The 72,089-nt window shown below is 29.6% G+C and overlaps 2 protein-coding genes across 2 annotated transcripts; one reads left to right on the top strand and one right to left on the bottom strand.

Annotated features, from left to right (window-relative positions):
* The first annotated feature begins 2,217 nt into the window (after positions 1–2,217).
* On the top strand, positions 2,218–6,124 carry LOC145270083 (uncharacterized). The gene is made up of 2 exons (XM_080125684.1): positions 2,218–2,362; positions 3,920–6,124. The coding sequence occupies exon 2, from the start codon at positions 4,811–4,813 to the stop codon at positions 6,122–6,124; it is 1,314 nt and encodes a 437-aa protein (XP_079981810.1). The 5' UTR covers positions 2,218–2,362; positions 3,920–4,810.
* A 31,390-nt stretch (positions 6,125–37,514) lies between these two features.
* Positions 37,515–56,942, bottom strand: LOC145270391 (uncharacterized). Its single transcript, XM_080126042.1, has 2 exons — positions 56,852–56,942; positions 37,515–43,127 (listed from the first exon to the last, which is right to left on the bottom strand). The coding sequence occupies exon 2, from the start codon at positions 42,956–42,958 to the stop codon at positions 41,966–41,968; it is 993 nt and encodes a 330-aa protein (XP_079982168.1). The 5' UTR covers positions 42,959–43,127; positions 56,852–56,942; the 3' UTR covers positions 37,515–41,965.
* Positions 56,943–72,089: the final 15,147 nt, after the last annotated feature.

Genomic DNA, 72,089 nt, shown 5'->3' with positions numbered 1-72,089 from the left:
TTTATTTAATATATATTCTTCAGTAATACTACAGAGGTTAAGATGAATATTATTATCTTTTCTATTAAGTTTTATTTAATATATATTCTTCAGTAATACTACAGAGGTTAAGATGAATATTATTATCTTTTCTATTAAGTTTTATTTAATATATATTCTTTAGTAATTCTACAGAGGTTAAGATGAATATTATTATATTTTCTATTAAGTTTTATTTAATATATATTCTTCAGTAATACTACAGAGGTCAAGATGAATATTATTATCTTATCTATCAGGTTTTATTTAATAAGTATTCTTCAGTAATACTACAGAGGTCAAGATGAATATTATTATCTTTTCTATTAAGTTTTATTTAATATATATTCTTCAGTAATACTACAGAGGTTAAGATGAATATTATTTTTTTTCTATTAGGTTTTATTTAATATATATTCTTCAGTCATACTACAGAGGTCAAGATGAATATTATCATCTTTTCTATAAGTTTTTATTTAATATATATTCTTTAGTAATACTACAGAGGTTAAGATGAATATTATTTTTTTTCTATTAAGTTTTATTTAATATATATTCTTCAGTAATACTACAGAGGTCAAGATGAATATTATCATCTTTTCTATTAAGTTTTATTTAATATATATTCTTCAGTAATACTACAGAGGTTAAGATGTATATTATTATCTTTTCTATTAAGTTTTATTTAATATATATTCTTCAGTAATACTACAGAGGTTAAGATGAATATTATTTTTTTTCTATTAAGTTTTATTTAATATATATTCTTCAGTAATACTACAGAGGTCAAGATGAATATTATCATCTTTTCTATTAAGTTTTATTTAATATATATTCTTCAGTAATACTACAGAGGTTAAGATGAATATTATTTTTTTTCTATTAGGTTTTATTTAATATATATTCTTCAGTCATACTACAGAGGTCAAGATGAATATTATCATCTTTTCTATAAGTTTTTATTTAATATATATTCTTTAGTAATACTACAGAGGTTAAGATGAATATTATTTTTTTTCTATTAAGTTTTATTTAATATATATTCTTCAGTAATACTACAGAGGTCAAGATGAATATTATCATCTTTTCTATTAAGTTTTATTTAATATATATTCTTCAGTAATACTACAGAGGTTAAGATGTATATTATTATCTTTTCTATTAAGTTTTATTTAATATATATTCTTCAGTAATACTACAGAGGTTAAGATGAATATTATTATCTTTTCTATTAAGTTTTATTTTATATATATTCTTCAGTAATACTACAGATGTCAAGATGAATATTATTATCTTTTCTATTAAGTTGTATTTAATATATATTCTTCAGTAATACTACAGAGGTTAAGATGAATATTATTATCTTTTCTATTAAGTTTTATTTAATATATATTCTTCAGTAATACTACAGAGGTCAAGATGAATATTATTATCTTTTCTATTAAGTTTTATTTAATATATATTCTTCAGTAATACTACAGAGGTTAAGATGAATATTATTATCTTTTCTATTAAGTTTTATTTAATATATATTCTGCAGTAATACTACAGAGGTAAAGATGAATATTATTATCTTTTCTATTAAGTTTTATTTAATATATATTCTTCAGTAATACTACAGAGGTCAAGATGAATATTATTATCTTTTCTGTCAAGTTTTATTTAATATATATTCTTCAGTAATACTACAGAGGTCAAGATGAATATTATCTTTTCTATTAAGTTTTATTTAATTAGTCTCGCAAGTAACTGCGAGACAAACAAAATGTTACTTAGAGACTACTATTGAGTAATCCAACGTAGGGTACCGGTGGAAAAAATAAAAAAATTAATTTACTTGAGACATACTTATTGAACATTTTCTGAAATAGTACAATAATTACCTTGACATTCTTCTGTTTAGTTTAAGATATCATTTTCAGATATTTTGATACTAATACCGTTATTAAAAAAATAAAAATTGCCGGATTTTAGTTTCATAAGAGTTTTCCACTAAACCACTATTCGTACTACCATAATAACAGCGACACAGAGAGAGAGGGAGAGAGACAGAGAGACAGACAGACAGACAGAGAGGGGGGGCTACTGTTCAGTATTTGTGTAAAATATTACATAACTGATTTTTCCCCTATTTTTGATTATCCGTTACATTAATACCATTGCTAAATAAATTTAGTTTAAATCCCGCATTTCCATCCATGCTCACCACCGCCCACCGAAAATTACCGACTATTACCGAATGAGCAGACGTTAAATTGTAACAAACACACATCCGTAAAGTTGTTTATTTATGTCTGCGGTGCAGCCTTACATGAAACATTTTCTTGCATTATATTTAAAACAGGTAAGCGTACTATTTTTTTTTTTTTGTTTGTTTACAAATGCTGTGTCAATAAAATTCTTACTTTCTTTTATATTTATGCGTTATTGGTAAAACTTTGTTTATACAAATTCCTGGGACTTACGTAGGACCCCCCCCCCCCTGGAGTAAATGTGGCATTGCGGTGATTTTGCGGCCTGTCAAGAATATTATGAATATATTATTATCATTTTTAATTTTTTAACTGGCTGTAACATTTTCTTGCATTATTTACAACTTTTTTGTTGTTTGTTTACAAATGCTGTGTCAATAAAATTCTTACTTTCTTTTATAGTTATGCGTAATTGGTTAAACTTCGTTTATACAAATTCCTGGGACTTACGTAGGACCCCCCCTCCCCGGAGTAAATGTGGTATTGCGGTGATTTTGTGGCCTGTCAAGAATATATTATGAATATATTATTATCATTTTTAATTTTGTAACTGGCTGTAACATTTTCTTGCATTATTTACAACTTTTTGTAAATAATGCAAGAATATGTTACAGCCAGTTTTTGTCTTTCGATATTTCTTATCGTTTCTTCGCAAGTTTGCCGGCGACGACGTAATGTCCTAACCTCATTATTAAGAAAATAATAGTGTGTTACAATTAGTGCATCTGTTCTTCAGATGCTGCACTTCCATTTCATGTTCTCTTTCGGTGGAGGAGAAATCTGTCACGACTGAGACAATTTTTATTTTTGTACCTTTTCTCCGCGTTAAAAAACGACCCTGGTGTCTAACTCTGTCCCGTGGGGAGGCATAGTAAATAGGTACAATAAGTGCATGATCACCAACATTTTTACTATAAGGGTGTAACAAATACTCGTGTAACAACGGTAACATAAATGCAGAAGCACATTTTTACCTAAGTACAAAATTAACAAGAAGTAATATTACGACAATAATCATTATATAGATTTACATAGTAAAAAAAAATGTTTTCTAAACTTCCCATTTCGCCCCCAAGGGCACAGAAGTTGTCAAAAATGCCCCAACAGTTTAAATCTCATATTTTTATTCTTGCTCAACAACGCCCACCAAAAAATCACCGATTAATAACGCATTAGCAGACGATAAATAAATTGGAAGACTCTAAGAAACGAAATAAACAGTCAAGTTTTTAAAACGATTTAGCAAATAAAGCCATCTTTGTCATTTTCTTTGATGATAGGCTGAGTTAGATTAAAATGACAAATTTATAGGGTATTATATTATTCTGGGGGTCATTTCTTTTATTTATCTTTATTCTCCTTTCACACATGTATGTATATATTACTACTGCACACCCTTACTATACATTCGCCCCCCCCTCATTTTCTACAATCTATTTATCACTCTCCCCATTCCCCTACCTCAACGTCACTATTCCTCCACTTTTTCACTTCGTCATGTTCCCACCCCCCTTTCACTGCCCCTATTTTCCACCTCCCTGACCGATTCTTCTTCTTCTCAATAGTACTCTCAATACTTCTCAGTTCTCTCTACTATTCATTGTTGACCTTTATTTAATTATTTTATTTTTTTTATATTGCTCATTCAGATCATCCGAGACTTGAGACTACAAAGTGACAATTAGAGACTCAGACTGTTAATTAGAGAGAAAGAGAGTGACGCAGGAGGGAATATAAAAGATTGTAATGGAAAAGGAAGGATCGAGTCAAAGTAAAAGAAAGCCTGAGTGATAGATTGTTCAGGAACAAACAGAGAGAGATATGAGCAAGGAGAAAGCAAGTGAAAGAGAGGAAGAATATCGCCAAGAACAGACTTTCTGAGAGTGAGGGCACTCAGAACAGGAAAAGACAACTCAAGCTTGTCAAGACACTGCATAAGGCTTGTCACTCCTACCACTTGTTTGACCATTTTTATACATTTTCTGACTCGTTTCTTGTTCAATTTGCACATAATTGACATATTTTTGCCAACTATATTGCATTGCAAAGTCATTAAAATTGTATTTATGTTCATAATTATAAAAATGTAATATGTGATTATATTTTTTCTATTTTCACTGTGAACAAGATAAAATTTAATTAAAATATATCTTTTATGAAATAGAAATTATATTTCACAATTAAAAATTGCATAATTCATTTCGAATGTAAGCCTCGTTATCACAATAAATGCTACATTATGCATAAAAACAGATCTATTATTCTGATGCTTCTGATCATTGGTGGAGTCGAAATTAACCCAGGACCTATTGATAAGCAAAATGAAATGGAGTACACCAATGCAAATGATGGCAATAAAAAAGTATATGATAAAATTGCTGAAAAAGCTAGAAAAGCTGAATATTATTGAAAAAATAAAGATAAAATAAAACAAAGAGTTCAGAATTATAAAAAAAAAACTCAAAGCGGTAAATAATGATACTTATAAAAAAAAGCAAAAAGAGTCAAATAAAAAATATTTCAATAAAAATAGAGAAAAAATGCATGCGAAAATGGCCCAATATTATAAAAAAAATAGAGAAAAAATTTGTGCAAAAGCATATTATAGCAAATATAAAAATAAACATAGAAAAACAGCATCTAAATTTACTTGCAAATTCGAAATGTCAAGCAAAGATGCTAATTTACATCGACACATTCTGATTAGAAATATGAGACAAATTAAAAAACGACGAAGATGTTATAATGAATTAATGCAAAAAATGATTATAATGCGGAAAATGATTATGTCATACAAAAATATTGTCAAAGAGAATATAACAGACCTACAGGAACGCAGATTGGCTAATAAAAGTGCATTCAGCACTGTCAACAAGAAATATATTGAAGGAGTTGGCATGAGAAACTTCATGATCAACCAATTGAAGAAGTACTTCAGATGCATCCACTCTTATGTAGAAAAAGCCAACAATGACGGTCTGCAGACTTATTGGGGCAATAATTTGTTCCACTGCTTCACCAATGAGCACTTTCTTTGCGATAAAAGCAAATATGAATATGTGCCATTGGCTCAGTTGTCAAGACACAATTTTAAATTTATGCATTGCCAAGAATGTGATTGCAGTGAATTAAACACATTTGAAGTCCCCATAAATGAAAACAATGAAAATCAAATTAATAACAGTGACTACAGAATATCAATGACTCGTCTGTGTAGAATCGAAGATGGCTGTCCAGACTCAGCTCAGAAATTGGAATATGCTAAAAGATTGCATAACAATTTGTCTGATTTGAGTCCGAATTTGACAATTGCTCAAATGAGGAAGAAATTGGATAGTTTCCAAAGTTGCAAAGGTATGCATTCTGATAGAATTTATTGCTGTGGCCAAAGTGATTGCACGGACAAGCTGGCCCTGCTGAAACTCTTGTCACCACACTCGCAACACCTGAGAACAGTGATCAGAAAAGTATATCGATTATTGTCGATTGGAACATGGCTTAACAAATATGACATCGCAATACTTGAAGGTGACTGGTCATTATATACTGAGTTAATTTACCAGGTTAGCAGAGATGCTACTATTTCTGACCTTTACAATGAATCCTTTTCAAATGAAAATGAATTTCACACTGAGGTTTATGTAACAACAAAATATGCCAATTTGTTTAAAAAATTTCAAAAGGCAATTTATGATTTTAAAATAAATCATTGTGACATTTGCAAAATGCGCAAAAAAGATTCAGAATTGCATGAATGGGACAACTGGGATAAAATAAAATCTCAAACAATACTATTATTAAAGCAAATTACACATCACCATGTATTGTATGCAAAAAATGTCAATCGGATATGATAACATACAAAAAAGTACCAAATTTGGCATCGATTAATGGTCTTCAAGTTGATCACATCCCACCTGAAATCTCCATTTTGAATATGTATGAAAGTCTTCTTATTCAAAGAGCCAAATGCTTTATGAATATAATTAAATTGGTGCCATACAAGTTTAAAGGACTGCAAAGCCAGTTGATCCCAGCTATCAGAGGAATAGCTAGTCATTTGCCAATGCCAATGGAAACAACTATCAACCATGCTATGAATACATTGCCAAACAATGATCATAAATTACTTGAAATTATAGTTGATACATTGCCAAACAAAAAAAATATTATTTGGCGCTCATTGGTTAATATGGATAAAGTTCTCAAAGCTTTGGATTGGTTGAAAAACAACAATATCTTGTACAATGACATTAAAATTGATCGAAATGCCAACTTGGATGAAATTGTCACATGCACTGGGCGAAATGATAGTCTGAAAATGGATCATTTTCTGACTCAGACTGGGGCTCAGATTTCATATGAGCATCACACGCTCATTGAAATGCAACCAATGTTGCCACCTGAAAAGGATTTGACGATTTTCAGGCAAAAAAGAGTTGAAGGAGTATTACTAACTGACAATGACCCATTATTGGAATTGTTTTGTTTTCCTGATTTGTTCACAAGAGGTAGATTTGGAATGTTTTCAAATGAACGTCCATATGGCAAAGTAAAACCATACATGTACATCAGAAATCGATTGAACCATTGTGATCCTAGATTCAGAAGAAATATTCAATATTTGATGTTTTCTGCCGATAAAGCTGATAAACGAGCCATTGATGCTGGTATTTATGCTATAATGAAAACAGCAAAAATGCCAAAAATAACAGTTGCTGAACTGAAAAAAAGATTGACAAATAATGATAAGCAACTGGAAGGCAATTTGTCGATGATGATGGCAAATATGCGAGGATCTAAGGAATTTTGGGCTCGAAAATACACGGATTTGCAAGCTTTTGATGAGTGTTATGGAGTACCCACTTTCTTTTTGACACTGTCTTGCAATGAATATATCCTCAAAGATTTGCACGAATTTCTTGAAAAGTTGAATAATACAACTAAAAAATTTGGACAAATAAATAATGATGATATTGTGGCAGTCAGTGAACATTTTTATCATAGATTCACATCATTTTTGAAGATTGTCATACTTGACAAAAACGGCCCTCTGACTGAAGTTGCCCATTATTTTTGGCGATTAGAGTATCAAAACAGAGGCACTCCTCATGTACACATGAAAGTGTACTGCAAAGATGCTCCTATTTTTGATGAGACTGACAAAGATTCACACAAAATAGTCCAAACTTTCATTGAATCTATTATTACTTGTCAACTTCCCAACCATTTTAAATCACCTAAATTAGCCTATTTGGTGAATAAAGTGCAAAGACACACTTGTGGTGGATCATGTTACCGTAAAAAATTTGTCAGAAATAAATTTTACACAATTTGTCGCTATGGATTTCCTAAATCTGCTGGAAATTTCAAATTTAACACAATTGAAGAAAGTGTTAGGTCACATAAATGTGGCAAAAAAATTAAAAAATTGTATAATTTGAATAGAAGCTCACAAGAGCAGTACATTAATGCTTACAACCCAGCTATTTTGATGATGTGGGAGTCTAATATTGACTTGCAGTACATTTCTGACAATTCAATGATTCTGAACCATTACATCACCAGCTATCAGACTAAATATGAAACATCTGAGACTGAAGGTGTGTGGTCATTGGACCAATCAAAATCATTTTATGGTAAATGCAAAAGCGCTGGTCTTTATACATTGTCCAAAAGAGATTCAGGAGCTTATGAAGTTGCTGATAAGCTGTTGGGACATCACTTGTTTGGAGCTTCTGCAACTGTAATGTGGGTCGGTGCTGATATACCTGAATATAGAACCCGCAGATTTTTGCCACAAGAAGAATTGGATCAAATGCAGCCTGATTCTACAGATTTGTATTATGGCAATATGGTTGAAACATGGTACCCGAATAGACCTGATTCTATGGAAAATAAAAGTTTGTACTATGTTGCGAGAAACTATGAAAGAACAATGAATGCTTCCACAAATGATGATGAGAAAGTTTCATTGAAGCTGCGAAATAATCATGGCTTTTTAAAAAAAGTGAAAGAAAAAGCTATAAAGACGCCAAATGTGAGATTGACTTCTGAAACAAAAGAACGATATTATCACAATTTGTTGATGCTGTTCAAACCTTGGCGCCAAGAAGAAATTGATTTACTTGATGGCTGTAAATCATATGAGCAATCATTTTATCAAAATGCTCCATATTTGTCTGAAATGACAAATTATGAAAGTATTAAGAAAAAAATTAAAGATGCTATTGAAATAAGCAAAAAAATAGAGCAAAAATCTAAAAATTATGCAAATGAAAATAACGCTGATGATGATCAAATTGATTGCGATCCTAATATGGCTAAAGAGGCAGATAAAAATGAAGCTGATTTAAATATGCCTCAAATCAGACATGTCACTGAAGCTCAAGTTTTAGAAAATGAGCAAAAATTGAATTTCATTCAAAAAGAAATTTATAATGAAATTATTTCCAAACTTGAGCAACAAAATCTTCATTGGAATGAGGAAAACCCTATTCACAGGTGCAATTGTGACGATTGTCCACAAATTCTCAAATTTATTAGTGGTTTTGGGGGTGTGGGCAAATCTTTTCTGATCAATGCACTGGCAGATAAAATTACTCTCACATATCCTGCCATCAATGGACCCAGTGTAGTTATTTGTGCTCCTACTGGTGTCAGTGCTTACATTTTGAAAGGATCTACATGCCATAGAGTCTTTCAACTAAATGTGCAGCATGGTTCTACACCTAAATATGAACCATTATCAAAGGATAAAATAAAAAGTTTGAGAACCATGCTTGGATATGTGAGATTATTCATTATTGATGAAATAAGCATGGTTAGTCACTTGCAATTAGCATTTATTCACCAACGTTTGCAAGATGTTTTTGGTGATATTAGGAAACAAGTGTATCCATTTGCAAACATGTCAATTGTTGCATTTGGTGATTTATTCCAGCTTCCACCTGTTAATGAAAAACCTGTATTTTCCAAAATATCTATTCAAGATGCTAGAAAATCAAATTTGGGAATTGCTGGTATAAATTTGTGGTCATATTTCGATTATGATGAATTGACCATAAATATGCGACAAAAAGATGACAATGAAAACTTTGTTAATATTCTTAACAGAATAAGACTTGGGTCACCAACTGATTAGGATATTGAGATCTTGAAAAGGCATCGAATCAATCCTAAACAAAAAGCAAATATTGATCAAGTTACTGATCTTTTGCAAAATTTGCAAAAGAAAATGCATATTATTTGCATTGTACCCACAAATGAATCTGCTGAGGAAGTGAATTATAAAATGTTGAAAAAAAATAATATTCATATCATTGAAATTTCAGCAACTGATTCCAACTTAAGACAAAAAACCGTAACAAAAAAAAAAATCAAAACAGACACCAAAAACTTCTAAACTTAAAAAGATTTCTGACACAGCTGGACTTGAAACTGTGCTTAAAATTGGAATTGGTGCTAGATGCATGTTGCGTCGGAATATTGATATCGAAAAAGGACTTTGCAATGGTACAATGGGTACAGTCACTGAAATACAAATGAAAGATGGCAAAGTTGTTGCTGTGACTGTAAAATTTGATCATATGGATCATGCAGTCAATGTTGAATTTGTGCAAGCTGACTATGAACTTTCTCGTGGCCTCTTTGTGACTAGATCTCAAATACCTTTGTCACTCAGCTATGCTTTAACTGTCCACAAAACCCAAGGTATTTCAGTCGATGGTATCATTGTTGACTTGGGATCTGATGTCTTTTCAGATGGAATGGCCTATGTAGCTTTGTCACGTGCTAGAAAGCTGTGCAATGTCTATTTGATCGACCTTGACCCTCATAAATTGACCATGTGTAACAAAAGTGCATGGACTGAATATAATAGATTGAGGGCCAAAAGAGACAGGGTTGATTTGCCACCGCTTCCTCCTTGTTCTGTTAAGCCTCAAAGTTTGTCATTGTACAAACAGACTTATAAACGAAAAAAAACAATCGTTATAGATCATGATTTGAAGCAAAAACATAATAGTCCAAATAGAAAATGGCTGAAAATAGACAATTCAATTTCTCAAAATAATTTGGACCTCAAATTGATCAATGAAAGAAATGCTTGTTTTGCTAACAGTATTGTTCAGACAATTTACCACCTTCCTTTGTTGTCTAACATCATTAAAAGCATTCCAAACATTGATTTGCCAATTCAGCAATTAAAAAGATTGCTTGTCCCTGGCACTCACAGTGTTGCTGATCTTAGAGAATCAATCGGAGGCGTTTTTAATAGTGGCCAACAAGAATGTGCTATTGCATTTTGGGAATCTTTGATAAACAAGTGCCCTGACAGTGCCAAACAATTATTCACTTTTGAAGAAAGTAAAGTGATGAAATGTCTTAGAATACACAAACAAAACTGCCAAAGACTACAAGATAGTGAATGTAATTGCACCTTTAAAGTTGGCTGTGGGTTCCAAACCTTGCAGATTGCTGGAATACCACAGAGATTAGTTATTCAACTTCATCCTACTGATGGTCGACAGCAATTTAAAAGTTTGCTCAAAACTGATGCTTCAGTGCTCAAACATTGTATCAAATGTCAGCAAAATACTGAGCACTTGGAAAATGTCACTAGAACGTTTCCTACTGCAATGAAATATTTGTGTGTTCAAATAAATAGATTTATGTTTGAAAATTATAATCCTCGGCGAATTAATGCTGAAATTATGAATTTCAGTACAAAAAAACAAAATATTTTTGGAACAAATTTCAAAGTAAAAACAGCTATTCTGCACACTTTGAATAGAGTCGATTTTGGGCATTATACTTGCATTGTTAGAAATAATAATAAGTGGCATATTGTCAGTGACACTAACTTTTCTAGTAATGTCAATTTTCCTTCCAAAATGTCCAATATTGTTGGCATTTTTTTTGAAAAAATATAAAGGAAGCAAACATTTGATAAAAACAAGGTCATACATTCAATAGAAATAAATAGTGGTGGTTTTCGCTTTTAAAATTCAACCATCACCTAGGCATGGCATGGGGCTGTAACTGTAACTCTGCAGGCGAACAATAGCACTGTTATGAATCATAACTAAACTGGAGACAAGATTTCTGCTTCAAGAGATAAATGTACTATAAAATTTTAACAGGAAAATTATTTTACTGAAAACTATTGATCAATATTACACTCTAAAAAGGAAGATACTAGAGTTAAAAAAACAACAATTTTATTTACACTCAAGCAATTCAAAATTTATCTCAAAACTGACTCTTCAATTCGCAAATATTGTCAACAAAATACTGAGCATTTTGAAAAAGCCACTAGAATGTTTTCTACTGCAATGGAATATGTGTGTGTTCAAACAAATAGATTTTTATTTTAAAATTACGATCCTCAATGAATTAATTCCGAAATTATATATTTCAATAAATTTTTTTTGCAGAAATTTCATTGTAAAACCAGATATTCTTCACTTTTATGAAAGCCGATTTGGGCATTTTACTTGCATTATTTAGAATAATAACAAGTGAAATATTATCAGTGACACCAATATTTCATATAATTTTAATTTTCATTCCAAAATGTCGTCCATCAATATTGGCATTTCTTTGGAAAAATATAAAAGAAACAAATAATTGAGAAAAATCAGACCATATATCCAATCGAAATAGCAAAAACTTGAGTGCTAACCTCCCAATCAGCGTGGTATGGGGCTATAACTGTATCCCTGCAGGCGAACGATAGCACTTTTATGAATCACTTAAATTCAGAATTTTAAAAAAATTTCTGTAAATTTTTTTTTATGTAATACTTTTCCTGTGATCATTAGCATGTTCTATTAATTAATAAATATAATTCTATTATTTTTATTGTTGCTTATGTTGTTGATGAATAGAATTTTAAAAAGTTAGGTATTTTCTTGAAAAAGGATTTCGGCCTCAACAGAAAGATGTTCAACAAAATGTTTAACCATAAAATTTACCAAAAACTATTAATATTAAACTATAAAAAGAAAGATACTAGAATTTAAGCAAAAAATATTTTATTTCAACTCAATCAGATGTGCCTTATGCACTAATAAAAATGCAATTGGCATTTTGTTGAACTTTTTAAGATTTTAAATATTTATAAATTTTCTCATTATAAAAAACGATTATTATATTGATTATAATTTTTTGACAGAAGAAATAAAATGAATTGCATAAAAAACATTAGAAGACAAATTTTTAAATCATAAGAAAAATCTAAAGTCACTAAATTATCAATAAAGTTTGTCATAATAATACATTTATTAGATTAATTTTAATTTGGAAAGATAGAAGTACAGTTAAAACATCCAGAATCAGCGAATTCATTACATTTTATCATAATAAAAACGATTGTTTTATTTCAATGCTATTGATAAGAAAACATTTGTTTTACTTGATTAAAATTAATTAAACATAGATTATATCTGTAGTATATAAATATTTTTTTTATAATGAAACAATTTATTAATTTTTGCTGATTTACGATTTTTTCATTGCCGGTTTTTATTTTGCAAATTAAAAATAATCCAATAATCTTTTTTGATAATGAAAAAATGTGCTGACAATTAAGTGATTTTAAATATTTGAATATTTTTTTAAATGAACAATAAATTAAAATCAATTTACTAAATAATCATTTTTTTCAAGATTTATTTACACAATTTACTAATATTTATTGATATAATTGGATAATTTTGCATTGTTCTTCTAATGTTTTATATTCATTTTATTTCTTCTGTCAAAAAATTATAATCAATATAATAATCGTTTTTTATAATGAGAAAATTTATAAATATTTAAAATCTTAAAAAGTTCAACAAAATGCCAATTGCATTTTTATTAGTGCATAAGGCACATCTGATTGAGTTGAAATAAAATATTTTTTGCTTAAATTCTAGTATCTTTCTTTTTATAGTTTAATATTAATAGTTTTTGGTAAATTTTATGGTTAAACATTTTGTTGAACATCTTTCTGTTGAGGCCGAAATCCTTTTTCAAGAAAATATATATTCTTCAGTAATACTACAGAGGTTAAGATGAATATTATTATCTTTTCCATTAAGTTTTATTTAATATATATTCTTCAGTAATACTACAGAGGTTAAGATGAATATTATTATCTTTTCTATTAAGTTTTATTTAATATATATTCTTTAGTAATACTACAGAGGTTAAGATGAATATTATTATTTTTTCTATTAAGTTTTATTTAATATATATTCTTCAGTAATACTAGAGAGGTTAAGATGAATATTATTATCTTTTCTATTAAGTTTTATTTAATAAGTATTCTTCAGTAATACTACAGAGGTCAAGATGAATATTATTATCTTTTCTATTAAGTTTTATTTAATATATATTCTTCAGTAATACTACAGAGGTTAAGATGAATATTATTTTTTTCTATTAAGTTTTATTTAATATATATTCTTCAGTAATACTACAGAGGTCAAGATGAATATTATCATCTTTTCTATTAAGTTTTATTTAATATATATTCTTCAGTAATACTACAGAGGTCAAGATGAATATTATTATCTTTTCTATTAAGTTTTATTTAATATATATTCTTCAGTAATACTACAGAGGTTAAGATGAATATTATCTTTTCTATTAAGTTTATTTAAAATATATATTCTTCAGTAATACTACAGAGGTCAAGATTAATATTATTATCTTTTCTATTAAGTTTTATTTAATATATATTCTTCAGTAATACTACAGAGGTCAAGATGAATATTATCTCTTCTATTAAGTTTTATTTAATATATATTCTTCAATAATACTACAGAGGTAAAGATGAATATTATTATCTTTTCTATTAAGTTTTATTTAATATATATTCTTCAGTAATACTACGGAGGTCAAAATGAATATTATTATCTTTTCTATTAAGTTTTATTTAATATATATTCTTCAGTAATACTACAGAGGTAAAGATGAATATTATTATCTTTTCTATTAAGTTTTATTTAATATATATTCTTCAGTAATACTACAGAGGTCAAGATGAATATTATTATCTTTTCTATTAAGTTTTATTTAATATATATTCTTCAGTAATACTACAGAGGTCAAGATGAATATTATCTCTTCTATTAAGTTTTATTTAATATATATTCTTCAGTAATACTACAGAGGTCAAGATGAATATTATTATATTTTCTATTAAGTTTTATTTAATATATATACTTCAGTAATACTACAGAGGTCAAGATGAATATTATTATCTTTTCTATTAAGTTTTATTTAATATATATTCTTCAGTAATACTACAGAGGTTAAGATAAATATTATTATCTTTTCTATTAAGTTTTATTTAATATATATTCTTCAGTAATACTACAGAGGTCCAGATGAATATTATTATCTTTTCTATTAAGGTTTATTTAATATATATTCTTCAGTAATACTACAGAGGTCAAGATGAATATTATTATCTTTTCTATCAAGTTTTATTTAATATATATTCTTCAGTAATACTACAGAGGTCAAGATGAATATTATCTTTTCTATTAAGTTTTATTTAATATATATTCTTCAGTAATACTACAGAGGTTAAGATGAATATTATTATCTTTTCTATTAAGTTTTATTTAATATATATTCTTCAGTAATACTACAGAGGTTAAGATGAATATTATTATCTTTTATATTAAGTTTTATTTAATAGATATTCTTTAGTAATACTACAGAGGTTAAGATGAATATTATTATTTTTTCTATTAAGTTTTATTTAATATATATTCTTCAGTAATACTACAGAGGTTAAGATGAATATTATCTTTTCTATTAAGTTTTATTTAATATATATTCTTCAGTAATACTACAGAGGTCAAGATGAATATTATTATCTTTTCTATTAAGTTTTATTTAATATATATTCTTCAGTAATACTACAGAGGTCAAGATGAATATTATCTCTTCTATTAAGTTTTATTTAATATATATTCTTCAATAATACTACAGATGTTAAGATGAATATTATTATCTTTTCTATTAAGTTTTATTTAATATATATTCTTCAGTAATACTACGGAGGTCAAGATGAATATTATTATCTTTTCTATTAAGTTTTATTTAATATATATTCTTCAGTAATACTACAGAGGTCAAGATGAATATTATTATCTTTTCTATTAAGTTTTATTTAATATATATTCTTCAGTAATACTACAGAGGTCAAGATGAATATTATTATCTTTTCTATTAAGTTTTATTTAATATATATTCTTCAGTAATACTACAGAGGTCAAGACGAATATTATTATCTTTTCTATTAAGTTTTATTTAATATATATTCTTCAGTAATACTACAGAGGTCAAGATGAATATTATTATCTTTTCTATTAAGTTTTATTTAATATATATTCCTCAGTAATACTACAGAGGTCAAGATGAATATTATTATCTTTTCTATTAAGTTTTATTTAATATATATTCTTCAGTAATACTACAGAGGTAAAGATGAATATTATTATCTTTTCTATTAAGTTTTATTTAATATATATTCTTCAGTAATACTACAGAGGTCAAGATGAATATTATTATCTTTTCTATTAAGTTTTATTTAATATATATTCTTCAGTAATACTACAGAGGTCAAGATGAATATTATCTCTTCTATTAAGTTTTATTTAATATATATTCTTCAATAATACTACAGATGTTAAGATGAATATTATTATCTTTTCTATTAAGTTTTATTTAATATATATTCTTCAGTAATACTACGGAGGTCAAGATGAATATTATTATCTTTTCTATTAAGTTTTATTTAATATATATTCTTCAGTAATACTACAGAGGTCAAGATGAATATTATCATCTTTTCTATTAAGTTTTATTTAATATATATTCTTTAGTAATACTACAGAGGTCAAGATGAATATTATTATCTTTTCTATTAAGTTTTATTTAATATATATTCTTCAGTAATACTACAGAGGTTAAGATGAATATTATTTTTTTCTATTAAGTTTTATTTAATATATATTCTTCAGTAATACTACAGAGGTCAAGATGAATATTATCATCTTTTCTATTAAGTTTTATTTAATATATATTCTTCAGTAATACTACAGAAGTCAAGATGAATATTATTATCTTTTCTATTAAGTTTTATTTAATATATATTCTTCAGTAATACTACAGAGGTTAAGATGAATATTATTATCTTTTCTATTAAGTTTTATTTAATATATATTCTTCAGTAATACTACAGAGGTCAAGATGAATATTATTATCTTTTCTATTTAGTTTTATTTAATATATATTCTTCAGTAATACTACAGAGGTTAAGATGAATATTATCTTTTCTATTAAGTTTTATTTAATATATATTCTTCAGTAATACTACAGAGGTCAAGATTAATATTATTATCTTTTCTATTAAGTTTTATTTAATATATATTCTTCAGTAATACTACAGAGGTCAAGATGAATATTATCTCTTCTATTAAGTTTTATTTAATATATATTCTTCAATAATACTACAGAGGTAAAGATGAATATTATTATCTTTTCTATTAAGTTTTATTTAATATATATTCTTCAGTAATACTACGGAGGTAAAAATGAATATTATTATCTTTTCTATTAAGTTTTATTTAATATATATTCTTCAGTAATACTACAGAGGTAAAGATGAATATTATTATCTTTTCTATTAAGTTTTATTTAATATATATTCTTCAGTAATACTACAGAGGTCAAGATGAATATTTTTATCTTTTCTATTAAGTGTTATTTAATATATATTCTTCAGTAATACTACAGAGGTCAAGATGAATATTATTATCTTTTCTATTAAGTTTTATTTAATATATATTCTTCAGTAATACTACAGAGGTCAAGACGAATATTATTATCTTTTCTATTAAGTTTTATTTAATATATATTCTTCAGTAATACTACAGAGGTCAAGATGAATATTATTATCTTTTCTATTAAGTTTTATTTAATATATATTCTTCAGTAATACTACAGAGGTCAAGATGAATATTATTATCTTTTCTATTAAGTTTTATTTAATATATATTCTTCAGTAATACTACAGAGGTAAAGATGAATATTATTATCTTTTCTATTAAGTTTTATTTAATACATATTCTTCAGTAATACTACAGAGGTCAAGATGAATATTATTATCTTTTCTATTAAGTTTTATTTAATATATATTCTTCAGTAATACTACAGAGGTCAAGATTAATATTATCTCTTCTATTAAGTTTTATTTAATATATATTCTTCAGTAATACTACAGAGGTCAAGATGAATATTATCATCTTTTCTATTAAGTTTTATTTAATATATATTCTTTAGTAATACTACAGAGGTCAAGATGAATATTATTATCTTTTCTATTAAGTTTTATTTAATATATATTCTTCAGTAATACTACAGAGGTTAAGATGAATATTATTTTTTTCTATTAAGTTTTATTTAATATATATTCTTCAGTAATACTACAGAGGTCAAGATGAATATTATTATCTTTTCTATTAAGTTTTATTTAATATATATTCTTCAGTAATACTAAAGAGGTAAAGATGAATATTATTATCTTTTCTATTAAGTTTTATTTAATATATATTCTTCAGTAATACTACAGAGGTTAAGATGAATATTATTATCTTTTCTATTAAGTTTTATTTAATATATATTCTTCAGTAATACTACAGAGGTCAAGATGAATATTATTATCTTTTCTATTTAGTTTTATTTAATATATATTCTTCAGTAATACTACAGAGGTTAAGATGAATATTATCTTTTCTATTAAGTTTTATTTAATATATATTCTTCAGTAATACTACAGAGGTCAAGATTAATATTATTATCTTTTCTATTAAGTTTTATTTAATATATATTCTTCAGTAATACTACAGAGGTCAAGATGAATATTATCTCTTCTATTAAGTTTTATTTAATATATATTCTTCAATAATACTACAGAGATAAAGATGAATATTATTATCTTTTCTATTAAGTTTTATTTAATATATATTCTTCAGTAATACTACGGAGGTAAAAATGAATATTATTATCTTTTCTATTAAGTTTTATTTAATATATATTCTTCAGTAATACTACAGAGGTAAAGATGAATATTATTATCTTTTCTATTAAGTTTTATTTAATATATATTCTTCAGTAATACTACAGAGGTCAAGATGAATATTATTATCTTTTCTATTAAGTTTTATTTAATATATATTCTTCAGTAATACTACAGAGGTCAAGATGAATATTATCTCTTCTATTAAGTTTTATTTAATATATATTCTTCAGTAATACTACAGAGGTCAAGATGAATATTATTATCTTTTCTATTAAGTTTTATTTAATATATATACTTCAGTAATACTACAGAGGTCAAGATGAATATTATTATCTTTTCTATTAAGTTTTATTTAATATATATTCTTCAGTAATACTACAGAGGTTAAGATAAATATTATTATCTTTTCTATTAAGTTTTATTTAATATATATTCTTCAGTAATACTACAGAGGTCCAAATGAATATTATTATCTTTTCTATTAAGGTTTATTTAATATATATTCTTCAGTAATACTACAGAGGTCAAGATGAATATTATTATCTTTTCTATCAAGTTTTATTTAATATATATTCTTCAGTAATACTACAGAGGTCAAGATGAATATAATCTTTTCTATTAAGTTTTATTTAATATATATTCTTCAGTAATACTACAGAGGTTAAGATGAATATTATTATCTTTTCTATTAAGTTTTATTTAATATATATTCTTCAGTAATACTACAGAGGTTAAGATGAATATTATTATCTTTTATATTAAGTTTTATTTAATAGATATTCTTTAGTAATACTACAGAGGTTAAGATGAATATTATTATTTTTTCTATTAAGTTTTATTTAATATATATTCTTCAGTAATACTACAGAGGTTAAGATGAATATTATTATCTTTTCTATTAAGTTTTATTTTATAAGTATTCTTCAGTAATACTACAGAGGTCAAGATGAATATTATTATCTTTTCTATTAAGTTTTATTTAATATATATTCTTAAGTAATACTACAGAGGTTAAGATGAATATTATTTTTTTCTATTAAGTTTTATTTAATATATATTCTTCAGTAATACTACAGAGGTCAAGATGAATATTATCATCTTTTCTATTAAGTTTTATTTAATATATATTCTTCAGTAATACTACAGAGGTTAAGATGAATATTATTTTTTTTCTATTAAGTTTTATTTAATATATATTCTTCAGTAATACTACAGAGGTCAAATGAATATTATCATCTTTTCTATTAAGTTTTATTTAATATATATTCTTCAGTAATACTACAGAGGTTAAGATGAATATTATTATCTTTTCTATTAAGTTTTATGTAATATATATTCTTCAGTAATACTACAGAGGTTAAGATGAATATTATTATCTTTTCTATTAAGTTTTATTTTATATATATGTTCTTCAGTAATACTACAGAGGTCAAGATGAATATTATTATCTTTTCTATTAAGTTTTATTTAATATATATACTTCAGTAATACTAAAGAGGTTAAGATGAATATTATTATCTTTTCTATTTAGTTTTATTTAATATATATTCTTCAGTAATACTACAGAGGTTAAGATGAATATTATTATCTTTTCTATTAAGTTTTATTTAATATATATTCTTCAGTAATACTACAGAGGTCAAGATGAATATTATTATCTTTTCTATTTAGTTTTATTTAATATATATTCTTCAGTAATACTACAGAGGTTAAGATGAATATTATCTTTTCTATTAAGTTTTATTTAATATATATTCTTCAGTAATACTACAGAGGTCAAGATGAATATTATTATCTTTTCTATTAAGTTTTATTTAATATATATTCTTCAGTAATACTACAGAGGTCAAGATGAATATTATCTCTTCTATTAAGTTTTATTTAATATATATTCTTCAATAATACTACAGATGTTAAGATGAATATTATTATCTTTTCTATTAAGTTTTATTTAATATATATTCTTCAGTAATACTACGGAGGTCAAGATGAATATTATTATCTTTTCTATTAAGTTTTATTTAATATATATTCTTCAGTAATACTACAGAGGTCAAGATGAATATTATTATCTTTTCTATTAAGTTTTATTTAATATATATTCTTCAGTAATACTACAGAGGTCAAGATGAATATTATTATCTTTTCTATTAAGTTTTATTTAATATATATTCTTCAGTAATACTACAGAGGTCAAGACGAATATTATTATCTTTTCTATTAAGTTTTATTTAATATATATTCTTCAGTAATACTACAGAGGTCAAGATGAATATTATTATCTTTTCTATTAAGTTTTATTTAATATATATTCTTCAGTAATACTACAGAGGTCAAGATGAATATTATTATCTTTTCTATTAAGTTTTATTTAATATATATTCTTCAGTAATACTACAGAGGTAAAGATGAATATTATTATCTTTTCTATTAAGTCTTATTTAATATATATTCTTCAGTAATACTACAGAGGTCAAGATGAATATTATTATCTTTTCTATTAAGTTTTATTTAATATATATTCTTCAATAATACTACAGAGGTCAAGATGAATATTATCTCTTCTATTAAGTTTTATTTAATATATATTCTTCAGTAATACTACAGAGGTCAAGATGAATATTATCATCTTTTCTATTAAGTTTTATTTAATATATATTCTTTAGTAATACTACAGAGGTTAAGATAAATATTATTTTTTTTTCTATTAAGTTTTATTTAATATATATTCTTCAGTAATACTACAGAGGTCAAGATGAATATTATTATCTTTTCTATTAAGTTTTATTCAATATATATTCTTCAGTAATACTACAGAGGTCAAGATGAATATTATTATCTTTTCTATTAAGTTTTATTTAATATATATTCTTCAGTAATACTACAGAGGTTAAGATGAATATTATTATCTTTTCTATTAAGTTTTATTTAATATATATTCTTCAGTAATACTACAGAGGTCAAGATGAATATTATTATCTTTTCTATTAAGTTTTATTTAATATACATTCTTCAGTAATACTACAGAGGTCAAGATGAATATTATCTCTTCTATTAAGTTTTATTTAATATATATTCTTCAGTAATACTACAGAGGTTAAGATGAATATTATTATCTTTTCTATTAAGTTTTATTTAATAAGTATTCTTCAGTAATACTACAGAAGTCAAGATGAATATTATTATCTTTTCTATTAAGTTTTATTTAATATATATTCTTCAGTAATACTACAGAGGTTAAGATGAATATTTTTTTTTCTATTAAGTTTTTTTTAATATATATTCTTCAGTAATACTACAGAGGTCAAGATGAATATTATCATCTGTTCTATTAAGTTTTATTTAATATATATTCTTCAGTAATACTACAGAGGTCAAGATGAATATTATTATCTTTTCTATTAAGGTTTATTTAATATATATTCTTCAGTAATACTACAGAGGTCAAGATGAATATTATTATCTTTTCTATCAAGTTATATTTAATATATATTCTTCAGTAATACTACAGAGGTCAAGATGAATATTATCTCTTCTATTAAGTTTTATTTAATATATATTCTTCAGTAATACTACAGAGGTTAAGATGAATATTATTATCTTTTCTATTAAGTTTTATTTAATATATATTCTTCAGTAATACTACAGAGGTCAAGATGAATATTATTATCTTTTCTATTAAGTTTTATTTAATATATATTCTTCAGTAATACTACAGAGGTCAAGATGAATATTATTATCTTTTCTATTAAGTTTTATTTAATATATATTCTTCAGTAATACTACAGAGGTCAAGACGAATATTATTATCTTTTCTATTAAGTTTTATTTAATATATATTCTTCAGTAATACTACAGAGGTTGAGATGAATATTTTTTTTTTCTATTAAGTTTTATTTAATATATATTCTTCAGTAATACTACAGAGGTCAAGATGAATATTATTATCTTTTCTATTAAGTTTTATTTAATATATATTCTTCAGTAATACTACAGAGGTTGAGATGAATATTATTTTTTTCTATTAAGTTTTATTTAATATATATTCTTCAGTAATACTACAGAGGTCAAGATGAATATTATTATCTTTTCTATTAAGTTTTATTTAATATATATTCTTCAGTAATACTACAGAGGTCAAGATGAATATTATTATCTTTTCTATTAAGTTTTATTTAATATATATTCTTCAGTAATACTACAGAGGTTAAGATGAATATTATTATCTTTTCTATTAAGTTTTCTTTAATATATATTCTTCAGTAATACTACAGAGGTCAAGATGAATATTATTATCTTTTCTATTAAGTTTTATTTAATATATATTCTTCAGTAATACTACAGAGGTCAAGATGAATATTATCTCTTCTATTAAGTTTTATTTAATATATATTCTTCAGTAATACTACAGAGGTTAAGATGAATATTATTATCTTTTCTATTAAGTTTTATTTAATATATATTCTTCAGTAATACTACAGAGGTCAAGATGAATATTATTATCTTTTCTATTAAGTTTTATTTAATATATATTCTTCAGTAATACTACAGAGGTCAAGATGAATATTATTATCTTTTCTATTAAGTTTTATTTAATATATATTCTCCAGTAATACTACAGAGGTAAAGACGAATATTATTATCTTTTCTATTAAGTTTTATTTAATATATATTCTTCAGTAATACTACAGAGGTTGAGATGAATATTTTTTTTTCTATTAAGTTTTATTTAATATATATTCTTCAGTAATACTACAGAGGTCAAGATGAATATTATTATCTTTTCTATTAAGTTTTATTTAATATATATTCTTCAGTAATACTACAGAGGTTTAGATGAATATTATTTTTTTCTATTAAGTTTTATTTAATATATATTCTTCAGTAATACTACAGAGGTCAAGATGAATATTATTATCTTTTCTATTAAGTTTTATTTAATATATATTCTTCAGTAATACTACAGAGGTCAAGATGAATATTATTATCTTTTCTATTAAGTTTTATTTAATATATATTCTTCAGTAATACTACAGAGGTTAAGATGAATATTATTATCTTTTCTATTAAGTTTTATTTAATATATATTCTTCAGTAATACTACAGAGGTCAAGATGAATATTATTATCTTTTCTATTAAGTTTTATTTAATATATATTCTTCAGTAATACTACAGAGGTCAAGATGAATATTATCTCTTCTATTAAGTTTTATTTAATATATATTCTTCAGTAATACTACAGAGGTTAAGATGAATATTATTATCTTTTCTATTAAGTTTTATTTAATATATATTCTTCAGTAATACTACGGAGGTCAAGATGAATATTATTATCTTTTCTATTAAGTTTTATTTAATATATATTCTTCAGTAATACTACAGAGGTCAAGATGAATATTATTATCTTTTCTATTAAGTTTTATTTAATATATATTCTTCAGTAATACTACAGAGGTCAAGATGAATATTATTATCTTTTCTATTAAGTTTTATTTAATATATATTCTTCAGTAATACTACAGAGGTCAAGATGAATATTATTATCTTTTCTATTAAGTTTTATTTAATATATATTCTTCAGTAATACGACAGAGGTCAAGATGAATATTATTTTTTTCTATTAAGTTTTATTTAATATATATTCTTCAGTAATACTACAGAGGTCAAGATGAATATTATCTCTTCTATTAAGTTTTATTTAATATATATTCTTCAGTAATACTACAGAGGTCAAGATGAATATTATTATCTTTTCTATTAAGTTTTATTTAATATATATTCTTCAGTAATACTACAGAGGTTAAGATGAATATTATTATCTTTTCTATTAAGTCTTATTTAATATATATTCTTCAGTAATACTACAGAGGTCAAGATGAATATTATTATCTTTTCTATTAAGTTTTATTTAATATATATTCTTCAGTAATACGACAGAGGTCAAGATGAATATTATTATCTTTTCTATTAAGTTTTATTTAATATATATTCTTCAGTAATACTACAGAGGTCAAGATGAATATTATCTCTTCTATTAAGTTTTATTTAATATATATTCTTCAGTAATACTACAGAGGTCAAGATGAATATTATTATCTTTTCTATTAAGTTTTATTTAATATATATTCTTCAGTAATACTACAGAGGTTAAGATGAATATTATTATCTTTTCTATTAAGTTTTATTTAATATATATTCTTCAGTAATACTACAGAGGTCAAGATGAATATTATTATCTTTTCTATTAAGTTTTATTTAATATATATTCTTCAGTAATACTACAGAGGTCAAGATGAATATTATCTCTTCTATTAAGTTTTATTTAATATATATTCTTCAGTAATACTACAGAGGTTAAGATGAATATTATTATCTTTTCTATTAAGTTTTATTTAATATATATTCTTCAGTAATACTACAGAGGTCAAGATGAATATTATTATCTTTTCTATTAAGTTTTATTTAATATACATTCTTCAGTAATACTACAGAGGTCAAGATGAATATTATTATCTTTTCTATCAAGTTATATTTAATATATATTCTTCAGTAATACTACAGAGGTCAAGATGAATATTATCTCTTCTATTAAGTTTTATTTAATATATATTCTTCAGTAATACTACAGAGGTTAAGATGAATATTATTATCTTTTCTATTAAGTTTTATTTAATATATATTCTTCAGTAATACTACAGAGGTCAAGATGAATATTATTATCTTTTCTATTAAGTTTCATTTAATATATATTCTTCAGTAATACTACAGAGGTCAAGCTGAATATTATTATCTTTTCTATTAAGTTTTATTTAATATATATTCTTCAGTAATACTACAGAGGTCAAGACGCATATTATTATCTTTTCTATAAGTTTTATTTAATATATATTCTTCAGTAATACTACAGAGGTTGAGATGAATATTTTTTTTTTCTATTAAGTTTTATTTAATATATATTCTTCAGTAATACTACAGAGGTCAAGATGAATATTATTATCTTTTCTATTAAGTTTTATTTAATATATATTCTTCAGTAATACTACAGAGGTCAAGATGAATATTATTATCTTTTCTATTAAGTTTTATTTAATATATATTCTTCAGTAATACTACAGAGGTCAAGATGAATATTATTATCTTTTCTATTAAGTTTTATTTAATATATATTCTTCAGTAATACTACAGAGGTCAAGATGAATATTATTATCTTTTCTATTAAGTTTTATTTAATATATATTCTTCAGTAATACTACAGAGGTCAAGATGAATATTATTATCTTTTCTATTAAGTTTTATTTAATATATATTCTTCAGTAATACTACAGAGGTCAAGATGAATATTATTATCTTTTCTATTAAGTTTTATTTAATATATATTCTTCAGTAATACTACAGAGGTCAAGATGAATATTATTATCTTTTCTATTAAGTTTCATTTAATATATATTCTTCAGTAATACTACAGAGGTCAAGCTGAATATTATTATCTTTTCTATTAAGTTTTATTTAATATATATTCTTCAGTAATACTACAGAGGTCAAGACGCATATTATTATCTTTTCTATTAAGTTTCATTTAATATATATTCTTCAGTAATACTACAGAGGTCAAGCTGAATATTATTATCTTTTCTATTAAGTTTTATTTAATATATATTCTTCAGTAATACTACAGAGGTCAAGATGAATATTATTATCTTTTCTATTAAGTTTTATTTAATATATATTCTTCAGTAATACTACAGAGGTCAAGATGAATATTATCTCTTCTATTAAGTTTTATTTAATATATATTCTTCAGTAATACTACAGAGGTCAAGATGAATATTATTATCTTTTCTATTAAGTTTTTTTTAATATATATTCTTCATTATACTACAGAGGTCAAGATGAATATTATTATCTTTTCTATTAAGTTTTATTTAATATATATTCTTCAGTAATACTACAGAGGTCAAGATGAATATTATTATCTTTTCTATTAAGTTTTATTTAATATATATTCTTCAGTAATACTACAGAGGTCAAGATGAATATTATTATCTTTTCTATCAAGTTATATTTAATATATATTCTTCAGTAATACTACAGAGGTCAAGATGAATATTATCTCTTCTATTAAGTTTTATTTAATATATATTCTTCAGTAATACTACAGAGGTTAAGATGAATATTATTATCTTTTCTATTAAGTTTTATTTAATATATATTCTTCAGTAATACTACAGAGGTCAAGATGAATATTATTATCTTTTCTATTAAGTTTCATTTAATATATATTCTTCAGTAATACTACAGAGGTCAAGCTGAATATTATTATCTTTTCTATTAAGTTTTATTTAATATATATTCTTCAGTAATACTACAGAGGTCAAGACGCATATTATTATCTTTTCTATTAAGTTTTATTTAATATATATTCTTCAGTAATACTACAGAGGTTGAGATGAATATTTTTTTTTTCTATTAAGTTTTATTTAATATATATTCTTCAGTAATACTACAGAGGTCAAGATGAATATTATTATCTTTTCTATTAAGTTTTATTTAATATATATTCTTCAGTAATACTACAGAGGTCAAGATGAGTATTATTATCTTTTCTATTAAGTTTTATTTAATATATATTCTTTAGTAATACTACAGAGGTCAAGATGAATATTATTATCTTTTCTATTAAGTTTTATTTAATATATATTCTTCAGTAATACTACAGAGGTCAAGATGAATATTATTATCTTTTCTATTAAGTTTTATTTAATATATATTCTTCAGTAATACTACAGAGGTCAAGATGAATATTATTATCTTTTCTATTAAGTTTTATTTAATATATATTCTTCAGTAATACGACAGAGGTCAAGATGAATATTATTATCTTTTCTATTAAGTTTTATTTAATATATATTCTTCAGTAATACTACAGAGGTCAAGATGAATATTATTATCTTTTCTATTAAGTTTTATTTAATATATATTCTTCAGTAATACTACAGAGGTCAAGATGAATATTATCTCTTCTATTAAGTTTTAGTTAATATATATTCTTCAGTAATACTACAGAGGTTAAGATGAATATTATTATCTTTTCTATTAAGTTTTATTTAATATATATTCTTCAGTAATACTACAGAGGTCAAGATGAATATTATTATCTTTTCTATTACGTTTTATTTAATATATATTCTTCAGTAATACTACAGAGGTTAAGATGAATATTATTTTTTTCTATTAAGTTTTATTTAATATATATTCTTCAGTAATACTACAGAGGTTAAGATGAATATTATTATCTTTTCTATTAAGTTTTATTTAATATATATTCTTCAGTAATACTACAGAGGTTAAGATGAATATTATTTTTTTCTATTAAGTTTTATTTAATATATATTCTTCAGTAATACTACAGTGGTCAAGATGAATATTATTATCTTTTCTATTAAGTTTTATTTAATATATATTCTTCAGTAATACTACAGAGGTCAAGATGAATATTATTATCTTTTCTATTAAGTTTTATTTAATATATATTCTTCAGTAATACTACAGAGGTCAAGATGAATATTATCATCTTTTCTATTAAGTTTTATTTAATATATATTCTTCAGTAATACTACAGAGGTCAAGATGAATATTATTATCTTTTCTATTAAGTTTTATTTAATATATATTCTTCAGTAATACTACAGAGGTTAAGATGAATATTATTATCTTTTCTATTAAGTTTTATTTAATATATATTCTTCAGTTATACTACAGAGGTCAAGATGAATATTATTATCTTTTCTATTAAGTTTTATTTAATATATATTCTTCAGTAATACTACAGAGGTCAAGATGAATATTATCTCTTCTATTAAGTTTTATTTAATATATATTCTTCAGTAATACTACAGAGGTCAAGATGAATATTATTATCTTTTCTATTAAGTTTTATTTAATAAGTATTCTTCAGTAATACTACAGAGGTCAAGATGAATATTATTATCTTTTCTATTAAGTTTTATTTAATATATATTCTTCAGTAATACTACAGAGGTCAAGATGAATATTATTATCTTTTCTATTAAGTTTTATTTAATTTATATTATTCAGTAATACTACAGAGGTTAAGATGAATATTATTATCTTTTCTATTAAGTTTTATTTAATATATATTCTTCAGTAATACTACAGAGGTCAAGATGAATATTATTATCTTTTCTATTAAGTTTTATTTAATATATATTCTTCAGTAATACTACAGAGGTCAAGATGAATATTATCTCTTCTATTAAGTTTTATTTAATATATATTCTTCAGTAATACTACAGAGGTTAAGATGAATATTATTATCTTTTCTATTAAGTTTTATTTAATATATATTCTTCAGTAATACTACAGAGGTCAAGATGAATATTATTATCTTTTCTATTAAGTTTTATTTAATATATATTATTCAGTAATACTACAGAGGTTAAGATGAATATTATTATCTTTTCTATTAAGTTTTATTTAATATATATTCTTCAGTAATACTACAGAGGTCAAGATGAATATTATTATCTTTTCTATTAAGTTTTATTTAATATATATTCTTCAGTAATACTACAGAGGTCAAGATTAATATTATCTCTTCTATTAAGTTTTATTTAATATATATTCTTCAGTAATACTACAGAGGTTAAGATGAATATTATTATCTTTTCTATTAAGTTTTATTTAATATATATTCTTCAGTAATACTACAGAGGTCAAGATGAATATTATTATCTTTTCTATTAAGTTTTATTTAATATATATTCTTCAGTAATACTACAGAGGTCAAGATGAATATTATCTCTTCTATTAAGTTTTATTTAATATATATTCTTCAGTAATACTACAGAGGTCAAGATGAATATTATTATCTTTTCTATTAAGTTTTATTTAATATATATTATTCAGTAATACTACAGAGGTCAAGATGAATATTATTATCCTTTCTATTAAGTTTTATTTAATATATATTCTTCAGTAATACTACAGAGGTCAAGATGAATGTTATTATCTTTTCTATTAAGTTTTATTTAATATATATTCTTCAGTAATACTACAGAGGTTAAGATGAATATTATTATCTTTTCTATTAAGTTTTATTTAATATATATTCTTCAGTAATACTACAGAGGTTAAGATGAATATTATTATATTTTCTATTAGGTTTTATTTAATATATATTCTTCAGTAATACTACAGAGGTCAAGATGAATATTATTATCTTTTCTATTAAGTTTTATTTAATATATATTCTTCAGTAATACTACAGAGGTTAAGATTAATATTATTATCTTTTCTATTAAGCTTTATTTAATATATATTCTTCAGTAATACTACAGAGGTCAAGATGAATATTATTATCTTTTCTATTAAGTTTTATTTAATATATATTCTTCAGTAATACTACAGAGGTCAAGATGAATATTATCTCTTCTATTAAGTTTTATTTAATATATATTCTTCAGTAATACTACAGAGGTTAAGATGAATATTATTATCTTTTCTGTTAAGTTATATTTAATATATATTCTTCAGTAATACTACAGAGGTTAAGGTGAATATTATTATCTTTTCTATTAAGTTTTATTTAATATATATTCTTCAGTAATACTACAGAGGTCAAGATGAATATTATTATCTTTTCTATTAAGTTTTATTTAATATATATTCTTCAGTAATACTACAGAGGTTAAGATGAATATTATTATCTTTTCTATTAAGTTTTATTTAATATATATTCTTCAGTAATACTACAGAGGTCAAGATGAATATTATTATCTTTTCTATTAAGTTTTATTTAATATATATTCTTCAGTAATACTACAGAGGTCAAGATGAATATTATTATCTTTTCTATTAAGTTTTATTTAATATATATTCTTCAGTAATACTACAGAGGTCAAGATCAATATTATTATCTTTTCTATTAAGTTTTATTTAATATATATTCTTCAGTAATACTACAGAGGTCAAGATGAATATTATTATCTTTTCTATTAAGTTTTATTTAATATATATTCTTCAGTAATACGACAGAGGTCAAGATGAATATTATTATCTTTTCTATTAAGTTTTATTTAATATATATTCTTCAGTAATACAACAGAGGTCAAGATGAATATTATCTTTTCTATTAAGTTTTATTTAATATATATTCTTTAGTAATACTACAGAGGTCAAGATGAATATTATTATCTTTTCTATTAAGTTTTATTTAATATATATTCTTCAGTAATACTACTGAGGTCAAGATGAATATTATTATCTTTTCTATTAAGTTTTATTTAATATATATTCTTCAGTAATACTACAGAGGTTAAGATGAATATTATTATATTTTCTATTAAGTTTTATTTAATATATATTCTTCAGTAATACTACAGAGGTCGAGATGAATATTATTATCTTTTCTATTAAGTTTTATTTAATATATATTCTTCAGTAATACTACAGAGGTTAAGATGAATATTATTATCTTTTCTATTAAGTTTTATTTAATATATATTCTTCAGTAATACTACAGAGGTCAAGATGAATATTATTATCTTTTCTATTAAGTTTTATTTAATATATATTCTTCAGTAATACTACAGAGGTCAAGATGAATATTATCTCTTCTATTAAGTTTTAGTTAATATATATTCTTCAGTAATACTACAGAGGTTAAGATGAATATTATTATCTTTTCTATTAAGTTTTATTTAATATATATTCTTCAGTAATACTACAGAGGTCAAGATGAATATTATTATCTTTTCTATTACGTTTTATTTAATATATATTCTTCAGTAATACTACAGAGGTTAAGATGAATATTATTTTTTTCTATTAAGTTTTATTTAATATATATTCTTCAGTAATACTACAGAGGTTAAGATGAATATTATTATCTTTTCTATTAAGTTTTATTTAATATATATTCTTCAGTAATACTACAGAGGTTAAGATGAATATTATTTTTTTCTATTAAGTTTTATTTAATATATATTCTTCAGTAATACTACAGAGGTCAAGATGAATATTATTATCTTTTCTATTAAGTTTTATTTAATATATATTCTTCAGTAATACTACAGAGGTCAAGATGAATATTATTATCTTTTCTATTAAGTTTTATTTAATATATATTCTTCAGTAATACTACAGAGGTCAAGATGAATATTATCATCTTTTCTATTAAGTTTTATTTAATATATATTCTTCAGTAATACTACAGAGGTCAAGATGAATATTATTATCTTTTCTATTAAGTTTTATTTAATATATATTCTTCAGTAATACTACAGAGGTTAAGATGAATATTATTATCTTTTCTATTAAGTTTTATTTAATATATATTCTTCAGTTATACTACAGAGGTCAAGATGAATATTATTATCTTTTCTATTAAGTTTTATTTAATATATATTCTTCAGTAATACTACAGAGGTCAAGATGAATATTATCTCTTCTATTAAGTTTTATTTAATATATATTCTTCAGTAATACTACAGAGGTCAAGATGAATATTATTATCTTTTCTATTAAGTTTTATTTAATATATATTCTTCAGTAATACTACAGAGGTCAAGATGAATATTATTATCTTTTCTATTAAGTTTTATTTAATATATATTCTTCAGTAATACTACAGAGGTCAAGATGAATATTATTATCTTTTCTATTAAGTTTTATTTAATTTATATTATTCAGTAATACTACAGAGGTTAAGATGAATATTATTATCTTTTCTATTAAGTTTTATTTAATATATATTCTTCAGTAATACTACAGAGGTCAAGATGAATATTATTATCTTTTCTATTAAGTTTTATTTAATATATATTCTTCAGTAATACTACAGAGGTCAAGATTAATATTATCTCTTCTATTAAGTTTTATTTAATATATATTCTTCAGTAATACTACAGAGGTTAAGATGAATATTATTATCTTTTCTATTAAGTTTTATTTAATATATATTCTTCAGTAATACTACAGAGGTCAAGATGAATATTATTATCTTTTCTATTAAGTTTTATTTAATATATATTATTCAGTAATACTACAGAGGTTAAGATGAATATTATTATCTTTTCTATTAAGTTTTATTTAATATATATTCTTCAGTAATACTACAGAGGTCAAGATGAATATTATTATCTTTTCTATTAAGTTTTATTTAATATATATTCTTCAGTAATACTACAGAGGTCAAGATTAATATTATCTCTTCTATTAAGTTTTATTTAATATATATTCTTCAGTAATACTACAGAGGTTAAGATGAATATTATTATCTTTTCTATTAAGTTTTATTTAATATATATTCTTCAGTAATACTACAGAGGTCAAGATGAATATTATTATCTTTTCTATTAAGTTTTATTTAATATATATTCTTCAGTAATACTACAGAGGTCAAGATGAATATTATCTCTTCTATTAAGTTTTATTTAATATATATTCTTCAGTAATACTACAGAGGTTAAGATGAATATTATTATCTTTTCTATTAAGTTTTATTTAATATATATTATTCAGTAATACTACAGAGGTCAAGATGAATATTATTATCCTTTCTATTAAGTTTTATTTAATATATATTCTTCAGTAATACTACAGAGGTCAAGATGAATGTTATTATCTTTTCTATTAAGTTTTATTTAATATATATTCTTCAGTAATACTACAGAGGTTAAGATGAATATTATTATCTTTTCTATTAAGTTTTATTTAATATATATTCTTCAGTAATACTACAGAGGTTAAGATGAATATTATTATATTTTCTATTAGGTTTTATTTAATATATATTCTTCAGTAATACTACAGAGGTCAAGATGAATATTATTATCTTTTCTATTAAGTTTTATTTAATATATATTCTTCAGTAATACTACAGAGGTTAAGATGAATATTATTATCTTTTCTATTAAGCTTTATTTAATATATATTCTTCAGTAATACTACAGAGGTCAAGATGAATATTATTATCTTTTCTATTAAGTTTTATTTAATATATATTCTTCAGTAATACTACAGAGGTCAAGATGAATATTATCTCTTCTATTAAGTTTTATTTAATATATATTCTTCAGTAATACTACAGAGGTTAAGATGAATATTATTATCTTTTCTGTTAAGTTATATTTAATATATATTCTTCAGTAATACTACAGAGGTTAAGGTGAATATTATTATCTTTTCTATTAAGTTTTATTTAATATATATTCTTCAGTAATACTACAGAGGTCAAGATGAATATTATTATCTTTTCTATTAAGTTTTATTTAATATATATTCTTCAGTAATAATACAGAGGTTAAGATGAATATTATTATCTTTTCTATTAAGTTTTATTTAATATATATTCTTCAGTAATACTACAGAGGTCAAGATGAATATTATTATCTTTTCTATTAAGTTTTATTTAATATATATTCTTCAGTAATACTACAGAGGTCAAGATGAATATTATTATCTTTTCTATTAAGTTTTATTTAATATATATTCTTCAGTAATACTACAGAGGTCAAGTAGAATATTATTATCTTTTCTATTAAGTTTTATTTAATATATATTCTTCAGTAATACTACAGAGGTCAAGATGAATGTTATTATCTTTTCTATTAAGTTTTATTTAATATATATTCTTCAGTAATACTACAGAGGTTAAGATGAATATTATTATCTTTTCTATTAAGTTTTATTTAATATATATTCTTCAGTAATACTACAGAGGTTAAGATGAATATTATCTCTTCTATTAAGTTTTATTTAATATATATTCTTCAGTAATACTACAGAGGTTAAGATGAATATTATTATCTTTTCTATTAAGTTTTATTTAATATATATTCTTCAGTAATACTACAGAGGTCAAGATGAATATTATCTCTTCTATTAAGTTTTATTTAATATATATTCTTCAGTAATACTACAGAGGTTAAGATGAATATTATTATCTTTTCTATTAAGTTTTATTTAATATATATTCTTCAGTAATACTACAGAGGTCAAGATGAATATTATTATCTTTTCTATTAAGTTTTATTTAATATATATTCTTCAGTAATACTACAGAGGTCAAGATGAATATTATTATCTTTTCTATTAAGTTTTATTTAATATATATTATTCAGTAATACTACAGAGGTCAAGATTAATATTATTATCTTTTCTATTAAGTTTTATTTAATATATATTCTTCAGTAATACTACAGAGGTCAAGCTGAATATTATTATCTTTTCTATTAAGTTTTATTTAATATATATTCTTCAGTAATACTACAGAGGTCAAGATGAATGTTATTATCTTTTCTATTAAGTTTTATTTAATATATATTCTTCAGTAATACTACAGAGGTCAAGATGAATGTTATTATCTTTTCTATTAAGTTTTATTTAATATATATTCTTCAGTAATACTACAGAGGTCAAGATGAATATTATTATCTTTTCTCGCAAATTAAAACAAGAATGGAGTAAGTAAAATAAAATATTTGGTTCTCTATAAGATTTTATTAAGTTTACATAATTTTTATATGTATGCATATATTTTTTATATGTATGCATATGTATATATTTTTATATGTGTGCATATGTATATATTTCTATGTGTATGCATATGTATCTATTTTCATCTTTGTTTTCATTTTATAAAATATTGCAACAATAGGTAAAACTTTTTCTGAAGCAGTGTTACAAAGCTCGTGTGAAAATAAGCAGCAGCTGTAGGATAGCTGCCTTGTGAAGATATTAGCTGCAGTAGACCTTAAAACATGTATGCAAATTAGCAAATGTGCACGAGCTTGCATCAGAAGAGAGAAATATACTTTGTTATCATTAAAAAATATTGGTGTCGCTTTTAAGGCAAAGCTAATAAAAATGATATGTTCTCAATGCCCTTTAGCCAAGATCAAAGCGTAGTATCTGTTTTTCAGAGACTACCTTTCAATTTCTTGTTCTCTCTCAGTAGAGGAGAAATCCTTCACGACCGAGATATTTTTTTTTCCTTTTCTCCACGTTAAAAAATGACCCTGGTGTCTAAATCGGTCCCGTTTGGAGGCATTGTAAATAGGTACTATATTTAATGTAACAAAGTTTTAATATTACAAAAGTAACTGAGAAAAGTAATTTCTGATTTAATTACAAAATTCCCTGGAAATATCTCCTCTAATTTCTTATAAAATGCCCAGGAAACGTCTCTTCTGATTATTATAAGATGCACTGGAAAATGTCGCTGCTGATTATTCTTTGTTTGTTTGTTTACTTGTCTCTCCATGAGGGCAGAGTTAGACATGAGGTCGGTTTAAAATTTTGGGAGAAACTAGCTCCCCAAAAGGGGCACTCTGGTCAGTAACAAAAATAAAAATTGTATCAGTAATGAAAGATTTATCCTTCATTTACCAAGACCAAAAAAGGGGCGTAAAGCCACTGGAATGCTGAGATACTACACTCATAAATTCATGTTGAAGTAATGGTTGCCTAATAGCTAACCGTGTTAATATTTTTTATGTATTAATTTCCAAACCCTGCTGAAACAGTTTATGATTTAAACATTACTTTATTTCATGTATATTTTTACAGTGGGGTGGGGGATACGAAATCAGTCCCGGAAATGGTTGAAACCATTTACGCATTAAACATTACTTTATTTCATCTATATTTTTAACAGGTGGGTGGGGGATAGGAAATCAGTCCCGGAAATGGCTACAACCATTTACGTTTTAGACATTATTTAATTTAATGTGTATTTTTACAGTGGGGTGGGGATATGAAGTCAGTCCCGTAAATGGCTGAAAATTTTACGATTTAGGCATTACATTTCATCAATTTTTCATAATTCTTGGATATGTTATTAATTTCGACAATAATGTTTCATAATTTTATCCTAATCCACATTATCATATCTTCCCCTTACTAAAATAATGAATTTGGTGTATTGCCTGGGCTGTTTATTTCATTACAAACACACCAATAAATTCCAGCTATTCTCATAGTATATATATATTCCACCTATCTTATCCAATCCCGGGTGACGCTGTGTATTCTTCTAGTATATATATTCCACCTATCTCATTTGATCCCGGGCTATGCTGGGTATTCTGATACTATATGTTTTCCACCTATCGCATTCAATCTTGTACGACACTGGGTATTCTGCTAGTACATATTTGCACTTTTCTCATACAATGCCGAGACTGACTTCATGTCCGCCACATCACTGTTAAAAATATCTATGAAATAAAGTAATGTCTTAATCATAAACTGTTTAAGTCATTTCCTAGACTGACCATATATATCCCAAACCCACTGGTAAAAATACACATTAAATAATGTTTACGGTGTATTCGGTTTATTGGAGAGGGACCTATCAGTGGCATCCATGCATCTGTGTAATCGTTAGTCTGGACTATTGCCAGATAACCGTCCATTAGTTTTTCCAGAAATTTTGCCACAATTTGTATTTCATTAAGTACATGTGCACAGTAAAAAAATACAAAAATTCCCGTTGTGCGCCCAGGGGCTCAAAAATGGCCAAAATGACACATTTGCCCCATAACCTTTGATCCATGCATTAGATTTTTTTAACCATGGCCAAAATTTAGAGGCCATTGTCCTTAATATAAATCCAGTATGGGTGACCCTGGCAAAATTTTGGTTTGTCTTCTGAGACTTTCAGTGCTAAAAGCGCCTCTTTTTGTGGCTCTTTTTTTTCATATTTCTTAACAAAGACTTAATGTCTGACTATATTTGTTTGTTTTTTCACGGTGGTTGTTACGTGTTGAGACATAATGTTGAACAAAGATGGCGGCGAAGAAGCAGTGTAGTACGATCCTGAGTTTAATTACCAGTAACAAAGATGTCGGCGAACTGATTGAATCCAAAATTCGACAATTTTTATAGTAACTTTAGAAGCTTTTCATTGGTTGCTCACCATGACTTGTGGTTATAAAAACGATCGTCAAAATAATTGGTTTCATCTCCTCCATCCGGAGTAAAAAACATTTCACACACACCCTTTTTTGATATAATGGAAAAATCCTTTCGGATTCAATTTTGGTTTGACTTGAGAAAAGGAAAGAAAAAAATAAACAAAAAGAAAAATAAACAAAACTGAACAAATAAAAATAAACCAATAAAATAATAAAAGGGACTTTGTCTTTATTCTCATTGATCAAAAAAACTTATTGGTATAATGTGTTAAAAAAGAAACCATGTTTTTGTAAATCACATTAACTTTTTTTGATAAATATAAAAATAAACACTTTTTAAATATATATATAAACATACAAATAGAATCCTATTCAAATATATATAAACATATATGCAAAACATTATGTTAGGTATTAGTTGCTTAATTTGATTAGTAAGATAGAAATGGTCGCAGTTTAATGTCGTGCCTGGGACAATTTACAATGTATTTATTTTTTGTAGGGGGGCGGTGATTTCGACTGTTCATGCTTCTCTTTTTTTGGTTTCTGGAAAGAGATTTATTCATAATTAGATTCCATAAAGTTCGGCTATAAAATGTTTAATTTTATTATTTTTTTAGGTTTCCTGAAAATGTCGGCTATATTATTCTCATATGTCACATAACTAAGAGTAATACATTTTTTTACTTATTTCATCCCTTATGAAATGATATCTGATATCAATATGCCTTCGACCTTTAATGAATCATAGAATTATTTGCTAATAAAATACTGCTCTGGTTGTCATAATGATTCTGTAGTTTTTTTTACTTAGATCTGGTTTAAAAATAGATTTTAGAAGGCCATTTAAAATTTTTTAGTTTACCTTTTAACATCTTTTAAAGTGTTGTCACAGTTTGAGGCGAATAATATATCGTACACCCAAAATAAAACAAAATCAACAATTTATTACCTACATGTTTTGGTATACATTCACGCGTCTACGGGGCATTGCTTGAATTTCTGTTCTATTAAATAATTATGGAGTGTTAAATTCCAATTGTGAGCACTTTGACTTAGTCCATATAACGATTTATTCAGTTTCTATATACAATTTTTATTTTTCACTTTAAATCCCTCTAGATGGTAAATATAGATTTTGCAGACAATCGAATCATTTAAATAAACATTTTTTACATCCATTTGATGTATTTTTAAATTTTATTGTCGGCAAGTTGTAATAACATTCTAATTGTCATTAAGTTTGTCGTTGGTAAAAATGTTGCAAAATATTCCACTGCAGATATTTGTGAAAAACCTTTTGCAACAAATCTTGCTTTAAAAGTTTCACTGCCAAAAGTGATTTCTTTTTTTGGAAACCCCCAGCACGAAAAAATTATATTTTTATCTGTGAATTTTGCCACTATTTCGTATGTGTTATTTTCTAATAAAGCTTTCAATTCGGACATGATAGCCTTTTTCCATTCTTTGTGATTTTCTTAATCGCCTCATTAACTTTCTGGTGAGCTTTTCAATGAGTAACAGTAATCCACTGTGTAGTCTTGTATCTTTTCAATTTTTAGAAGTCTGGCCTTTTTCGCTCACTTATCGGGTATCGACGTGTCTGGTTAATATTTTCGTCAGTAGTTCTTCTGTAATTGTCATCGTTATTAATATTTTCATTGTGATTAAGATGCTAGGTAATATTTCTTCGTTTTTCATTTACTGGATCGCCATTTTTATCGTAACCTACGAAAATGCCTTTTCACTTTCAATATTTAGTTTAATGGTATTTTCTATAAATGCAAAACAATCTGAACCAAATATATGCATTCAGTTCATTTTGGGTTTTACACCACAAAACGCTTCATACGGTGTATTGCCTAATCTTCTATTGAACAGTCTATTTCTGATATATGCTGCTGCCATTAATGCGTACGTCAATAAACTATGCACTAATTTTGATTCGATAAGTAGACATCTTGTCATCTCAAAAAGGGTTCGCCATGCCCTTTTAGCGGTGCCATTTTGGAAGAGGGAATATGGCGCAGATTTCTCGTGTTTAATACAGTGGTTACTTAATAGAAGTTCAAAGTCTTTACTAGTAAATTCAGTCCCATTGTCTGAGCGAATACATTTTACCGAGCTGTACAGGGCAATATCAGCTAAATATTTCTTAGTGGCGAGGATAGTGTCGGATTTATGTTTTAGAAAATAAACTATAATTAAACCGGAAAAATCATCAATAAAGTTCAAAACATACCTTAGATTATTTCACCCCATCGGGCTGATCGGATCTGCTAAGTCACAATGCACAAGTTAGAAAATTGTCGTAGCTTTTTTGTTTGGCCTTTGGCTTATATCTTTTGTCATTTCCCCCTGTGCACACACATCACAATTTGGGAGATCGTCTGAAGGTATTATTTTCATACCTTCGACTACATTTGGTATTTTTTTAATATCAGCTGTATTGCAGTGTCCTAGAATTTTATGCCAGGTTTCCAAGTCGTGACAGGCAGTTTCTGAGGGAACCATACCTTTTTAAGAATATAGTCGGTCATTTTCTTTAATGTCAAATACAGTTCCATTGTGGTAAATCCATTTTGAGTTGTTCTGTCCAAACTTTATATTAGCGCCTTGTTTAATGGTAGCATGCATGGAAAATATGTCTTGCTTAAATGTAGGTATGAACAGAGCATTTTTTAGAATACAGTTACAGATTTCACATTTATGTATTATTTTTAGGGATATTTTAGCATCACCTCTTTTCAAGACTATATCATTTATTTGACTACCGTCGGCAAGTTCGACAAAATGGCTTTGTGGATTAAAGTTTGAATGAAAATTAATAAAATCAGATTCCTTGGTGATAACGTGTGCTGTAGCACCACAGTCTATAAGGAGATTTTTACCGTTTGTGGCATTGTCAAAGTTAAATCTAAATAGAAATGTATGTTCTTCGTCAAAGTTCTCAACATTTTTTACGGAGTCCATTTTAGAGCGTTTGTATCGGCATTGGAAACTTTTGTGGTTGGGTCATCTGCCATTATAGCAGATAATTTTATTCTTTTTCTTGGGATAATTACTTTTGGGGAAAACGTTACGGTGAGTTGCGTAATTTGGTGGTGTCTGCTTTCGAGAAGCATTTTTGAACTTCATAATATTGCTGGAGTTATTATTGTCCACGAGCATTCGATTAGTCTCTTTGTAACTGCGCAAAGCCACTTTAAATTCACTGAAATTTATGGGTTTCTTTTTGCGTTAAAACAGTTGTAAATGGTTTAAAATCGGTTGGAAGTCCATTGAGGGTCATTGATATCAACAAGCTATCGCTTATTATTTCAACTGAGAGTTTTAAGGCATTGGCCGTTGTTTCTGCCCTTATAACGTAGTCGGTAATAGTTCCATCCTCGTTACATTTCAGAAACGTTAGTTCTGTATATAGTGATATAATTTTCGGTTTCCCTTTTGATAAATAATGTTCTCTTAATATGTTCAATGTTTTCCGTCCATCATCCAAGGCATCTCTTATAATCAGAGACAGACTTCTATCGTCTACGCATTGAATCAGTTCTACAAAAAAGTTGCGTTTTTTTAAAGAAATTAGGGGTCGTTAGGATTCTGTGTTGTTTACGTAGTTTCCGAATCCTTAGATACCCCAGACATTTTACCTGCCACAATTCGAATTTAGATTCCGAAAAATCAAAGACAATAACTGAGCACAAAACCTGTTTAGTGTTGAGACATTATGTTGAAGAGAGATAGCGACGAAGCAGTGTAGTACGATCCTGAGTTTAATTACCAGTAACAAAGATGTCGGCGAACTGATTGAATCCAAAATTCGACAATTTTTTATAGTAACTTTAGAAGCTTTTCATTGGTTGCTCACCATGACTTGTGGTTATAAAAACGATCGTCGAAATCATTGGTTTCATCTCCTCCATCCGGAGTAAAAAAAAAACATTTCACAGTGGTTAACTCAAATTTACATGTGTTAAGGCCTAAATCTGAACTGTTATCCCTTTACACTGGGATTCGGCGTCCCCAGGGACTCAAAAGAAGTCAAAATGCCCAAAACTACACTTTTTTACCCCATAGCGTTTGATCCATCTGTTAGATTTTCCTGAAACTTGGCCAAAATGTGGAAGATATTGTTCTTAATATGAATTCATTATGAATGACCCTGGCAAAATTTTGGTTCGCATTCCTCTGGGATTTTTAGGGCTAAAAATTTATTTTTGGAGCTCTTTTTTCATATTACTCAAGAACTTGATATGTACAGCTATATAGTAGTTTTCCATGGTGCTGAATTAAAATATACATGTCTTAAGGAAAGAAACTGCATCGGTTGTCCGTTTTCACTGGGAGTCAGCATTACGAGGAGCTGAAAGGGGTCAAAAATGCCCCAAAATTGCACAAAAATTACACTTTTTACTCCATAACTTCTGATTCGTGTGGCTTTAATGAAATAATCAGTTCAGGTAAGAATGCCAAGAAGCAATAAATTATATATGAAAAATGCTGCTGTGGACCGAACAAAAAGAACTCATACTTCACAAGAATTTGGTTTCTCTCCCGTATGTGTTTTCATATGATTCAACAAAGTAAACTTCTGTGCAAAAGAGGAACCACATACTTCACAAGAATGTGGTTTCTTTCCCGTGTGTGATTTCATATGATGCAACAAATTTTACTTCCATGTAAAACAAGAACCACATACTTCACAAGAATGTGGTTTCTCTCCCGTATGGGTTTTAATATGATTCAACAAGCCTGACTTCAATGCAAAGAAAGAACCACATACTTCACAAGAATATGGTTTCTCTCCCGTATGTGTTGGCATATGACGCAACAAAGCTGACTTCTGTGCAAAAGAAGAACCACATATTTCACAAGAATGTGGTTTCTCTCCCGTGTGTGTTTTCATGTGACGCAACAAGTTTGACTTATCTGCAAAAGAATAACCACATACTTCACAAGAATGTGGTTTCTCACCCGTATGTGTTTTCATATGACGCAACAAATATGACTTTTCTGCATAAGAAGAACCACAAACTTCACAAGAATGTGGTTTCTCTTTCGTATGTGTTTTCATGTGACGCAACAAGTGTGACTTATCTGCAAAAGAATAACCACATACTTTACAAGAATGTGGTTTCTCACCCGTATGCGTTTTCATATGACGCAACAAGTTTGACTTATCTGCAAAAGAAGAACCACACACTTCACAAGAATGTGGTTTATCTCCCGTATGTGTTTTCATGTGACACAACAAGTTTGACGTATATGCAAAAGAAGAACCACACACTTCACATGAATATGGTTTCTCTCCCGTATGTGTTTTCATATGACTGAACAAAGCTGACTTCCATGCAAAAGAAGAACAACATACTTCACAAGAATATGGTTTCTCTCCCGTATGTGTTTTCATATGACTGAACAAAGCTGACTTCTGTGCAAAAGAGGAACCACATACTTCACATGAATATGGTTTCTCTCCCGTGTGTGTTTTCATGTGACGCAACAAGCTTGACGTATATGCAAAAGAAGAACCACATACTTCACATGAATATGGTTTCTCTCCCGTGTGTGTTTTCATGTGACGCAACAAGCTTGACGTATATGCAAAAGAAGAACCACATACTTCACAAGAATGTGGTTTCTCTCTCATGTTTGATTGCATCTTATTCAACAAGGATATATTAACGTTATTGTATTATTATATACACGCTAATAAATTTCAACTTTCGAGGATTTATGAATGTATTTTGAATTATTTTCAAACTTTTTCAATCACCAATGAAGAAAAGTCCTTCTCATCCATTAATGAATTTCTTTTCATTGTTAAAATTCTGAAAATACACAATAAATTTCAAAAAATATAATTAATGTTGTAAAATTTAATTTATTATGTAAGTTTTTATTCCAAATATTCACAATATTTATTATTAATTAAATTCAAAATAAAATGAGTATAGTTTTATGCAATATTGATTAACAAAATTAACTTGTTTCTATTGTCAATTATTAAACTAAAAATTTTTAATACTTTTCAGTTTAGATTAGTCATATTATTTCATTCTTCAAAATACTGTTCTCATCTCGTAACATTAGCAAAGCCTGCATTAACATCCTATGTCACTTGAAATTTTTGTTTTTAATCTTACTGAGGATTTACACTCCAACGTTTACGAGTATTTAAATTACAACTGATTTTTACCAAGTACTCTAACCATAGCACCATGGGTTCTTGCAGAAAGTTCTAGTATAAATTTTAGGAACTATTTTGTTTCTAATAATATCACTATTTTTTACCACAGACACACAAACACACACACACATATATATATATATAGTGACACAAAGAATGTCCGCACTTGTAAATTTTTTTCAAAAACTGTATATATATATTTTATTTACATGGTAGTCACCATTTATCAAGGCCTGGAAGCCACTCGGAGATAAGGGTTATTGCGTGTGCAGTAATCAAGGGGACAGAATCATAGTAACAATTAGTATTGGAGATTTGATAAACTTTTTTACTTAAGGGGGTGGTTCATCAGTATTTTGCTTATGTTAGACCTGAAGATATCCAAGTTGTAGTCAGGTGGGAAGCAGACAAACGGAAAAGAGTTCCACAGGCGTGCACTTTTAAGAAAGAAACTTTGGTCATGGAATCTACGTTTTGATTTAGGCACAGATAAAGAGTGGGGAAAATTATTGACAGTGGTTTCAGCCAAACGAGCGTTTTCATGAAAGATTGGCGAGAGGGGGCAGAGATTAAAGCTCAGACGAGCACTCGCCATGGAAATAACGATAAAACAAAGACAGGCTCGCAATGTCTTCTGCTGGAGAGAGTTTGCAGAGAAGAGAAAAGGGCATCCCCACTAAAATACGAAGTCTATTTTGTACTCTGTCAAGGCAGGAAATGCTGTGGTGACAGTACTCCATCCTTGGACGTACTTGACTTTATATAGATAGAGGATTGCATCAGTAGTGAGATATCTTCTGGCAGTGGTAGTAGTACCTCACTATTTTCCCATCGCCATTGACAGCAGACTTGATGTAAGTGTTGCACTTCAGGTCAGGGTAAAGGTAAAATCCAGAAGCTTGTCAAAACATGGAGCCTGCCCAAGATGAGAGCCATCCATTTCAAATGATGCCAGATGGAGATCAGAGCGTTGATGATGTAAAGATAGGAGCTTGGTTTTAGATGCATTAAAAGTAACCAGCCACCTCTTCCACCATTGTACCACGTGCTCAAGATCAGAGAGGAGAAAATCAGGGAAAACTTTGTCATTTACGGCCTTTGATGTGTTGCCATAGTTGGCCGTGTTATCAGCATATATGTCAACAAATGATTTAAGTATGTGTTTTAGGAGATCATTAATGTAGATCAGGAAGAGAATTGGGCCCAGGATGGACCCCTGAGGAACTCCAACATTAATACTTTGGACATCTGATTTCTGCCCGTCATCCACTACTCTTATGAGCCTATCAGAGAGAAACGATTTAATAATTGAAAAAACATTTCCAGTTATGAATTGAGTTGAGCATATTGAGAAGTGATACGTGAATTACCATTAACATATAAAGTGAGGCTGTTTCTTTAAACAAATAAAGCTTACATATTTCGGATGATTATTAATTCATGACTCGCAACGATTAGCATAATGGTTAGAAACCTTGACTGTCGTACAGGCAGTCGGGTTTCGATCCTGGCTTGAGGTAGTTGCCCGTCTATCCGCACTGATGAGCTGTGAAACATTACTGTATATGGATGGCATATATATATATACATATATATATATATATATATATATATATATATATATACACTTTCACCAAAAAAGCCCGAACTTGTAATTTTTCAAAAACTAGAAATTTACTTTAAATTTAATGTAACTGTATAAATAACCTACGCATCATTTGATTCACCTTTTATTCCTCTATAATTTTACCTTTTCATATTTGACTTTAATTGAAATATTCTAGTGTTCACGTCAATTACAAAAATTAAGTACTAATGAAGAAGGTAAAAAGAAACCCCGTGCAATTAAAAATTGTTGTTTAAATGTAATTGTAGAATATTAATGCAACACAAATACAACAGGAACACAATGAACTAGTTAATATTTGGTAGCAAAGCCCTCTTGCAATTTGACAATCTGCAATTATTTGGGTTTTCCTTGAATTAGTCTGTGGCAATAATCTAGTGAAAAGGCATGCCACTTCTCTTCAATTTTTGTTGAAAAATTTATTTTATTTAAATCTATTGTTTCTATCTGGAAACATCTTGTGTTTTGCTGGTGGAGTTTTTTCTCTTCAGCTCATTTTAATATGTATTGTTATTAGTATTATATTGTTATTAGTACATATTGATTTTGCTCGGTGTTTTAGTGAACAGATGTTTAGTTTGTTTACATTATATAGATTGTAAGAATTGAAGTTTTGATACTAGCTCCATATTTAAAGATATATAAAGTGTTACTAGATTATTTTAATGATGATAACCCGACGTGGCATTACATGACTTGGAAAATAAGAGACAAGAGTTTAATTGGTGTCGCGTGTTGAATGTGCACATATGCAAACACAGGCAGGACAGCCGGTAGCAAACGCACTGAAGGATGGAGTAAGGCTATCAGAATCGATATTGTCATTGTTAAAAGTCAACTATTTCATGGGCATAACTCTCGAAAGTGAGCGCACCTGCTAAAGGCAGGTCACATATACAGCCTAGAGAAAAAGGAAAAAGAAGAGAGAGGCCTACACTCAGTTGGCAATCAACATCGCACAAATGTGCAAGTTTAACAAAAACTGACTGCACAACATCCGTTTCATTTGGTGCCGTTTTTTGATCCATTATTCTAACAAAGAATAAGGGAGCCTGAACGAACTGTAAACACACAATAAATAAGGGTTCCGTGAAGTTTAGCAAAATTAAAAAACAAAACAATAAAATATTTGAGTTTTTATTCTCGTTTTGCTGCTCAAATATATATATATATAATATATGTATACATATATAAATACGCATTTATATATATACACATATATAAATATGCATATAAAAATATATATACATATATAAATACGCATGTGACACACATAAGATAACAAAAAAACATATATATGCTCCAAATATTTTAAGCTAATTTTTTTTTTCTCTCTTTTTCGTGTTTCTTAAAAAATGATTTTGAGTTATTTAATCATCTTGTTCTTTCGTCAGTAGCATACTATTGTTATGATGAAGCAATATCTATTTTCATACTATTGTTATGATGAAGCAATATCTATTTTCATACTATTGTTATGATGAAGCAATATCTATTTTCATACTATTGTTATGATGAAGCAAGATCTATTTTCATACTATTGGTATGATGAAACAAGATCTATTTTCATACTATTGTTATGATGAAACAAGATCTATTTTCATACTATTGTTATGATGAAACAGGATCTATTTTCATACTATTGTTATGATGAAGCAAGATCTATTTTCATACTATTGTTATGATGAAGCAAGATCTATTTTCATACTATTGTTATGATGAAACAAGATCTATTTTCATACTATTGTTATGATGAAGCAAAATCTATTTTCATACTATTGTTATCATGAAGCAAGATCTATTTTCATACTATTGTTATGATGAAGCAAGATCTATTTTCATGCTATTGTTATGATGAAGCAAGATCTATTTTCAAATTTTGTGCAGAGATATGAAAGAAACGAGATATATAATACTCAAATTTTGTTTCAATGCCAAATATATTATTCAACTATGCACAAACCCGTTCTTGTAATATAACGTGCATGGTAGATGTGTGAGAAAATCAGCAGCTGCTGTAGGATAGCTCACTAGTGAAAATATTAGCAGCAGCCATCTTAGCACATTAAGAAAGTGTGTCCTATGCTGACGTTCCAGGAAAGAGGAGAAAAGGGGGGAAAAAACAGAAGTTGATGCAAAAAGAAAGCAATCGGACGTGTTTAGACTCATCTGCAGTGGGAGAGAAAATGTTCTGCATGGTCAAAAAAATGGAAGATGACGAAAACGACAAATGTCCTTCCATATTTTTTTCTTGCGATGGCACCAGATGATTTGAAAGTCTGAGTTTTTGAAATGTAATGACACTTTTCGAGAGTAAGAGCCACATTACATACTCTCATCTCTATAAATCATCAGTGAAATTCGAAACCAAGATCTCAGTGACTGTGTCAGTTGCTCTATTACTGAGCCATGACCCAAAAACAGTACCTAAAGTCCAGGTGGAAACTATTATTTCTATAGCAGCAGCACCGACACCTCACAGTTTGAAATTTTGAGTTTTTTGTTTATAATCTGTGCTGATTGCTGCTAGCAGTTAACTTCTCTTCTAGCTTACCATATAAAAGGCCATTTCTCAGGCAACTGACAACATTCATAAAACGATTAAACATTGGCAATCCTCTCTTCATTTCCAGCTCTTGGTACTGACAACACACTGGATGGGGCTTCTACTAACTAATTTCCCTGTTTTATTCGCATAGAAATGGCGACAGTTTGCATTGCACAATTGACCATCTATATATATAAAAGCGAAAATGTATGTATGTATGTATGTATGTATGTTTGTGTGTCTGCTAAAACCTTTGACCGACAGAACAAAAATTCACATACTTGGTATAAAAATGTTATCCATAAATAAAAAATTAACCCGCACACAAGCTTAACTATGAACTTCTACGTTATGACAACATTACTAAACTTATTAGCACGTTCAAAATAGTTAGATACGATAGTTAAACGAAAAATAACAAGCCAAAAATATGAAGTAAAAAAAATATGCTTACAAAAAATATTAACGATCGAAGTTTTTACAAAAAAAAACAGCCAGACACCATTTTCTTTTTTAGTAACAGTAGAGAGAGAGAGAGAGAGAGAGAGAGAGAGAGAGAGAGAGAGTGAGAGAGAGAGAGACGCAAACAAAGAGAGAGAGATAGATAGAAAGAAAAACGTTAACTTTTTCATCCCGAAATCGACAATTTTCGACAGGGGGGATGTCAACAACTTTAAATAGTTGCAAAACCGAACAAATTTCAGATGCGTCGGTTTAGCCCAGGTAGTTAAGGCCTTGGTTCATTATCTAAATGTTTTGGGTTCGAATCGTGGTGTGAGATGGGTTTTTTTTCGATTTTTTAAATTTAAATATTGAACCCTGTATCATTTAAGCCATTTTTCACGTAACGTTCATTTTCCTTTTTTTTTTTTACTTCGCTTATTCTTAGCAACACCAAAAAACACCCGGGTACCCACCGATTTTTTAAATTTTAATATCGGAACAGGCTTATTTAAGCCATTTTTCATGTGTTCGTTTTTCTGTTATCATCATTCGTTTGCCTTACGTTAGTTTTTTGTGTTTTCTTCGATGTTTTGATTACCCCCCTGCTTAATTAAAACGTTGTTTTATTTTCTTACTTCACTTATAACAATGCTTACATCGTCGTCGCTCAACGACTTTCAAACATCTTTCACTTATTCGCTTATAACAATGCTTCATTCTGGCTGGCCGATTTTATTTTCAAACTTCACCTCAGGGCTTCGGCTTCGATCCTACCCCCCTGTTTCTTTTTTATTTAACACCAAACACACCTACACACACCCAGGCAGTGGCGGGTACCCCTCGCTAGTCTATATATATAAAAGCAAAAATGTGTGTATGTTTGTTTGTGTGTGTGTATGTTTGTGTGTCTGCTAAAAACTTTTGACAGACAACAAAAATTCACAAACTTGGTCTCATATGAAAGCCCCACCTTCTGTACGACAAATATCGAAAAACTGGCCCAAAGTGACCATCAGAAGTGTGTCAACTGATCGATTTTCTGCAGGGGAGACAAAAAAGTGATATTTTAATGTTAAACATTACATATTTTTAAATCGATTTATAACTGCCCCCAAAAAATACAGCCGCCAAGTCTTCTACATAAAGTATACATGCGGCCGTTTATTTCGGGTCAACTTGTATTTAAAACCCGCTGAGTCATGTCACGTGATCTTGACGTCAGCAACCTCTAATGGCGGTCTTAATTTACAATTTAAAAATGTTGTTATCGGTAAAAAAATTAATTAAAGCTAAACTATGAACTTCTACGCTATGGCAACGTTACCAAAGTTATTACCACATTCAAAATAGTTAGACTCGATACTTAAACGGAAAATAATAAGCCAAACATGTGAAGTAAAAAAAAAAAACGCTTACAAAAAATATTAACGAACAAAGTTTTAAAAAATAAAAACAGCCAGACGCCATTTTTCAGTCTTTAGAGTAAGGCAGACGAAGTGTGTGTGTGTGTGAGAGAGAGAGAGAGAGAGAGAGAGAGAGAGAAATATCTAGACAGATTCGACAGGGAGAGGGTTAACAACGCATGTGTCAGATGACGTCATGACCTGATTTACTTCAAATAGTTGATAAACCGAACAAACTTTATATATGCCGCTTTAGCATAGGTAGTTAAGGGTTGGTTCATTATCTAAACGTTTTGGGTTCGAATCGTGGTGTGAAATGCCTTTTTTCCGATTTTTTACATTTAAATATTGAACACTGTATTATTTAAGCCATTTTTCATGTAACGTTCGTTCATTTTTCTGTTTTAATTTGTGTTTTTACCCCCCCCCCCCGCTTAATTAAAACGTTGTTTTCTTTTCTTCTTATAACAATGCTTACATCGTCATCATCGTCGTCGTAATGCTCGACGACCTTCAAACATCTTTCACTTCTGGCTGGCCGATTTTATTTTCAAACTTTTCCTCAGGGGTTCGGCTTCGATCCTACCCCCCCCCCCAGTTTCTTTTTTATTTAACACCACACACCCCTACAAACACCCGGGCAACGCCGGGTACCCCTCGCTAGTCAACAATAAAACCAACAGTTTGGTCATTTTATCTTTTCTTTCTTTTATTTTTTTGTTACACAACCAACTCTTTCAAGCATACACACACAAGTAAGTGATGTTTCCCTACACAAATTCAATCGTTTTCACACACACACACACACACACACACACACACACACACACACAAATTCAATCGTTTTCTCCATTTCTACACTTTTACAAACAAATAAAATTAATAAAATGTTTTTAATGTTAGAATGAGACTTTGTCTTTCTATACTACAATCCTTTCAGCAGGTAAATATAAATTAGCAAATTATTATTAAACTAACAATTTCTCGGGTAAATTCGATACACTGCCAATATTTTCCATTATTTGTGACACAGTGGCTTTGCACTGGAAGATGATGCGAACAGTGACCAAACATGCCATATTATATGTTCCATTTTGTGCAAGCATAGCTGGAGTATGATTAGAGATGCCGAGAAAGACAGATGGGATTGAATTGGTCACTCCTGTGAATGAAAAGTCTCAAAATGGAAGCACAGAAGAAATCCTCAATTCAAAGATATAAAATCCTACAGCATCTTTGGTCCTGTCTTGAAGCGTTCCTTTAAACAGATTCGAGATCCCCAAGGACAATTGACGAACCTACCAGAAGCAGCAGAAGCAGGTATGGTGTCATCCTGTTATATTTATATGTTGACATGCAATCACACACCAACACCTATGATGAATTACGGGCCACTACAATAGACATTAAAGATCTGATGACAATACTCCATTACACAACCATTACAACATACATAGTAACATGTCAACAACAAAACCAACTACCATTTTAATCTTTCTGTTTTATTACACAACACTTTGATGCACGCACATGCTAGCCAAGTAAGTTATGATTTTCCTTACACAAATTCATTACATCCACTTATGAAAGCCCGATTAATAATAACTCCGACCATTTTCATCTATCATAGTTAATGTTCAACAAAATAGTTTAATTTTGTGTTGTCATCACTTTTCAAAATGGAATTAAAGTTAGAGTGTACTATCACAATCTGGTAAGTAAAGTTTTTGACGTGTAAAAAATACATGTAAAGAAAAAAACATCTGATTTGTTCGTATCATTTGGATTATTGTTCTCATCTTACATGTTATTTTTACAATGTTTGCACAATAAATAACATCCAAGATGAGAACAGTAGTCTTAATAATCTAAATAATACAAACAATAATTTCTCATCTACAAAATTCAAAACCGTAATATGGAAATTTGTTTAAAAATCATGATTATTTTTTTATTTAGCCAAAATTGTTTGTAAGGTTTGTTGAATGTATTTTTGAGAAAACTTAAAAATACAACATAAGTTTCTTTAATTACGAGCATTATTTTAAAAAACGAACAGAAAATTTTATAACTGCATTTCCAAATACATTAACAGGAAAACTCTTTGGTATATACTTACATGTGTACACAGTTTCTAATACATCGATTCCTCATAATGAAACCAATCGATTAGAGTACGGACATTTAATTAAAGAAATCAGAAAACAACAACTGAATGTCATACAGAATTTTACCTCACTTATATCAAAGAATTATATTGCTTAATGTCCGTAAAACTAGTTGTTTGAAACAAATTTAAATGCGATATTCGTTTTCAGCATACCTGAAAACTTATAGAAGTCATCATGTTAAAGTTAAGGTGGAAAGTAAGAAACAGTTTATCAAAACGGCTTTCAGGCAGCAAAAACAACAACAAAATTATCACCATTACATTAAATTCATACGGAAAAGTGATCCCCTACTTTTTGAAAAAGTAATTTCATCATATCATGAAAACTAATTATTTGTGCCACTTTTGAGGTATGTATTCGTTTTCAGTAACCCCGAAAACCATAAAAAGTTGTCATTGTAAAGAAATTCGTAGCGTTGGAAAGATTCTAGACATTGACCACAAAAAACAATGGTCAATATTTTAGCCAATGTCTAGAATCTTTACAACCCCTCCCAAAAGTTTCAATGACGACTTCTATTAGTTTTCGGGGGTGCTGAAAATAAATATATACTTTAAAAGTGGCGCAGAGAAATAATTTACATAATATAAAAACATTTTTTTTCAAAAAGTGGAGGATCCCGTTTCTTTATAAATTTCATGTAAAATGATCACACACTGTATGCCCACCCAGTAAGAGGGGCATTTTTTGTGTGTGTGGGGGGGGGCTAACAGTTTTTTGGGTTTTTTTTTTCTGATTTCATGTTTCAATAAAGATACGAGGATATAAAGAACAAAAATGATAAAAAAAAATTGTGATTCGTGTCATTCCTTATGTTATCAGTGGTTACCATTTCTGCATGTGTAAACACACATATTTTTTGAATATTAAGCAATGTAATTCCTTATGTTATCGTTGGTTGTCGATTGTAATTCCTTATGTTATCGTTGGTTGTCGATTCAAATGCATAAAGAATTGGCTCCCACTGATAACAAAGAATTAGATTGCTTAATATCTGAAAAATTATTTGTTTGTGGCAAATTTAAATGCGATATTTTTTTTCAGCATACCTGAAAAACTATAGAAATCGTCATGATAAAGGTTATTGTTAAGGTGGAAAGTAACAATTTACCAAAAAGCCCCCCTCCACATCACCATGTGGTCAGAAAATGGGTGCCCATTTTACATAAAATTTATATAGAAAAGTGATCCCTAACATTTGAAAAAGTAATTTCCTCATATCATGAAACCTAATTATTTGCGCCAGTTTTGAAGTATATATTCACCACGGAAAACCTATAAAAGTCGTCATTGCAAAGAAATTTTTAGACATTGACCATTTTTTTTAATTTATAAAATTATTAAATTTTCTTCAATGACGACTTTTAGTGTTCGGGGGTGCTGAAAACGGATATATATATGTGACACAGAAAAACAATGTTCATATGAAAAATTAACTTTTTTTTTTTAAATTGGGGGATCACTTTTCATGATAAATTTTATGTAAAATAAGCACCCACATTGTGGCCAAATAGTAATTAAAATTTTTTTTTTTGCCAACGTTCAGTGAAATATGCATCGGCTCCAATGTTGAACATTGTTCATCATTATTTTTACAAGGAAAGAATTTTTACGTGTGTGACCTAGCTTTAAAAATTTTTTTATTTTTTATTTTGGCTTAAAGTTTATCGAATGATTTTTGTTATGATTTTATCTCTTTTTTGTTTGTTTGTTTTTGGGATGGATATTAATATTTTTTTTACCGGAGTTTATTAACAGGAAAATTGGTGAAAAAAAAAACTTTACTGGGGGGGGGGGCGGATTTAATAAACAAACAAAATGTAAGCAAAGCAAAACAAAACAAAAATTTGGTGCCTATACACTTATGTTACCGTTGATTTCAACAATTGAAATTTTTATGTTTGAATAAAAAATAATTATTAAAACAAAAAATTGGTGCTTATGCACTTATGTTACCGTTGATTTAAAATAATACAAAGAATCATTCCTCATCTAAAAAAAATTCAGAATCGTAATATTGTAATTTAAGAATCATAATTATTTTTTAATTTAGTCAAAGTTATTTGTAAGGTTTGTTGAATGTATTTTTGAGAGAACTTAAAAAGACAACATAAGTTTTTTTTTTTTTTTTTTTTTTTTTATAAAGGCATCACCACATTATCAAGGCCCAGAGGCCACTCAAGGATAAGGGTTAAAGAGTGTACAGTAGAAATTGGTCAATATAGTAAACATTAGTAATGAAAATTTGGTAAATTTAATAACTTATATGGAACGGCTCATCAAGAACTTATTTACTTTAGACTTGAACACAACCATATTGTAGTCAGCCGGAAAGCAGGAAAACGGAAGACAATTCCACAGGCGTGCAGTTCTAAGAAAGAAGCTTTGTTCATGGAATCTACGTTTAGGTTTAGGCACAGATAAAGAGTGGGGGAAATTATTGATAGTGTTTACAGCTAGACGAGTGTTTCTTGTGAAAGTTTGGCGAGGGGGGACCATAGATTGAAGCTCAGTTGAACACTTTCCATGAAAATAACGATACATCAGAGACAAACTCGCAACATCTCTTCTGTGAGATAGAGGTTGCAAGGAGGAGAAAAGGACATCTCCTACGAGGCTACGAAGTCTATTTTGAACTCTATCAAGGCAGGACAAGTCCTTTCTAGCAGCTCCTGCCCAGATGTGGCAACAGTATTCCATCCTTGGACGTACCTGGCTCTTATATAGGTAGAGAATAGCATCAGCAGTGAGATATCTACTGGATCGATAGAAAGATCCCACCATTTTTCCAGCGGCCTTGGCAACAGATTTGATATACGTGTTCCATTTAAGATCAGGAGTAATGGTCAAGCCCAGAAGCTTGTCAAAACTTGAGGCCTCCTGAAGACGAGAGCCATTCATTTCAATTGATGACAAATGTGAATTAGAATGTTGATGATGTAAAGAGAGAAGCTTGGTTTTAGATGCATTAAAAGTAACCAGCCACTCCTTTCCCCATTGTACTACGTGCTCAAGATCAGAGGAGAGAGAATTGGAGAGAACTTGGTCGTTTACTGTCTTAGATGTGGTACCATAAATGGTAGTGTCGTCAGCATAAATGTCTACAAATGATGTAAGGATATGATTTGGAAGATCATTAATGTAGATCAGGAAAAGAGTTGGGCATTAATACTGTGAGCTCCTGATTTTTGCCCCTCAACTACTACTTTTATGAACCTATCAGAAAGAAATGATTTAATAATTGAGAAGACTTTTCCAGCTATACCATAGCTAGCGATCTTATGAAGTAAACCTTTATGCCATACCCTATCAAAGGCTTTAGATATGTCAAGAGCAATTGCCCTAGAAAGATTGCCACCGTCGAGAGATTTGCTAATCCTATGCGATATAACTGTAAGGACATCTGCTGTAGATCTAGCAGAACGGAAACCATATTGAGTGTCACTAAGAAGGTTATTTTTGTTGAGATGGTTGATTACTTCTGTATTTAACACAGATTCTAGCAACTTACTCATGACGCACAGGAGACTTATTGGCCTGTACTGAGAGGGGGATGAGCAATCATCTGAATTCTTAAATACAGGGCATACTGATGAGATTTTCCAGGGAGATGGGAAACTATTCTCCTTAAGACAACGTTTAAACAGTTTTGTAAGTATGGGCGCTAGTTCAGGTTGAAGTTTTTTGAGTACTATAATTGGAATACCATCAGGGCCAGTTGCTTTACTCGAATCAAGGTTTTTGATTAGCTTCGCAACATCACGTACAGATATACGTATATCACATAGCGTGTTTTCTGATACAGGAGGAAATATTGGGGGTTGGTGGTCTTGGTCGCAAAGGGTAGAATTAGCTGCAAAGTTCTTGACAAAGAGTTTGGCTTTGTCTGATGCTGACGAGATTACCTCAGGTCCATTGATAATAGTTGGGATGGAGCACACGCTTCTGTTCAGGATTCTGTTTGCTATTTGCCAAAACTGGTGGGAACCAAGCCGCTGCTCAGCTACTTTGGACTTAACAGATTGAGCATACAACTCTCTTGCGTTCCTTATTACTTTCTTACAATGGTTGCTGGCAGTCCTGAAAACGGCTTTAGTTTCCATACATCTATTACGTTTGAAGCAGTGGAAAAAGTGATTTCTGTGCGCAATGGCAGCAGCACATTCTGGAGAGAACCATGGCTGGCTGTTAGGTTTTTGCTGAAACTTTTTAGAGGGTATGAAATGGTCAATACCTACAATTAACCATTCAGTTAGGTCTAATACTATAGAGGACACATCCTTTTTAAACATGGAATGCAGAGGTAGATCAGATATAAATGTACGGAAGCTATCCCAGTCAGCCTTAGTGTATCGATATACTGTACGATGAATTAATTATAAGCATTCTTGAAACAAACGAACAGAAAATTTGATAACTGCAGTTCCAAATAGATTAACAGGAAAACTCTTTGGGATGTTTGTGCACTTATTGATCCGCACTATTTTTTTAATCCTATTTCCAAGTTTAATTAAAGTTTTATGATATGTTTTTTTTTTTATTCAATTGTAAGGTTAAAGTACAGAATAGGTACAAAACACACTCCCTTTCCATGTTAAGAATGGCTTTTTAAATAATAACTTTATTATTTCAGCACGGATCAATAAGTGCACTAGTACCCTCTTTGGTGTGTACACAGTTTCTAATACATTGATCCTTCATATTGAAACCACTCGACGAGAATACAAACACTTAATTTTTAAAAAGGAGAAAACAATAACTGAATGTCAAGAAAGCAAAAAAAAAAAAAAACTTTATTCGTGAAATTTGGCTAAAAAAGTCGATGTTTCCAAAATGGGGGTTCAATTTACTAGAGTGTTGTATTAGAAAGAGTACATCTTAAAATGGTAAATATTGAATTCTTTTTTTATATATAATCTGATAGATTACTGAGCATTAGACTTAGTTTATTTTGTTGTTTTTTTTCTGATTTTATGTTAGAGAACAAAAATCATGAAAAATGTTATCAATTCTGAAAACGCATACAGAATTACGTATTGACCGTTTTTTTTTTTATGTTTAAGTCAGTATTGAAAACAAAATCTGATAGATTAGTAAACATTCGATAATAATCCGATGAAAAAAAGATGAAAATAAAAAATACACTTACGTGCGACATGTAGTAATACTTACGTTTTTGTTTTATGATCTGCTTTCGATTAACTTTATCTGCTTTTATAAAGGAAACGATTTTTTAAATGTGATTGATTCAACTTAAAATTCAAGATGACGAACGGAAAAGCAAGTTCGCAGAAAACAAAATTGCAGAGGAAAAATAAAAAAGAAATCATTTCGAAATAGAATCGATCTATTTAATTTGGTAAATATCACGGATAAATTAGTATTATTTTATTTAACATTTTAATATTTACATGAGTGAGAAAAGATTACACGTTTCATCTTTATTAATTTTATAATTCGTTGCACGTGCAATTTAATGGCCGAACCCGATAGTTTTTAAAGCCGCCTTTTCGTATTTTTATTTTTATTTTATTAGATTCTTACTTTTTTTTTTGTGCGTGTTTGAAACATTAAAGCCTAAAGTTAATCTGATGCTTGTGCAGTTTACGAAACACATTAAAAATGAACATGTTGGGGAACAATAGTTTATCATATTTTTTTATAGATTTCTTTTCTTTCTTTTTTTTTTCGGTGCAATTTAATGGCGGAAGCAAATAGGTGAACATAGTTTTGAAAGCTTATATTTTTTAATCGATTTCCGATTTTTTTTATCGTGTTTTAAAGATTAAAGCTTAAAGTTAATCGATAATCTTGACTGGTTACTTACCATGGGTGTAATTCAGCTTAAGGAAATAATGGGGTTGTATTACTGTACACATAGATTCGAAAAAGTTGTCAAAAAACAAATATATAACAAATAAATGTTATCAAAAGAAAGATAGGTTTATTTTCTACCAAACTGGATATATTTTTCGTGTTTTTATCCAGTTTAACATGTTTATTCAGCTCGAAAAAACATACATTGTTTACCGATGTATTGGAAAATTCAAAATGGCGCCCGACTCTCTCTCTCTCTTCAACTCGGTAAGTTCGGGAAAAGGTGTTATAAATAATAAACTAGACAAAATACTATTAAAAAAACACACCGAATATATGTCAAGCTATGTCACGGTATATTGAGCGAGTTTCTAACAGTATTTTGTCTAGTTTTACATTTATAGAACCTTTTCCCAAACTTACCGTGTTAAAGAGAGAGTCGGGCGCTATTTTGAATTTTCCAATACATCGGTAAACACAGTATGTTTTTCGAGCTGAATAAACATGTTACATTAAATAAAAACACTGAAAACATATCCAGTTAGGTAGAAAAGTAACTTATCTTGCCTTTGATAACATTTATTTGTTATATATTTGTTTTTTGACAACCTTTTCCAATCTATGTGTACAGTAATACAAACCCGCAATAATTTACCCCAAATTCGAATTAAGACAGCAAAACATCGAACCGGAAATGTAAATAAGAATCGAAACTTTTCGTTTTTTTTCCGCCATTTTTCTCAGTTTTTTATTATCAAAATCAAACGAAACAGCTTTATTTGTTTTTGTTTTTTGTTATTTTTTTGTCTCTTTCTTTTTTATCGAAATGAAAATTGTTTTTTGTTTTCCTTTTATTTTTTATGTTTGTTTTATTTTTATTAGGCTTTGGGGGGGGGGGGGCGGTCTTCTATTTAAGGAAAGGTTCTACCCTCAAATTTAAAATGACTATTAAGGTTTTTCTGGCCGCTGAAAACGAAAACAACGTTTAAAATTTCAGGAAGCAAATAGTTTTTCAGATATGAAAAAAAATTTCGTGTGAAAATGAGGGAGATCACTTTTATATATTAATTTAACCTAAAATGAGCACCCACTTTACGGCCACCTTTGGGGGGGTAATATTTTAAGGGGGCGTTTATTTGGTAATTTTGACCAAGCAACCAGAAAAAATGCGCGCGCTTGCGCTTACAACAATGGCCACTAGTTATAACAAGGAATTACACTGTAAAAATCTTTTTAATTATTCATGAAAAATAGTAATGAAAAATGTTTTCCCGGCGGTGTCAGAAACTGACAAATTCAAATTTGGAAGTTAAATAAATTCATTGTAAAAAATCCATTGAAAGATAAATATTAGATTTCTGAGACTAAAGTAAAGTCTTAAGATATTGGATTAAAAAAAGGCATTGTTTGAACAAAAAAAAGAAAAAGAAAAAAGACATTATTTGAAAAAAAAAAAAAAAAAAAAGGCTTAATTACACGTGCCTCCAAGTAGAAGTTTAATAACAGATCTAGCTTTGCACAATCAAAACAAAAAATAACGCGTCGCTCATAAGTTCTACAGAATCCCGAAAATGTCAGAAAGTCCATTTATTTTATAGCTAGGGCAGTGACAATCATCATTGTTTTGACTCTCGAGTATATATCCGCCACAGTTAATCAATCGAGAACCACTAGCAATGTCAGAAATCAACATTACAAATGCGTGAAAAAAAATTGAATAATTCAACCTCCTATATTTCCAAGCTTATAAGTACTTGAAAAATATAATTCAAACCTTAATTTTCTTTTTTCAATTAAAGGGGCAAAGACAGAATTTTCCAAAAATAACAGATTTAATAGCAAATTATGCAATATTTGTTTTTTTTAAAATAGGTTTTCTTTAAAAAAAAGATTTAAAGAAAATCAACGAATTTACCTTGTTTCGATGAATATATGCATATATAAATTCCAAAAAATCACTTACCTATAAAAAATACTATTCAATGGGTACTTCCATTTTTCATTGTTAAAAATTTATCCATATTTATATTTTTAATTCCATGTATTTTTCATAAAATAATTTTTTAAACGACTATTTGAAAATAGCGCCATTTGCATAAGCATTTTTACGTTTACGTTTATACCGGAAGTAGTGTTTGTTCTTATTTTGAACTACGGATGGACCGAAGAAACTAAACACCACACATTCGCGTTAGCCATCTAGCCTCATGCATGAAGAAATATGGGTCTCCTTAGGTAAAAAAATATTCACATTTTACTTATAAGTTTTGCATTAAAAAAAAAACAGTCGAATAATTTTTTTCTTTTCTCAATGAAGCACACGAGTTTTTGATTTAATATATTTTATTACTACTTTATAGAGTGAAGTTTTTAATATCTAAAAATAACATTGAATGAAATAAAAATATGTGTCGTAATTAAACTAAACTTTCTGTGCAGTATAAAAACATTATAAGGTTTTACTTAAAAAAAAAGTCACCATGTTTTTTTTTTTAAATAAAAGGTTTTAAACTTTGGGCTTTACAGGTAAATTTGAAAATAACTGTATTTTTTGTTTTAAATTAGCTTATTTTATTTATTGATCTTTTATCTTCAAGTTGTGATATATAAATTTGAGATGAGAAAATTAATTATTTTCATTTTAATAGTCATTTCAAAATGGGGGGGTATTTAAAAAACACGCTTGTCTAAAATATAATATTCGGTTTAGTGGAAAGAGCATCAAATTTCACATTGAACCTGAAAATATCGTAAAAATTGAACAAATAGAAAAATTTTGAAAGATTTTTAAAATGAAAAAATTGAAAAAACATTAACTCGTAAAATTCAATTGATTTCATTACGTAAACAAAATGGCTGCATGAAGGCACGCAGGCACTTTGTAAACACTGATTTTTTTAAAATAAAAATAATATTTCTAATATTTTTTAAACAACTTTAATTATTTATTCTGGAAGTATATTCCATAAAGAAAATAAACTATATTATATATTTAAATTTATAACTAGCAGATGGGAGGCGCCCAGCTTTGCACAGTCGTTAAATACGCTTAAATATGATATTTTAATTTGTCCAGATTTTGTATAGATTATTATAGAGATAATAAAGTCGTGATTTCAAAAGTAATAAAAAAGTATTTGGGTGTCATCAACTAGAGTCGAAACCAAAAGCAAAACCGTAGCATTCAAAGTTTGTGACGTTACCACGCATATGAACTGATTAAAAATAAACTAAGATGAATGTACAAAATCTATAAGATTTTTTTCAAATATTGAACTGGTGCCAATTTGTAGGAAATGACCCTGGTTTCACTCACTTAAAAGGGTGTGGCTCTGCGTTCACCTATTCATAATTGGGATCTATCAATATTTGAGATCGAGGTTACAGGTTCAGAAATCTCTTGAAAGTGGTAGAGTATCCACAGGTCCGTTAAAAGTAAATTTAACGAGATCACCGATTAATAGAAGCTTTCCACCAAGGCACATCCTCACATACATAAAATAAAAATATAAAAATAACTCCAGAAAATAACGACACTTGACAAATAACTCAAAATCACTGTATTAAGATGAAATAACATTTATTTACGTGTTAGGAATATTAATTCACATCGTTCCGACGTTCCAGTGTCATTGTTTTCATGTAACGATTGTTCATTATGCAGGCTTACGTGTTAGGAATATTAATTCAAATCGATCAAACGTAAATGTTTTCTTTTAACGAGTGTTCATTATGCAGGCTTTACTAAATGAGGATCTCATGAGAATAGCATGAAGTTTAAGATTACTGATTTTTATGAACAGAGCGTCACACGTGGCTTGCAATGAATGTGAATATTTTTTGAAACCATGTAAGCGACATTTTTTTTTAGAATTATTATCATTAAACCACAATATTTTTTTTCAATTAGATTTTTTGTGAAAATATTGAAATGTGGGTGTGTTCATTACATAAGAAAGCAGTAGTTCGAAATAACATTAAAACGATTAGTTGCTTGTTGATATGAACGTCGCTATCTGATGAGATTTTCTTTAACACCAATCCCATGAACCTTGAAAATTTCAATCATTATTTTTTTTTACATTTTATATTGTTATGGGGATCGACATTTTTGCCTTTATTATGGTCATGCCTAGTTTCTAATAAAACGTTCTAGTAACTTGATCCCCCATATTGTAACCACTCTTATATAAATGAATTTTCATTTGTTAATCAATGATTAATGATATTGTCCTATGTAGGGGGTCGAACGATAAAATTGTCACACCAAAAAAAAACAAAAAAAAACAATTTAAAAACTTTTATGGAAAAAAAATCAATTCAGATAACTTCAGTATCTAGTAAATCTGACTACTCAATGTAGCCGCCTTCATCCTCAATCACTCGCTCGATACGAATCTGGAACTGTGAGCATACCTTTTCTACAGGCGCCAGTGCGAGTTCAGCAAATATGTGGCGGATGGCGGAAATCAAGCTGGGTTTGGTGTTTTGGGAAGTTATGGATGTTTCTCGCAAAAGACCTCCTGTTTGCTTAGAGTGTAAAATGATACGATAGAAAATGTCGAAAAATAGAAAAAACATTCTAAAATAATTTTGTAGGTCGCTGGTTGGTGAACGTATGTCATTAATTTGCATATGTGTTCACAATTGGTAACTGTTAAAAGGGACGAATTCTAAAGCATGAGGGTCGAGTTTTGTTATTTTGTTGGACAGTTTGGACCGAGAACGAACGGTGGAAGATTATATTGAATACACGAGTTGTTGTTGCAAGTTGAGGAAAGAAAGGAAAAAGGAGTTTCATGTGTTGTTTCAACAAGAGGACGTTTTAACAATTGTCATTTTTCCCTTTTTTTCATTTTATAAGTTATCTTTTTATTTTATTTTTACTTGACTCTGATAAGCGGTGATAGATTTGACATTCGTTTAATACTGGAATTTGATGGATCTACTGCTGGGCCATCTGTTGTCGAATGGGGTGAGAAGGCTGAGCCTATTTGCAAATTGTGCAAAATAAAGGAGCCAGCAACAGTCATTCCGTTGAGGTTAACTGGAGAGGTCCTGCAGTGTACCAGCAACTCGAGGATGAACCTGGCTTGGAAGAAATTCAGCAGAGCTTATATACAGCATTTGGTACAGATCCTTTTTGTTGCATGGCAACAGTTCACTACCCGGCGACTATATCCCAATGAAATGATGGACGTTTACTTAGCTGATTTGCGGAAGTTATCAGCACCGTTTGGTTTTGTCAAAGACAAAATATTAAGCTGTGCCATTTTTGGTGGGCTGATCTGAGGATGTCAGTAGACTTTTGCAAGCATTGTAACGGATTGACAAATTAACAACAGACGAGTTATTGGCTGAAACGTGGAACATCCTTATGGAACCAGAATCAATTACAGCAGCAGCCGACACTAATCATGCAAAATCTAAACCCTATGGAGACAATGTAGATTCCCTCCCAGCTAACGCTATGCATGAAAGCCCTGTCTGCTATAAATGTGGGGGGGGGGCTCTAACCATTTTACTAAGGATTGCCCGAGTTAAAGTGGTACCATGAAGGTTTATCCACAAGCACACAGAACGCTGCAATACTGCAATAAGTTGGGTCACATATCTCGTAACTGTTCGGGAAACTTAGTCGAGGACAAGATACCGTCACCACCCATGCCCTTGCCAAACAATGAACAGAGCATTGCCTTTCTTGGTGTAAAAATTAAGCACTTTAGACTTGGAATATCCCGTGTTAGTGCAAATCGCTGTCGGACATGAAGGAAGCAACAAGTGGAGATCATGACCATTAATGGCTTATCCCAAGCATGTTGTGGTATAGGGATTGTCACAATCTGCACTGATAAAGATGACACAGCTGAAGTTGACGTCCTGGTGATGCAAGAAAAATCCCTTCGATACGACCTATTATTTGGAATTGACGCAATAAGAGCTCTAGGATTTGTCATGATTACAGCAGGCAGAGGTATGTTGTTTGGTAGAGGGAAGAAAATCTGTGCAGCTCTGTCTATGATCGAATCGCCAGATCGGTTATACAATACTATTCCAGAGTGTGCAGTTACTACCAAGAATCGGCCATAATCTGAAGAAGAACTTAAGACGTGGATTGATAACGGTTGGTTTACACCATACCCACAAAAACGTCTAGGACCACTCAAAGGATTATTTCCGCTCATGGCTATTGAACAACCGACTAAACACAAAATTCGACCCGTGATGGATTATTGAGAATTGAATCAGCATGTTGCTGCATTTACCGGGAATGCAGATGTGTGCGCTGCTAAACTAGGAGAGTAGCGTCAGAAAGGGAGTAATGTAACACTGCTGGATTTGAAAAGACCCTATAAGCACATAAAGCATGGGACATATGACCAAAGGAAGTAGTTCAGCCCGAGGAATGGGGGCAATGAGTAAAGGTTATAAAGCCAAGCCTGAGTCTTTATGAACTTCTAAATAGTTTTTACATATTAAATTTAAGTTTCATGATATATTTTTTTGATTAAATTGCTAGGTGGAAGCACAGAATAGTTACAACATCCCCTTGCACTGTGAAGAATGGTTTTTCGAAATAATAACGTTATTATCTCAGCATGATATGTAGAAATACATAAGTACCGAATTTTTTTTATCTGAATCAGCACTCCCAGTAATTTTAGCCACGAGTCGTCAGAGTGTTATTATACATTATTTATTGTAGTTATATAAGTACGGGACAAACATACTAAATAAAATCAACGGCGAATTTAGATAAATGTAGGTTTTATGCATTAACATTTTTTACTTTTAAAGTTGGATTTATTTTTCTTTTTACTTTGACTTTCTCATGTTTCCCTTTATGTATTCTATATGTTTAAATCCAACAAATCCCACTGGGATAAACAAACAAAAAGATAAAAGTCCAACTCACTTCATATCTTCAACCATCGCAGTTTGACACGACTCATTCAATTCTCTCTTTGACAACGTTTTTCAGTTTTCAACGCGACTTTTAATTTTCCAGGTTCGACGCGAATCATTTAACATTTCCCATTTCATCTCGGCCGCATTGGTTCCTTATTTAACGCCGAAATAGCTCCTAATGGAAAAAAACCTGGGACTCGATTCTCGGCGACACTCTCCGCTCTAACCAGGTTCCCTCCGGTTCTCGAGAACTCAACGGCTCGACTCCCCCAAACATCATCACTCCCGGCCTTATACAATCTCATTTATGCAAATTAATGCGCATCGAAACCTGCTGATTCGTCGCCTTCTCGTCTTCCATCGTTCGGGTTTCAAGTTCGCACATGCAGCCGTGCAGCCCACGTCCGTGACTGCAGTCACACTCAATTTTCACTACACTTTATGTATTCTTTATGTTGATAAACTCATTGTGTGATTTTCATCTATTTTTCTTTTGCATCCCGATTATCGCTCCCCTTTTTGTGAATCCTACTATAAACTGTGCGTAATCTTTCTGCTATGAAATGCATATAAGCAACTCATGGATTAAGCTTATTACCGGATTATATTATTTGTTCATGTTAGGGAACTATCATCACAAACATTGCATCGATCTTACAGAGTGTGGTTGAGTTTATTGCCTTTAACCTTAATAGCTACTTGTTTTGAAGAACTGCTAAGAGTCCCGACCAGCTTATGTGCATAATTGGAAGATATTATGACTTTGCAGATTATCAGATTAGGGTGACCCTTTTTATGAAGCTGGATTTGTTTCTAGAAATTGAAGCTGTGTCAAATATCAAACTTTCATTCTTTACCTTTTTTGTACAGTGGCCGTTATCATCTTGCTTTCTATAATGATGTATGGTCTTTACTTCTGGGTATTGCATCATTCTTTTGGAGAGTGGACGTCTTTGTGTCTTACCATATTAGAGGCTATCAGGTTTAAGAGGGTCCCAACAGTACCACCCAGCTTATGACAACGTGATTGTGTGAAACTGGCAATTCTCATATACACAGATCGAAGTATAAATTGAATACGATTATATAAATAATAATTAGAAAATCGAAACAACGCTAAGAGTGCCAACCAGGCTATGTGTGTAATTGAACATATGACTTTGCAGCGACATTTTTTATAAAGCTGGATTTTTTTTAGAAATTGAAGTTGTGTCTGATAGTGCTGGTGTAGTTGACATGTGTAAAAAAAATGTTGTGTCTAATATTGCTGGTGTGGTACTGGTAGACATGTGTAAAAATCCGATCTTTGTTTTTGTCAACAAAATTGTTTTATTATTTTATATTTTGCAACCGAGTTATTTCTTTGTTTTACATGTTTTGTATGCTTGTGTTTTGAACGTGTATAAACATATGGAGGCGTTGTTAAGCGTCTAAACCATTATTTTGTCATCCGAAAACTTACATTCTTGATCATTTTTGTACAGTGGCCGTTATCATCTTGCTTTACATAATGATGTATGGTCTTTACTTCCGGGTATTGCATCATTCTTTTGGAGAGTAGACGTCTTTGGGTCTTAAGAGGGTACCAACAGTACCACCCAGCTTATGACAGCGTAATTGCGTGAGATTGGCAATTTTCATATGCATATAAATTGAATACGATTATATAAATAATAATTAGAAAATCGAAACAATTGTATTAAGAGAAGAAACATTTCTAACTAAAAAACTTTACTAGAATTAAAAATAAACAAATTTATCTATAGCAGTTAATGGAATTTGTCTTTTCATGTCTATTAAATGTCTTTATTCTGTTAGATATCCAGGGACACATGTTTTGTCATCTCTGTCACATGTATGGCTAAGCGCACATAAATTAAAGGCCAAAACGTCAGTTGTTGGCTCGTAGCGTTCTACCGGTTCTTTTCATTTTTATCCTCTTTCACACGACGGGTTAATAAGACACGCGAGTCAGAAAGAGGGATTTAAAGATTCAGCATCCACATGCAAGAGCACACTATCCTTACATACATGCCTGGGAAGCCCCGTCCGCATTCCACAATAGAGGTTTCTCATGCTATAATTATTATAAAGGTGAAGGTCAAAGACAAGTATATATTTTGTTTGTAAATCCATTATTTCGGATCACAAATGTTATATTAATTATTATGTGAAGTATGGCGATATAACTAAGAAGGCCGTCTGCAGATTAATTTGCCAATTTTCAGGGCTTAATTCTGAATATGAATTGACCTCGAAATTGAAGCTAGACTCCGACTATAAAATGAATTTACCACTCTGTGAGGCATGTGAACAAATACAGATTTTTGAATAGAATCAAATTGTTGTATGTTGTCTGTGCAGAAAGTTTTAACTATATACTAAGTATATACGATGAATAACATTGCACCACAAAATTATTACCAAGGAGTTTCTAAGGGTGATTAAATTTCTTTTTGTGTTTATGCATGAACATGAAAGATATGAGCATTGCAAAATAAACAATTTAGAATAGTACCTACGTATACTTTGTAGTGAGGATTAATAACATTGCACCACAAAATTATTACCAAAGAGTTTCTTAGAGTGATTAAATTTCTTTTTGTGTTTATGCATAAACATGACATATGTGAGCATTGCAAAATAAACAGCTTAGAATAGTACCTACTAATATTTTGTAGTGAGGATTATTTCCTATATTCATTTCCAAAAGCAAATTAGTTCCTACAAGAACGTGCTAACTCCAAATATTTCTGACCTTAGACAATTAGTTGTATGAATTTTGGCAAGGGTTAGAGTATGTTGCAATATTTTTTTATTCATAATGGGGTAGTTATTTAATTGCCGCCAACATCGGCAATATTTGGCACAAGGCCTGGAAAGTGGAAACCCCGCAGGCTCCCCTAAAGGAGGGGCACTCCTGCAATTTTAAAAATTGCCTGAGTAACCTCATCGGCATTTCCTGGTCGGGGCGCCTCAGGCAGCAAGCAATAAACTTGCCCCACCGGAAAGCCCGGTGGCAAGGCCTGAGAGGGTGGACCTCCTAGGTATTACCCAGACGGTGTACCTCAGTCCAACAGGGGCTGGGCCGGTTCCCGGCCCCTCACCTGTTGGGCTGAATGTCAAGTGACGAATCCTTGACTTGTACTACCCTGTCTCATTGCAGCCAAAGCCGCTAGGAGACATTCCCCATCAAACGAGTGTTTGTTTAATGGGGTATGGTCCCTCACAGTTGGCAGATTCTATTTATAAACGCTGCTAGGAACTGACGAATCAAATTAATCCACGTTCTGCTACCAACCAATCAGAAACTAGAATTGCTCCATAAAAATTAAACCTTTTTTGTAGCAACCTTGCATATGTTTGCTACGAGACCCGACGTATGCTACACAGTAAAAAAATTATCACAAGAATTATCTAGAGATACAATGAAGGGTTTCAATATAGCTAATCAAGTTTAAAAGTGGACTAAGGAACATAATTTAGTATTTAGAAAATTAAAAAAAATCCTCTACAATTAGAAAGATTTTTTGATTCAGATTGGGGAAATGACGAAGATCGCACAAGTATATCTGGATATTGTTTCAGACTATCAAAAAAATGTGCCTATTATTCATGGAAATCTAGAAAGCAACAGATTGTATCTGCTTCTACTTGAGAAGTGGAATTTATCGCAACAACACATACTACGCAGAAAGCACTCTACCTAAAAAATGTCCTAAAGACTATTGTAGAGCCAGAATTAACTAAAAAACACGTAATAATTGAGATAATCAAGGCAGTATAGTCTTAGCACAGAACACAGTAATCCACCAAAGATCTAAGCATATAAATATTAAATACCACTTCATCAGTAACGAGGTGAAAAAGGGATCCATTATTTTAAATTACATATCAGAACAAAATATCCCTGATTTATTCACAAAACCAGCGAGAAGAATAAAGTTAAAGCGTTTGCCCCCAAACTTGTCGGGGGATTTGGCTGTGAATAACTTTTCACCTATATATATATATATATATATATATATATATATATATATATATATATATATATATATATATATATATATATATATACATACATACAATATCGGCCATAATATAAGGAAGGGAAAAAATTACAATATTAAAATAAAATAAAATTACGATTCAATATTGAGAAATATTTTACTTTTAAATTATAACTGTGGATTTATCCTGCCCAAAAGTTAAGGAACGAAATAGAAACTTTATGTTTTTTTTAATGCAAATGTTTTAAAAAATAAATTAATTCAATATTTAGTGAACATCCCTTTATTCTTTATGACCTCACTGCATCTTCAACCACAAGACTGGATTAGTTTCTTGCAAAATTCAGGATTTATCTTTTTCCACTCTTCCTTCCATAAATCCCACAAATGATTTTGATTTTGGGGATTCCTCGTCTGTGCTCTTTCTCCAATCATTTTCCAAACATTTTCTATCGGATTCAGATCCGGACTCTGCGCTGGCCAGTCCATTACTCTTATTTCTTCTTCCTCAGGGTAACTTATCACTTTTTTAGCTTTATGGCAAGGGGCGTTATCTTGCATAAAAATGCTTGGTTGATTAGGTGAAAGGCGTAAGCTCTCAATGACATATTGAAGGAGCTGCTTATAAATCTCCGCATTAACCCTACCATAGATTCGAACTAGATGATAAACTCCTTCCGTGGATATCATACCCCACACCATTACACTCCCCCCTCCCAATTTAAGTGTCTTTTTAACACATTTGGAGGATAATCGTTCACCTGCTTAGATAGTATTGTACTTGTACCCTTCATATTAATTACTCCCACCCCTTTCTATTGTTTCAGAGTGTAACCAGCAGCGCATTCTTAGGAGCCGGAAGGAATTGGTAACCTGAAGATCGTCGAGTCCCTCCTTTCAAGACTATTAGACCTACTGCTCAGTAGAGGTCTGCACCTTCAATCGCCTACTAGTTCCCTTCCCCTGTCTGCTCATAGGAAGGTGTGTCTACTCATCTATGCGCCGCTGAATACACACTTTTGTCAATACAATCATGTCTAATATACAGCTCACATGCCCAGTCATAGGATGTACCTGGACCTCCCAATCACTCCCTGAATCCCTCTCCAGTGTTTTGGCTGCTGCCATGACGCTGCATGGGCAAACTGCCCACCCACCTCCAGCAATGCAGTCTACACAACCCCCAATCCCGACCCTAAAACTCAAATTACCGTCCATCGGCGCTGGTAGCAATCCCGACCAATGGTCTGCATTCACAAGACAGTGGGCCATGTATAAAACCGGCATGGCCATACCTAATTCAATGTGTGCCACAGCACTGTTCCACTGTTGTGACCAGGATTTAATGAATGACCTCCTGAGAGACCTATGCGAAGATGTGTCAAAAATGGCTGAGGTAGACCTCCTTGCTGCCATTAAGCGCCTGGCAGTCAGGGAGGAGAGCACTCTTGTCCATCGTATCAAGCTGAGCAAATTGACACAGGCCCCTGGCACACCAATCAGGACCTTTCTTGCAACCCTCCGAGGTCAAGCTGCATTGTGTCAGTACACGGCAAAGTGTAAAGAGCCTAACTGTGGCCACATATATGATTACAGCGATGAAATAGTTAGGGACAACCTAATCCGAGGTATTGCCGACCCTGAAATAATGTCTGACCTCTTAGGTGACCCAAAACAGACCGAACACTGGACGAAACTGTCACCTATATCGCCCAGAAAGAGCAAGGCAAAGCGACCAGGGCAGCCGTTGGGGATTCTACCAGCACCATAAGCACTGTAAGCCATGCCACTAGCAAACCCCGCCATGCTCAATCTTCTCCCGGCAGCGAGGCAGGCAGGTGCTGGGCTTGTGGGGGGTCATGGCATGGAAAGAATAACGACCGGAACTCCAGAGCTAAACTCTGCATTGCCTGGTCTAACACATGCAACAAGTGCTTAGTAAAAGGCTACTTTCCCGCTAACTGCAGCAAATGCACCAGTTGTGGTACGTGGGGTCACAGAGATAAGAACTCACGGTGGTGCCCCCAAAATCCCAACACCAAAGTGAAGCCAAGAGCCAGCAGAGGCACGTTTCAGATCCAGGACGAAGCCGGATTCCTGTATGACCAGCTATGTGCCACCCAAAATAAAACAGCAGCCGAGCACTATGTCTATGACGGTAAATGGGTCGCAAGACCCTCTAAACCACACCCTATGATAACCGTCAGACTCACAACGCTACCGACAGATCATGACGAACTGGGCTACCCCCTTAAATCATCGAATCCTACCTCAATTGACATCCCCATGGTGGCAGATTCAGGCTGCCAGAACTCTATCATCCCGCTTCGGTCTGCCTTGGCAATGGGCATCAGCAAGGATGACATGACACCTGTTCAGTTGAACATGCATGGTGCTATCAAAGAAGACCTTGGGGTTGAAGGTGGGATCTTTGTTGAAGTTTCAACCACCGATACAACTGGTGCACTGAGGACCACTAAACAGCAAGTGTTTATATCAAGGAAGATCGGTAAAGCCTTCTTATTCAGGAAAGCTCTTATAGCTCTGGGAGCCCTACCCCCTGACTTCCCCATTGTGCCTGCCAGATGGGCGGGAGATATGCTTGCTGCCATGGAAGGCAAGGAAGTAAAGCAGGGTTCATGCCCTGAGCGTGTAGATTCACCACCTCCAATCCCTACGACACTTCCGGATGGGATATCAGGCACAGAGGAGAATGTGCCTGCCCTGAAGCAGTGGCTGTTAGACTATTACGCCTCTACAGCCTTTAATACATGTGAGCACCAGCCACTGCCAATGATGAAATGTGTTCCGCTAGAGCTTCACGTTAACCCTAACGCCAAGCCAGTCGCCATCCACAAGCCAGCTTTGGTGCCTCTACACTGGCAGGAGAAGGTGTTCCAGGATCTGAAGCGGGACGTCAGCATTGGTGTTTTGGAGAGAGTCAGCCCTAACACGCCAGTTACCTGGTGCTACCGCATGGTGGTAACAGCCAAAGCTGATGGCTCCCCCAGGAGGACAGTGGACTTGCAGCCACAGAACCGCCACTCCGTCAGACAAACCCATCATGTGGAAAGCCCTTTTCACTTCGCTGACCGGGTCCCACAGTACAAGAAGAAAACTGTCACGGATGCCTGGAACGGGTACCACTCTGTCCCGATCAGAGAGGAAGATCGCCACATCACCACCTTCATAACACCATGGGGTCGATATCGCTACAGAGTGGCACCGCAGGGATTCCTGGCCAGCGGGGACGCCTACAATCACCACTTTGACTCCATCATCGCAAACGTGAAGAACAAGGTTATGTGTGTGGATGACACCTGCATGTGGTCCGACTCAACTGAGGAAGCATTCCTCCAGGCCTGTGAGTGGCTAGACCTGTGTGCCAGAAATAGAATCACACTAAACCCAAAAAAAGTTCCAGTTTGCGCAAGATACGGTTACTTTTGCTGGCCTCGACATTACTCCCATCAATGTCACACCGTCAGAAAAGTTCCTAGATTCCATCCGGCACTTTCCTAAACCTATGGATATCACCGGTGCCAGGGCCTGGTTTGGATTGGTCACCCAAGCAGCGTATGCATTCTCCATGGCCAAGCGGATGCAACCCTTCCGTCATCTGCTGAAGCCATCAAATAAGTTCCAGTGGACAACAGAACTCGATGATATCTTCG

The sequence above is a fragment of the Euprymna scolopes genome, chromosome 46, assembly GCF_053919585.1.
Source record: "Euprymna scolopes isolate OS-2025 chromosome 46, ASM5391958v1, whole genome shotgun sequence".
In the NCBI taxonomy this organism is placed as follows: domain Eukaryota; kingdom Metazoa; phylum Mollusca; class Cephalopoda; order Sepiida; family Sepiolidae; genus Euprymna; species Euprymna scolopes.
Note: the sequence above shows the minus strand (reverse complement) of the source record. Positions and strands in the feature narration are given on the sequence as shown.

Bases quoted from the DNA above. Each gene is read 5' to 3' on its own strand.
- LOC145270083 (XM_080125684.1), top strand. From the start codon at position 4,811: ATGCATGCGAAAATGGCCCAATATTATAAAAAAAATAGAGAAAAAATT.
- LOC145270391 (XM_080126042.1), bottom strand. From the start codon at position 42,958: ATGCAATCAAACATGAGAGAGAAACCACATTCTTGTGAAGTATGTGGT.